The sequence below is a fragment of the Aotus nancymaae genome, unplaced genomic scaffold, assembly GCF_030222135.1.
Source record: "Aotus nancymaae isolate 86718 unplaced genomic scaffold, 86718_ANA_hifiasm-v0.15.2.pri h1tg000028l, whole genome shotgun sequence".
Lineage (NCBI taxonomy): Eukaryota > Metazoa > Chordata > Mammalia > Primates > Aotidae > Aotus > Aotus nancymaae.
The window spans coordinates 16,317,026-16,377,973 of NW_026988441.1; the positions used below are offsets into that span (position 1 = coordinate 16,317,026).

Here is a 60,948-nt window from a genome sequence, read left to right on the forward strand (position 1 = left end):
AAAAACAGTAAAGTGAAGAGAACCTACAGTATGGGTGAAAATGTTTGTACACTAGACGTTCAATAAGAGATTAATAAGCAGAATATATAAGGAATATAAACAATAGCAAAAAAAAATCTGATTTTAAGATGGCCAGGGGTTTGAGTAGACATTTCTCAAAAGAAACATACAAATGGCCAATGGGTATATGAAAACATGCTTAACATCACTAATCATCAGAGACATGCAAATCAAATCCACAGTGAGATACTATCTCACCTCAGTTAAAATGTCTATTATCAAAAGAAAAAAAGGTAACAAGTGTTGGTGAGGACATGAAGAAAGGGAATCCTTACACACAGTTGGTGGAAATGTAAATTAGTACAGCTCTTACAGAAAACTGTATGGAGATTTCTTAAAGAACAAGAAAAAAGAAGAACTACCATATGATCCAGCAATCTCATCTCACTGCTAAGTATACATCCAAAAAAAAAAAAAAAAGGAAATAAATATATCAAAGAGATATCTTCACTCAAGAGAGTTAATTGACTCACAGTTGTGCATGGCTGGGAAGGTCAGGAAACTCACAATCATGGTGGAAGATAAAGGGGAAGCAGCAGGCACCTTCTTTATAAGGTGGCAGGAGAAAAAGAGATGGAGTAGGGGAAACTGCCACTTTTAAACCATCAGGTCTTATGAGAACTCCCTCACTATCACAAGAACAGCATGGGGAAAACGCCCTCATGATCCAATCATGGCTCAAGCCATCCTTCCACCTCAGCCTCCAGAGCAGCTGGGACTAAGGCTACAGGCACATTTTTGAGGTACGGCTGCCTGTGTGCCCCGGGGCTGCTCTCTCCCTGGAAGGGCTTCCTGGCAGACAGCAGAACCGCTCAGCCTCAGGAGCTGCCTGGCTGTGTGTGTTTCTGTGCGAGTGTTGGATGTCTCCGTGTGTGAGTGTGTGTGTGTGCGTGGTGTCTGGTGAAACAAATGTGGCTCGTGCACTAGGGCTCTGTTTCTCTCGAGTCCGCCTACCTTCTGATGCGCCTCACTCTGTTGATCCACTGGGGCTGCGTGGCCGCGTTTTGTTTTGCTCGTGGTTTCAAAAACCCCCGGGCCCGCCTCCAGCATTTTCCTGTGCGGCCGCTGCCTGAGTGCCCTTACGTCGCGGAGCGCCAACCGGGCATGCGAGTGCGCGTGCGTCAGCTGCGCCAACAGGCGCGAGCGCTGAGCTGGGCCTCATGTCACAATGACCGCCACCGTTGCCTGGGGAACGGTCTGGGCAGCTTGGCGGAGCAGGATGCTCCTGTGGCCATGCGTCGGCGTAGGGCTGTGGCCCCGCTCTCCGGTAGATCGTGGCCCTGTTCTTGCCATCTTAGGAGTCAAGCACAGCCGAACCAGGCTGAAAAAACATTAAGCGGAGCTTCAGGGATGCGCCACGTGATCTCTATGTATCTCCCCCGGTGAATCTGGCCTGCCTAGACAGTGTAAGGGTGCGTCTCCTTGAAAGTTGTCTCCCCTGAGGATTCGAGGTACGGCCTACCTGTGTACTGCGGGCCTGCTCTCTCTCCAGAGGGGCTTTCTGGCAGAGAGCTGAACCCCGCAGCCTCAGGAGCTGCCCTTTCTGTGTGTGTTTCTGTGCAAGGGTTGGATATCTCCGTGTGTCTTTCTGTGTGTGTGTGTCTGTGCGTGTGGTGTATGGTGAAACGAGTGTGGCCAGTGCAGTCGAGCGCGATTTCTCTGTCGTCCGCGTACCTTCTGCTGCTCGTGTTTTTGGCTCAGCTTGGGCTGCCGGTACGTGTGTTTTTTGCTCGTGGTTTCTAAAGCCTCAGTGTAGTAGGGGGCTGGCTCTGACCCGCAGGCATCGTAATCACCTCCCCATCCTGAGGGGTCACTCTTCGAGAAAGAAGACGAGCACGATACACCCAAGAACAAACTCCTCCAGGGGCCCTTGGTCCTGCGGCACATCCAGGGATGGGCGGACCCTGGTCTTCTAGTCTTCAGGACGTGAGGCGAGCACTCATTCATCCTCTTTGGATTGCATTCCCGGTCAGAGGATGTGTGCAGAAATAATAAGGTCAGATGGGGATGAGGATACAATCCGCTGAGGTGTGGAGGGGTTCGGCACCTTCACCTGCAGGACAGGTGCAGGCAGATGTCAAAGAAACTGCTTCCAACGCCATCCTCTTTTCCTCTTCGCTACGCAACTTTGTTCTTTTATCTTCCAATTCTCTTATTGTGCTTTTAACAGAAGCACAATGCTTTAACAAAAATCTTTAGGATGCTGCAGTTTCTTTAATATTGTTATGCTAATACCATCTCGCCTGCCACTTGCATCTTAGGCTGACATTTTTTCCTGTTTTGGGTCACATTTTCCTGCTTCTTGACAGTGGACATTGTAAAATTTATACTAAGTGGTAGATATTGTTACACTTTTCTAACAATGTTGAACTTCATTCTGTAGGCAAATACTTGTGAATTGGCTAGATTCTTCTGAATTATTTAAAAAGCAGTTTACAGAAGAGCTGAAATCATTAGAGACAGGTCTACTCCCAATTTATAACTTTTCCGGCATTTCCACTGTGTGGGTGATCACTGGTCATAATTAGAACCTTTCTTTGCCACGTGTGAACTCTGGGCAGTTTCCAACTTGCAGCTCCCTGACTGCACTTACTGCCCAGTCAGGTGTAGGAACTGTACTCTACACATGTACTACTTAATATTTTCAAAAGACGCCAGAAAAACCCCTGTGCACATTTCTGAAAATCTTTTATCTATATCTCCATCCTCTCCTGAACTCTGCCCCAAGCCAGCCAGCATAGTCTGTTATCTTCTCAACACAGTAAGAGCTTCATGTTCTGTTTGGGACCAGCTTTATCATTATCCAGAACGTGTCTCCAAGTAGAAAGTTTGTGTGATTATTGCACAACTTCTTTTTTTTTTTTTTTTGACATAGAGTCTCACTCTGTCACCCAGGCTGTAATGCACGATCACAGCTCACTGCAGCCTTGACCTCCCTAAGCTCAGGTGATCCTTCCACCTCAGTCTCCCAAGTAGCTGAGACTTCAGGCATGCACCACCACACCTGGCTAAGTTTTGTACTGTTTGTAGAAATAGATTTTCACAATGTTGCCAAGGCCGGTCTTGAACTCCTGGGCTCCAGTGACTGCCTTAGGAATCAAAATGCAGGGAATACAGGCATAAGCCACCACACCTGGCCCAAATGATTCTCTTCTATCAGGGATCACAGTCCTTATACAAACCAATTATTCCATCATGGCTCCAACAGAAGGTCATGTTTTTTGACACTGGTGATGTCACTGGAAAGAAACACTCTTACACATTACTGGTAAGAATGTAAATTAACATTTTGAAAAGTAACCGGTCATAATCTATTAAAATTTAAAATGCATGCATACTTTTGACTTGGCAGTATATAAACAAAATGCAAGAATAAGCATATAAAGATATTTATTGCATTAGTTTGCAGAAATAGAAAACTCAATCTGAATACTTAGCTTATGGGGAATGGGTATACCATAGCATTGCTGTTACTAAGTTGCTACATGTAATTCTGCAGGAATTTTGAAAAAGAAAAGCAGGTGCACAAGACAAATACCAACAAAATGTAATGTATAGACCTCATTTAAATCTGGACTCAAACCAACTGTTATTGTGAAAGGCTGACTTATCAGTTCAAGATACATACTAAAAATACGTAGGGGGGAAATGGTATACAGCATATTGGTTGTCTTTAAAATATCCCATTGAAACCTTATTGGGAGATAAAACAAGAAAGGCAAAAACAGGGTGATTATTATAGAGGTTATGGGTACACTGTCCTATTTTATTTTTGGATATGTTTAAATTTTAAAATTAAAACAAATTAAAGTGACAGATATATTTGCAGTTATCCTACTATAGTATACTGTTACCAGACCGAAATGAGACCCATACTTGAGCACAGAAGAAAACATCAAAAAATAAACACCAAAGTTTTAACAGATGAGTGTGATACAACAAAGGCAGTTTTTTTAAAAAGTATTTAGCCAGGTGCAGTGGCTCACACCTGTAACCCCAGCACTTTTGGAGGCTGAGGTGGGTAGATTACTTGAGGTGAGGAGTTCAAGACCAGCCTGGCCAACATGGTGAAACCCTGTCTCTACTAAAAATACAAAAATTAGCCAGGTGTGATGGTGTGCAACTGTAATCCCAGCTACTCAGGAGGCTGAGGCAGGAGAATCACTTGAACCCAGGAGGCAGAGGTTGTGGTGAGCTGAGATCATGCCATTGCACTCCAGCCTGGGCAACAAGAGCAAAACTCCGTCTCAAAAACAAACTAAAAACCCAAAAAACGAACAAACCAAAAAACAAACAAACAAAGATAATGTATTAGATAACAGATAACACTGCATATAAAAAAGGTATTTCTTGGGAACATTTGTTTTTCTATGAACAGCTTTGTACACAGTAACTCAATTTTGAGGTCTTGAGTTCTGAGAACACTGTGAATCATTTGCGTGGAATCAGACATAGAACTGTAGGCATTGACGGCTGCTCCAGTATATTATTCTCACTCATCTTCACTCACTGAACACCATTAATCTCTTCTGACCATCATCGATTTCTGATCATCAGCCCTCATTCAACAACATTCTAAGTAGTACGTTTAAATTATTTAAAGCTGTTTTTATCTTACTGTCATTTGTGTCCATTACGTGCTAATACATTACATTTATTGTCAATACAGTATCTGTTGAAGTATAGAGGGAAAATATAATTCATATATTATGTTTTTCAAAATCATCACATGCACACATATATCTGGTAATTAACTGTTAACTGGCTTTTGAATGTTTTACATTATTCAGAAACCCTGACAGAAGTCATTTAGGTGGTTTAAGTTGAATTCAAATTAAAATTGGTTAGGATTTTTTAATGAACTGAAAACATAGTATTTTTCCTATTTAAAATAATGGGGCCAAATAAAAATAATTTTAAAAAACAAAATAATGGGGCCAGATGTGGTGACTCACACTTGTAATCCCAACATTTCAGGAGGCTGAGGCAGATAGACTGCTTAAGCCTAGGAGTTCAAGGTCAGATGGGGAAACAGGGAGACCCCATCTCTAAAAAATTTTTTTTTAAAAAGGAGCCAGGCTGCGGTCAGTAGACGGGGGCTAGGGGAGAGACAGCAGGGGTGGGGAGGGTGGGAAGGGATAATGAAGGGAGAAATACCAGATGTAGGTGAGGGAGGATGAAGGCAGCAAACCACCTTGCCATGTATGTACCTATGCAACAATCCTGCATGATCTGCACATGTACCCCAGAACCTAAATTACAATTATTTAAAGAAAAAAAAATTTTTAAAAAAAAGGAGCCAGGCATGGTGGTGAACAGCTATGGTGAGAGCTACTCAGCAGGCTGAAGTTGGAGGATCGCTTAAGCCCAGGAGGTCAAGGCTGCAGTGAGGTGTAATTGTGCCACTGTACTCTAGCCTGAACAAGGAGAGTGAGACACTGTCACACACAAACAAAGAATAAAGAAATGAAATGTAGGCTCTGAGATCTGGGTCTCTAAAAATTTACTATTCAGTGTACAGAAATAGGTTAGATTCAAATAAGGCAAAACTGTAGTTGGTAAATTTTGTTTTTATTTCCATTTAAGACAAATACATATTTTATACACACACACAAACACACAAACATATATACATGTATATATTATGATGTATTATATATTATGATATATTAATATTTTATATATATAACTACCTTGACCATCATTTTGTTGATAAATTCTTTTTCCCTTAAAGTAACAAGAAAATGTGGGTCAAAAACTTTTGCTTTCAGAATTTGTTGTAGAAAAATAATCTCTCCTTCATTTTCTTAAAAAACAAAACAACAAAAAACATCAATAGCCCTAAAGCAATTTCTGCAAGTTTCTTTCTGGTATGGATTATCTGATGCTGCAAAACTGATATACTCTGAAGTCCTTCATATCTTTACTATACTCTAAAGGTCTTGTTCTAAAATAAACTATCTGTTGTTCAAAAAGGGATACATGATAAGAGAATGCTTGCATCTTTTTTATTATACTCATAAAATATTCCCACCATTTGAGTTCTCTAACAGTATGTAATGATAATGGTAATCATTTTAATAATAAATATCAGATACTACCCAAAGGGAATTATATGTATTTAATTATTTATAATTTCATCATTATAATATAATTACAGTATTTTACAAATAGAAAAAACACACAAATTAAGAAATGTATCTGATTTCAGTTACGATATGGTGAAATGGAGATGATGCTTGATAAAGGATATAATTCAGCTTTATATTCTAGGGTTATACAGATGTAAATTATCTAAGGGGTTTCTGAAGTCATTCTGCATTCAGGTTAATATAGGCCTTCTAAGAATGAGTTGATTCTGAGCAGAAGCAAAAGGATGTCCTACATTCATACAGATATGATGTAGATGATGAAGAGCTTCTTATATTTAATCACATTCAAGGCTTTCTCAATTATGAAGCTTTATATGTTGAGTAAGTTGTGAAGGACATTTAAAGTCTTTGCTACATTGGACACATGTATAGGGTTTCTCACCAGTATGGATCCTTTGATGCAGAGTAAGTTCTGAACCACGACTAAAGGCCTTCCCACATTCCTTACATTCATAGGGTTTCTCTCCAGTATGAGTTCTCAGATGTTCAGTAAGGTGTGAACCACGAATAAAAGCCTTCCCACATTGTTTACATTCATAAGGTTTTTCACCTCTATGAATTCTCTGATGTTCACTAAGCTGTGAGCCATAAATAAAAGCCTTGTTACACTCCTTACATTTGTAGGGCTTTTCACCTGTATGAATTCTTTGATGATATGTAAGTTGTGTAGTACGAACAAAGGTCTTTCCACATTCCTTACATTCATAATGTTTCTCACCATGAATTTTCTCATGTTGAGTAAGATATGCAACACGAATAAAAGCCTTTCCACATTCCTTACATTCAAAGGGTTTCTCACCTGTATGAATTCTCTGATGTTCACTAAGTTGTTTGCCACAAATAAAGGCCTTTCCGCATTCCTTACATTTGTAGGGCTTCTCTCCAGTATGAATTCTTTGATGTTGAGTAAGATTAGAATTAGAAATAAAAGCTTTCCCACATTCTTTGCACTTATAGGGTCTCTCACCTGAATGAACTCTCAGGTGGTAAGTAAGTTGTGAGCCACGAAAAAAGGCCTTTCCACATTCTTTACATTCATAGGGCTTCTCACCTGTATGAATTCTCTGATGTTCATTCAGTTGGGAGGCACATAAAAAGGCTTTCCCACATTCTTTACATATATAAGGCTTTTCACCAGTATGAACTCTCTGATGATATGTAAGGTGTGAACCAAGAATAAAGGCCTTTCCACATTCCTTACACTCATAGGGTTTCTCACCACTATGAATTCTTTGATGGTAAGTAAGTTGAGAGCCAAGAATAAAGGCTTTCCCACATTCCTTACATTCATAAGGTTTTTCACCACTATGAACTCTCTGATGAAGCGTATATTGTGAACAGTAACTAAAGGCTTTTCCACATTTCTTACATTCATATGGTTTCTCTCCTGTATGAACTCTCTGATGTTCAGTGAGCTGTGAACCACGAATAAAAGCTTTCCCACATGCTTTACACTGATAAGGTTTTTCATTAGTATGAATTTTCTGATGTTGAATGAGATCAGAACTACGACCAAAGGCCTTTCCACATTCCATACACTCATAAGGTTTCTCACCAGTCTGAATTATCTGATGTTGACCATAGCTTGGCTTTTTGCTGTAGGTATTCCTATGCTTCCTGACTTTAGAGCGTTTTTCCATATTATGATTTTTCTCATGTTGAATAAGGCATGACAGGTAGCAAAATTCTTGTCTACATTCCTTACATTTGTACAATTTTTCCTTGGTAGGAGTTATCTGTTGAAAAGTAGAAGAGGTTGAATGGCTTTCAGTGGCCTTTTCTTCACAGGTAATTTTGACATACATGTAAAGTCCTTCCTGACTTGCTTCTTGACCCCCTAAGTTGTCTTTGCACTCCATATTGTCTCCAAGACCATTGTATTGTAGGTGATGGTTGATAAACTTCCCCATATTCTCCCACTGGAATGATTCCACTTCATAAATTTCCTTTTCTGGAGATAACTTGTTAATCTCACAACTGGATTCCAAGTCTGCAGAATAACAAGAAAGCAAATTCCTGCTTTTGTTTATAAGGAGAAATAATTCTATGGTAAAAAATGATAGGTAAAAATAATTCTCATAAGAATAGAATGGCTTAAACAGTACAAAAATATTTTGTGCCATTTTTCTTTAAAGGCACAAGGAGAGAATAAAGAACAAGGAGAGCTTATAGGAAAGAAGGTAATTAGAAAAACAGGTTAAGTCAGTGGTTCTCAAACTCTGGAATGGCTTAGAAACACCCAGGAAGCTTATAAAATAGAATAAAAACACCCTCTTGAAAAGAAACTGATGTCTAGCTGGACATACAATCTATCAACAAATCCTATGGGCTCTTCTATCAACATTTATTAAGAATCTGATCGCCTCCACTGCCACCATCCTAGGCCAAGTCACCTATTTCTCACTGTCATAACCTCTTAGCTGGTTTCCCTACTTTCATCCTTGCTTCTGTAATCTATTCTTCACAGAGCAGCCAAAGGAATTCTATTAAAATGTAGTTTATATCACATCATTCCCCTGCTAAAAACCTTCCAATGGTTTGCTATCTCAGGATAAAATCCAAAGTCCTTAATATGGCTCACAAAACCCTATATAAGCTTGCCCTTGGCCACTTTTCTTGACCTGTCATTTCCTAACATGGCCACTTTTCTATATCATCACCTACCACTCCCCTAATTATTCATTTGGCTCTGGTCATATGGCCTCCTTGGTGTTAAAAAGGCTTGGTCATGTCAAGCATATGCCTCTGTGTTTACAATTTTGTCTTTAGAATGCCCTTCCTCTAGATATACGTATGGCTTATTCCCTCATACAGTTTTCTGCTCAGCTGTCACATTATCAAAACATACAACACATAACTGTACCTATATTGTATTTTTCACTAATGGACATACCATTGCTAAAGTTTGACTACTGTCTGTCTGTCCCATGCTTAATCAAAGCAAGGACTTTGTTTCATATACTGCTTTATCTCTAGTGCCTAATGTCATTACTTGCACATTGTTGGCATTCAATATTTATCAATTTTTTAAATGTAAATGTTCCTTCATTCACAAATCTCCTTAGATGCTTCTCATACAACACAAAGTTTGAGAACAGAGCTAATAATCTTTCAGTGGTTTACCCTTGTACTTAGAACAAAATCCAAACTCCTATTCATGGCCTACATGCCCCTTTATGATCCAATTCTTTCTTAAATTTCTCTAATTTCTTCAAAATTACCTTTTAAGTCTCATTTTGAGCCACTACTATCTTCAGGAACAATGCTCTAATCTTATTGGCCTGATTTTAGTTCCGAGAACATGTCAAATTCTTTCCCATTTTAGGTTTTCCATATGCCATTCCATCTGCCAAGAATGCTAAGTGGCCACCTCCTTTGTGTCTGAAATGTCCTAGCTTAAATGTTAGCTGCTCAGAAAGACTGTCCTGGATCACTTTAATTAGGTCCATGCCATGTATTTTCTATACCTGTGATTTATTCCCAATTCTTGTTTGAATGTTTGCAATTCTAAAATTTCATTTATTTATCTGTTGATCTTTCTACTCCTCAAGTTCTACATGTATGGGGGAAAATTTCTGTTTTATTATATAGCTATATCCCAGAGCACAGTATACATACAATGATTTGTTCCTTTCATATAGTTTTTTAGGTCTTACTTTCCAATATTTTCTACTTAAGGCCAAATGTTCTTATATTTCCCAAAGAAGTACCTCAAAATGTCCTAGAAATAGTGACAAGTTTACACAATAAAGATGTCATATTATTCTGAAGAAAGAAGCTGGGAAGCAAGCGTACTTTTCAAATGCAGAGAAACTCTATCTGATGTAACTGGATCAGCAGGCACAGGCTCTCTGGCCACTGTTTATAGGCTGGAGAATAACAGAGAGCGGTAATGGGAAGAAAAATACAAATCAGTAAGTTCAAATTTAAACTGTCTTTTAGAAATAAGCCTCAGAAACTTGAGAAAACATGCTTTTGCTGAAAAGCAAAAAGAAATTGTAAAAATAAAAGCAACTACCTCCCACCCCCACCCTGCCATATACACAGCACAGTTCAGTTTAACACCACCAATTCATGTCAGCAAAATATCTTGGAACAAGATAGATCCTGCTTTTATTTTGTTTCTTTCATAGAAGAACAATATGATTTCTAAAACACTTTGAAAGAAATCGATGGGTTTATGGTGATTGAGGGAACACTATAAGGAATCAAATAAATTCAGCTGGAACTCAAAACAGCTACCTATGTGCTAGTGGCCTAATAAAAATGGGAAAAAATATAAATCCAATATGATTCTGGGGTAGGAAGCACTAGGAGAACATAGGAAGGTGCTAAATAGAAATCTAGAGGAATGAAGAAAAAGTGAAGATTGGAATGCCAAAGTCTCAGAACTGTGCCCAGAATGAGGGGTACATATAAAAATGTATTCAATTAAGAAGCAGCTCTTTTTATTGTCATTAAGTTAATGAAAAACTATATGGTGAAAAAAAAACTGCAAAAGGGGTGATGAGTGAAGACAACGAAATGGAGTCTGAAAAGGTGGAGTCATTTTAGGAAGTTTCTTTTATACTTGACCCCATCAAGTACTACTGAATATATATCCTAAGTAGCCCTTGAACCTGTTAACTTATCACCAATACCCCTGCTGACACTCAGGAAGCCCAAAGTATTTTTTCTTTTTTTTTTTTTTTAGAGATAGAGTCTTACTCTATCATCCAGGCTGGAGTACAATGGCGTTGATCTCAGCTCAATGCAACCTCCACCTCCAAGGTTCAAACAATTCTGCCTCAGCCTCCCAAGTAGCTGGGATCACAGGTGTGCACCACCATGGCTGGCTCATTTTTATATTTTTAGTAGAGATGGGGGCTTCAGCATGTTGGCCAGGCTGGTCTCAAACTCCTGGCCTCAAGTGATCCACCCACCTCAGCTGCCCAAAGTGTTGGGATTACAGGCATGAGCCACTGTGCCCAGCCCCAAAGCATCCTGAACCACAACAAAAACCTACTCAGTAATGTTATGAGACCCTTTGTTTTAATCTCCATTTGGCAGACAGAATGGAATAGTAAATATGAAAATCACATTATGTCACTGTCTTAAGATTCTTCAATAGCCTGCAAAAAATTGGGGGATAAAATCTAAACTCTTCTGCACTATTTTTCAAACTTCTTTTGACTGTAACCTCATAGCAAGAAATGTATATTATGACTGAGTACATACACTCAAACATAAAACAAGTATGTTATGCATAAAATTATCTTTGCTATTATGTATTATATATTCATATTTTGTTATTTTCTCTCTTTTATTAAAAACAGTAACAAGTGTTGCTTATAATCTACTAGGTCATATTCATAACTTCTAGCAGGTTTTGCCTGGCCTGGCTCCAGTCAGCCTCTCCAACTCCCTGTGGCACCTTTGCCTCACGAGGCTCTAGCTGCAAAGGCCTTCTCCTAATACCTCATATACACCAGGCTCCACCCTCCTGTGGCCTTCAGTACACTGTTACCTCTGCTAGGAATGCTCTTCCCTCTTCTCTCTAACCTCAGTCTCCTTACCTGTTTTCCATTCTTTCAGGGCTCACCAGAAACTATGTACCTTTGCATTTCCTGAGAAGCTATCTCCAATCCCAGGCTCCTAGCAATGCTGTTCCAGTAATCTGTCTTCTGTTAAGACAGCCACTCTACTCACTACAGTCTACAAGGAAAGCCTCCATAGCTCTGGATGCTCGTAAGACCTCCACATCCTGCTATTAAGGCTGGCTTCTCCACGGAGATCTCAATTTCCATAAGCTCTTAGTGTGGTAGTTCTACTATCCTTAGGTTATAAAAGGAATAATAAAAAACCTACAATCCCCTAAAAGACCGCTAGAGGCCAATCCTGTAATGCCTGATATCTCTGAGTTATCTCAATACTCTTAAAAGCCTTGGCTTCCTGGGTCCTTGGTCATCACTAGGACTCTTATCCCATCCATGTCCTACTTCACTCCAAACTATGCCTTTTGGAACTCACAGTGTACTTTCTACAAAATCCTCTACAACCTCTACCTTCCCTCTGATTATTCCCTTCACCTTCTTGATCCTATTGAAACCTTGAGCACACTACTTGCCCAGAAATAATGTTTTCCTTCATGTCTTTCCCTCCACCACGCTTCACCTAACCTCTCCCAAGGTAGACATAATTATAGCAAGTCAGCACCAACCCACCAAGGAATCAGATATACAAAGAGAAGTACTCAATGTTAATTTTTTTACAAGTACTCCTAATCATGACATTTACCGTCATAGAATGAATTGTATTCTATAGACTCTCTGAAGCAACTCTAATCTAAACTCTTATTATTACCCAATGAGAAAGCCAAACAGAATGATTAAACACAGGACTTTCACTTCCTGTTCCATACATTGATTGGCTCTTTACCCCTATTCACAGAATTAATCTATATCTAAACCTCCATGGATTCATTAACTATTTTAAGAACCAACTACTGAATTCAAATACTACCAAACTCCTGAATAGTCTCCTATAAATAGAAGGCATTATAGCAGTCATAGTAAAAACAGAAAAACAACAAAAAACCCCTATCCCTTTATATCCTCCACCTTTGACTACCAAAAGCATATGTAGAATCCCCAAATGCTGCACTCACAGTTCCTGCAGCCACATTACTAAAATTAATAGGCTGGAGTATAATACAAATTACTATAATTTTAAATCTACTAACACAAGCATATAGCCTATTCACTTCTTACCACTATGAAGAATAATTATAACAAATTCTATTTGATCATACTAAACAGACTTAAAAGCACTCACTGTGTATCCCTCTGTAACTCATATAACATTACTAATTATAGCTTTTCTCATCTAAATGCCATGAAGTTTTATAGGAGCCACAGCCCTAATAACTGCCCATGACAGCATAACATCAAAATGATTTTGCCTTACAAATTCAAACTATGATTCCAGGTATGGTATCTCACGCTTGGTAATCCCAGCACTTTCCTCACCTCAGGTCAGGAGTTTGAGACCAGCCTGGCCAACATGGTGAAACTCCATCTCTACCATAAATATAAAAATTAGCCGGGTATGATGGTAGGCACCTGTAATCCCAGCTACTTGGGAGATTGAGACAGGAGAATTGCTTGAACCCAGGAGTGGAGGTTGCAGTGAGCTGAGATCACACCACTGCACTCCAGTCTGGGTGACAGAGTGAGACTCCATCTCAAAAATTAAAAACAAACAAACAAAAAACCCAAATTCAAACTATGAACAAATCCACAGCCAAACCATACACAAGGTTACCCAACTTACGACACTTAGACTTACGATTTTTCAACTTTACCATGGTGAGAAAGCAATACAACACTCAGTATGCTCCTTGACTTACCAAGGGGTTTCATGGAATGATTTAACAATATTTTTGACATTATCCAGAAGTAACCCCAATGTATGTTGAGAAGCATCTGTACTATTAGCTCTCAGACTACAGACATTACTTCCTTTAACGGAAACATGATAAATATGGGCTAGCCTAACTAACCTAGCCGTTTGCACCAATTTTTTGGCTCCTAAGGCCAACAGATTACTTCTAACCTTTAAAAGTTTAGAAAGCCATATTGTTATATATGGAGGCATGAGTTAGCAGTTGATAGCCTTACTATCAACTATTAACCGGAATGGAGAATTTGGAATTATATCATTTTTATGATCTAATTTTGCCATTAACCAAATAGGACTAATATACTAATTATGGCCATATAGTCCCTCTATCTATAAATCACATCACAATGAGAGGGGAACTTCTTGTTGCCTGACCAGTGCCAGGCCCATGCCTGTGCCCCCTCTCCCAGTCCTCTGTGATGAAAATCCCAAGGCCAGGGTTCCCCTTCATTTCCTGTCCAATTCCCTGAGAAAGCAGCCAATAGAGACCCCCTCCCCCAGAAGGGGCTAGAGGTACCTCGGGCCCTGAATGCCTGGGGACAGAGGAGGCCCCCCAGTCCTCTGCCTCACTGGCAGGCCCAGAAAGTGCTGAACTCAGGGGGCTCAGGTGAGGAGGACGTGGAAGTGGGCATCTTCCGGGTCCTGGAGTTGCTGGGGGTGGCGGTGGTGCCTGAGTGATCATCCAAGCTGGCTGGGTCTTCTTCTGCCATCATTTACAGGGAGACGGTAAACAGGGAGTTATCAAAGGACATTCTGTGGTGTCGGAGTTAATCTGGGCCCAGCAGGATTCTCCATCTCTTTTCTTCTGTAAATTTTTGAGTTTAACTTTTCTGACCACAAGCACAACAGCCACCAGCCCAGCAAGGAGGAGGAGGGCACCAGCTAGGCTCAGGGAGAGTGCCAAGATCCAAGTGGGCACTGAGAAGGAGATGTTCAAGGGCTCGCTGAGGTCTGACAGCTGGGGCTGGTTGTGCTCGCCTATCACTCCATACTGGTGGAGGAAGGGTCCCCCTGGAGCCTCACTGCTGCTGCCACTCAGGTTGAACATCACTCCGCACTGGTTTGTGGGGGCCTGCAGGAGCTGGACCAGCTGCCCCCCTTGATACAGTGTGAAATTCGCTCCCAGGAAGTCCCTGGAGGCCATGCATGTGACGTGGATGGGGTCCTCTTGGCTGCTTGGGTATGGGGGCACCAGCCGGATGGACAGTGCTGGGATTGCCAAGGAGCAAGGAAACTGAGCATGATGATCTAGGTGGAAGTTTCATCCCAAAACCAGTCCGCCCGTCCCCTCTCATGCCCACCCCACCCCAAAATACTGTGTTCCATGACACCGGTCCCTGGTGCCAAAAAGGTTGGGGACTACTGGTCTAAAAGACCATGTCAGGATTTACCATGGATGCCAGGGGACTCACAGAGAACAGAGAGGAGAGAAGCCAGGCAGGTACCTTCCTGAGACTGATATGGAGTGGGAGAAGCTCCCTAACATGGTGAAACTGAGTGAGTGAAAGTCCCTGAGGAAGCCAGACTTCCCACATGGACCTTTGCAAGCCCCAACCCCTGGGCCACTCGACCAACACAGAAAGCTACCTAGAGTTTTTGCAGAGGCACTGCTCAAGCCCATGTGGAGCACTACAAGCCCCAGATCCCTGAGCATCGTGGTGCCAGCTGCCATAGCCCCAATGGAGGCTGCAGTCACAGTGCTGAGGAGAAGTTAGACTGACCAGCCCCTCCTCACCAGGCAAGGCTCACCTCCACCCGCCCCCACCTGAACGCTGCAACACAGTGACCCTGTCCCCACCTGAACTCTGCAGGCAGGCACACCTCCGCATTCCGCAAGGAACTTCCCAGAGAGCAGACCATGAAATCCATGCCCTACCTGCTCTGAGGTGGCTAAGGCTCACCAGCTCAGACTTTGAGCGCAGCAACCGCACCTCTGCAGCAACTGCAACTCCGCCTAAACTTTGCGGTGGGCTGCAGCTCTGTGTTCCTCTGGGGCAAAACTCCCAGAGGTAACAGATAACACTTGGCACCACTGCATGCCCCCAACAGTGAAGTTCTGCATTGTTTGGGAAGAAGGGAAGTGCAAATGTGCCACATGCACTTTTGCAACCCCGCAGCTGCCGGTCTCCATTGCAGGAGTCCTGCCCTCACCAGTGAAAGGCCCACAGCACAGCTGCCGTGTCCCCACCTGAACGTTTCACCTGCAGACCAGAGCCCTTTTAAAAATCCAACCCCCACATACCTGTGATATTCCCTTGGGCTCCCACCACCTAAGCGTTCTGTAGGACCCTGCATGAGAGTTTGGCCAGTGACCTGGGAACCAACCTGTCCCACCTCCCCACATCATAGCCAGCACCTGAACTCTGGGCTAGCCTGACTGCAGTCCAGCCCCTTCAGGACTCACACAGGCTGTCCAGTGGGACAATGAGGGGCCTGGGAACTGGGAAACTACCTGCCCCATTCCAACTCTGCTGGCACCTGACCATTTCCCCCAGGGCCTGAGGTGAGACCAACCCAACCAGCTGACACCACCAGAAAAAACACTCACTCACACAGGCCCTGTAGAGGAGCCCCACTTCAACAGGAAGCAGCTGTACTGTGACATCAGAAAACAGGTGAGCCCTAATCAATGGGGAAAGAATTGCCTATTCAATAAATGGTGCTGGGATAACTGGCTAGCTATATGCAAAAGAATGAAATTGGACCCTTAGCTTTCACCATATAAAATAACTCAAGATGGCTTGATATAGTAAATGCAGAAGCCTCTGAAGATCTTACCAGTTTCTCATTACATTTTGCAGGTGTTTCATCAATTTTAGGAGCTACTAATTTTAATTTTATTGCAATTATAAAACCACCAGCCATATCTAATATCAGACACCACTATGAATTGGAGCTATGCTTTTATTACTCTCTCTCCCAGTACTAGCAACCAGCATCACCATACTACTGATAGACCATAACCTTAACATACTTCTTTTGATCCAGCTGGAGAAGGAGATCCAATTTTAGATCAACATTTATTCTGTTTTTTTTGTTTATCCAAAAGCATATATTCTTATTTTACCAGGTTTTGGGATAATCTCACATATTGCTATCTACTATTCTGGGGGGGAAAAGAACCATTTGGCTATATAGAAATAATATGACCCTTACGCCTGTATTCCCAGCACTTTGGGAGGCCGAGGTGGGCAGATCACGAGGTCAGGAGTTCAAGGCTAGCCTGGCCAACATGGTGAAACCCCATCTCTACTAAAAAAAAAAAAAAAAAAAAAATTAGCTGGGCATGGTGGCACGTGCCTGTAGTCTCAGTTACTCAGGAGGCTGGGGCAGAATTGCTTGAACTGGGACCCGGGAAGCAGCAGTTGCAGTTAGCCAAGATCACACCACTGCACTCCTGCCTGGGCTACAGAGTAAGACTCTGTGTCAAAATAATAATAATAATATGACCCATAGTATCAATCTGGCTCATGAGCTTTATCATATAAGCCCACCATATATTTACAGCAGGGAGACATTGACACCTGAACATATTTTACACTAGCTACTATAATTATTGCTATTCCCACAGGAGTTAAAGGATTTAACTGACTAGCAACCCTACATGGAGGTAATATTAAATGGTCTCCAGCTATATTATGAGATTTGGCTTTATTTTTCTACTAACAGTTGGAGGCCTAACAGGAACGGTTCTAGCTAACTCATTAGCAGACATCAATCCCCATGATACGTATTATGCTGCAGCACATTTCTAACGTGTTCTATTAATAGGTGCCATCTTCATCATTATAGGATTTCTTCAATATTTTCAGGTTATACACTCAATCTGAGCCAAAAATCCATTTTATATTTGTAGGTTGTAAACTGACTTTCTTTCCACAACATTTCTTGATTTACCAGGCATGCCACGACAATACTCCAATTATACTGATGGATATACAACATGAAATACCATCTGCTATGGTTTGGATGTGGTTTGTACGCACTAAATCTCATGTTGAAATTTAGTCCCCAGTATGGTGTCTTAGGAGATGGGGTTTAGTGGGAGGTGCTTGGCTCATGGGGGCTGGTCCCTCTTGAACAGATTAATGCCCTCCCTCAAAGGTGAGTGAGCACTTGTTCAACTCGTTCTCAAGAGAGCTGGTTTTAAAAAAAGCCTGTCACCTTTCCCCTCTCTCACCAGGTGATCTCTGTTCTGCACACACTGGCTCCCCTTTACCTTCCATCATGAATGGAAGCAGCCTGAGGTCCTCACCAGAAGCCAAACAGACACAGGTGCCATGCTTGTTGTACAACCTGCAGAAACATGCACCAAATAAACTTCTTTTCTTTATATATTACCCAGCCTCAGGCATCCTTTATAGTAACACAGTATGAACTAAGACACCTATTATACTTGAATTAGTTCCACTCTAACACTTTGAAAAGTAATCAGCATCTATGTTTAAATACCAAAACTAGAAATATCCATGGAATTTTTTTTTTTTTTTTTTTTTTTTTTTGAGACAGAGTCTTGTTCTGTCACCCAGGCTGGAGTGCAGTGGTGCAATCTTGGCTCACTGCAACCTCCACCTCCTGGGTTCAAGCAATTCTCCTACCTCAGCCTCCCAAGTAGCTGGGACTACAGGCACTTGCCAACACGCCCAGCTAATTTTTGTAGTTTTGTAGAGATAGGATTTCACCATGTTGGCCAGGATGGTCTTGATCTCTTGACCTCATGATCCACCCACTTCTGCCTCCCAAAGTGCTGGGATTACAGGCGTGAGCCACCATGCCCAGCCTATTTTTTTCAACAATTCTAGCACTATTTACTTCCATTAAAATTTTTGAAACATACCTGTTCTTTTTTTTTTTTTTTTTTGAGACAGAGTTTTGCTTGTTACCCAGGCTGGAGTGCAATGGTGCAATCTCGGCTCACCGCAACCTCCGCCTCCTGGGTTCAGGCAATTCTCCTGCCTCAGTCTCCTGAGTAGCTGGGATTACAGGCACGCGCCACCATGCCCAGCTAATTTTTTGTATTTTTAGTAGAGACGGGGTTTCACCATGTTGACCAGGATGGTCTCGATCTCTTGACCTCGTGATCCACCCGCCTCGGCCTCCCAAAGTGCTGTACATGCCTGTTCTTAAAATCCATCACCAAAGAACACGGACACCTTAAAACATGAGACATCCCTTGGGAAAAAAGCAAGCTAAAATTTATTCACCTCTTTCACTATTCCTATAATAATGGGACCACTTATTTATATTCTCATTGTTTCATTCCCAAACATCATGTTTCCTGACCCCAACTGCCAAATCCATAATAGATTAGTCTCTGTTCAACAGTGATGAGCACAAGTCATACTAACACAATAACACATAATGTCAAAGGATGTTATTACCAATAACAGCAACAACTCTTAAAGCACAGTTTCAAGCAACCACCTTTTCTACCACCACCACTCAAGTTAGCAGATCATTTGCCCTTATACCCAACCCTCCAGCATTTTATTTTATTTTATTTTATTTTTTTGAAACATGGTTTTGTTCTGTCACCTAGACTGAAATGCAGTGGCATGATCATGGCTCCCTGCAGCCTCAACCTCAGGGCTCAAACGATCCTCTCACCTCACTCTCCCAAGTAGCTGGGACAACAGGCATGTGCCACAATGCCTGGCTAATTTCTATTTTAAGTAGAGACGGGGTTTTGCTATGTTGCCCAGGCTGGTCCTGAACTCCTGGTCTCAAGCAACTCACCCACTTCAGCCAAAGTGCTGGGGGGATTACAGGCTTGAGCCACTGTGCCCAGCTTACCACCATTTTAAAGACTCTCCTTTGAAAACAAAACAGAGGCCAGGCACGGTGGCTCAAGCCTGTAATCCCAGCACTTTGGGAGGCCGAGGCGGGTGGATCACGAGGTCAAGAGATCAAGACCATCCTGGTCAACACGGTGAAACCCCATCTCTACTAATACAAAAAAAAATTAGCTGGGCATGGTGGCGCGTGCCTGTAATCCCAGCTACTCAGGAGGCTGAGGCAGGAGAATTGCCTGAACCCAGGAGGCGGAGGTCGCGGTGAGCCGAGATCGTGCCATTGCACTCCAGCCTGGGTAACAAGAGCGAAACTCCATCTCAAAAAAAAAGAAAACAAAACAGAAACCTCTACTGATTCTGTGGTTTACCCTGCAGTAGATAGGAGCCGCAGGGTGAACCACAGAATCAGGAGAGTGGCAAAATTTCTCAAGAGGTATGCATGCTTCCTGTCTCTACCTTTTGCTTTTCTTTCTCTCCTACCACTATAATTAACATTTTGCCATATTTCTTTCCTAAATTTGTTCCATGGATTTTTATGTAGTAGAAATAATACTGCATAAGCAAACTGTAATCACACTTCTTTCCCCTAATTATTACAGAACTGTTCTTAACCTTCTAAAAATTTTTAAACTCTATTTGTAACTTTGAGGGTTCCTCAAATGGGCCCTCAACACTGTCTCGTGAGTTAATTCACTGTCCCACTCTAGTTTTTATTGTTGACTTATTTCTTTCTCACTCTCTTTTAAATAATCTATAATGAGGTTTTTGTTCCTCTCATTTCCAAACCCACCTTGTCAGGGTCACCAGCACTCTTCATCTTGCCAAATCCAATGGCCAATTTTCAGCCTTCCTCTTACTTGACCTTTTAGCATCGTCTCTCTGTTAACTGCTTCCTCTTTTTTTTAGTTGGCTTCCAATACACTGCATTCCTTCTTCCTAGGTCACAGGTTACTCAGGTAGTCCTCAATTTCCTTTGCTAGATTTTTTTCCTGACTGAATGCTGGAACACCACATGGTTTAGTCCTTGAACTGTACCTTGCCTTCCATCTAAACCAATTCCCTTCAAAATCTCATCCAGTTCCTCGATACAAAGATTAATCCCATATTTATCTCTTCAGTCCTGACTATCCCTCCACCCACAGGCTTCCAAATGCTTATCTAACTTTACCACACGGATATCTAATGAGAATATCAAATACATAACTCTTGACTTCCTTCTCCAGATTTCCAAACCCTGATGCCTCTATTGCCAATCTTCAAAATAACTCTATTATAAAGGTATTAATTCTACCTTCAAAATATAACCTGTTCTCATCACCTCCACATATTAAACCCAATTCCAAGCCACTATTATCTTTAGTGTGAACTTCTGAACTAGTCTTCTGATTAGTCTTCCTGCTTTCATTCTTATCCTCACTGCCCACATAGCACTCACAGTGACCTTTAAACAAAGATCCTTTACTTATCTGCAAAAAATCAGCCAGGGGCTCACTATCACACTGAGAATAAAATCTTACCGCTTGCAATGGCCAAGAAGGTCCTACATGATCTGATCTCTGCCTGTTTCTCTGACCTTGCCTCTAATTTCCACTTTCAGTGGCCACACTGGCCTTCTTGCTGATTGTCAAACAAGTGAAGCTTAATTTCTCTCAGGATCTTCTGTTCTCTCTGCCTGAACACATATTTATTCCCTGATTTATAGCCAACTTTATTCAGGTCTCAGGTCAAATGTTACCTCCCTTGAGCTGTATCATTCCTGGTACTAACCTATGAACATAGTAAGCTCTCAATAGATATGTGCTTGCTAGAGATACTTATCGAAGTTTAACTGTAAAAGAGTAACCGGAAAAAACACTAATTCGAAAAATAGATAAAAGCAATGTCTCCAAAAGAGACCAGACCAAAGGTTTTATTAAAAAAAAAAAGAGAGAATGTAAAAAAGAAGAGTGGTAAGTGGAAAATGGGAGGGAGGTTCCACTGGGAACTCATAGATATAACCTTCCTGCTCTCCCTAGGTCTCAAGCCTTCTTTCCACAGGCCTTTGAAGAGAGCTTCACACAAACATCTCAAAGTGCTGCCACCTACAGATCAGCTGTCTTATTAGTAGCAATAGCTGACACTGTATGACCAGCCCTTATTCACCTGAGCTGTCTTCTTGTCATGGTTCTCATCACCATCCAGGGCTCCTTTCCTTGCTCCAATAAGAAAATTACATTTGGCTTAGGGACTGCATATCCAGCTTAAAAATAAAGGAAATGGTACATGGTCATGCTAAGGGATTCCTAGATTCAGATCCAGTCCATTGGCTATCAAAGAAGGGAGACACTGACAGGAAGTGACAGAGAAAGATGTGACAATCTAACGGATGAGAAATAAAAAGACAAACAGTGGAGCTGTCCATTCCTACTTCCACTCAAACTTAAGCCTTTCCTTAGGGAATGGAGATAAGAAATTGACAATGAATGAGGCAGAAATGATGGGGAACAAATTCTGAATCTTATGTAGGATGATCTTACCCAATGAGATCAGGTTGCTGTAGTTCTCCAACATCACATCCCTGTACAAGTCCCTCTGAGCAGGGTCCAGGCATTCCCATTCCTCCTGAGAGAAGTCAATGGCCACATCCCTGAAAGTCACCAACAACTGAAACAACAAATCCATCATTTGTGAAAATATGGCAACGATTCTGAAGTGAAATGAGAAGAAAATGGAGGCGGTAATTGAAGGAAGGGGGTAACACAAAACAAGAGGAAATTGGTTGCCTAAACCATAGTATTAACATGATTCTCTATCATTCCTATTGCCACAGACAAAACTTCCTCTGTACAACAGAACAATTCCATTATCCAGAAAGGTCTGAGAATTTAAAAAGCCAGATGTGTGCAGTTTCTCATTTCAATAAAATGCTGCATGCATTTATTTCACAGCAGATTTTAATTGCACAGATTAGGCTTTCAAATCCTTAATAACTAGTACATTTTCAATAAATACAAGTTCTTGTTCTCCCTTCTGCCTTTAAAGAAAAAGACTTTAAAAAATATTTTTTTCCAAACAATGTTTACCAAGTTTCTAGGTGAGAAAATACAATTTGAATATAACCTAAGAATTTTTTGAAGACTCAGATTCATCAAGTTACAATATAATGTTACAGAATAAAAGGGACGTGATATTTCTGTTTTATATACAAAATGATCTGCTTATGTGGGAGTATTTGAATTGACAAATTCTCTAATGACTTGGGGCTCCTTAGAATCTATAATTCTTAAGATAGTGTGCATCTGGCATGTTTTATTTGCTCCTACTTTCCATGTTCCTAGGCTACAGCAAGGTAGCCTAGGATGCCAGTACAGGTGCACAGAGACATCACTCTGAACTGGTACATTACAGGAAATCCCAAGGTAAACTTGTCTATGATCATCCTCTCTCATTGGTTCCTGGGCAAGAAGGCTGTGGTAGGCAGAATAAAGCACTCCCCCCCGCCAGACATGTCCACAACCTAATCCCTGAAACAGTAACAGTACTGACTCAATGTTAAAGAAAAGCTTGGTTGCTTAAATATAATTACTAATTTGCTTGACTTTGTAGATTATTCATTAAAACAGCCTCAGGAAAACAGGACCTTCAACAGAGATGAGAGAAAATACGCAGACTAACGACTCTGGGAATGGGCTGACCAGCCTGATAAGAATAGGCTGACAGCAACTACAGAAGGCCACAAAACACTGACCAAGAAAGCAATGGCCAAGAAAGCAATGACCTGAGACTGCACGTTTCACAAGAATGTTTTGATCATCATTTTTCCTGATGTCCCTTAAAAACCCCTGATGCGGAAACACAACTCAGTGAAGTGGTCTTTGAACACTAGTCCACTGCCTCCCCTGAGGTGCTGGCTTCTTGAATAAAGCTAACCTTCCTTTCACCAATGCTCATCTCTTGAGTTTTTGGCTTTCAAGTGACGAGTGGCCTGGAGCTGAGTTTGGTTACAAAACCTATGTATACCTTACCTTACATGGCAAAAGGGACTTTAGAAGGGCAATTAAATTAAGGACCTTGAGAGGGAATTATCCTGGATTATCTGTTTGGGCCCAATGTAATCACATGAGTATTTATAAGTGATAGAGTGAGGCAGGTGAGTAAGAGAAGGAGATGTGATGATGAGAGCAAAGGTCAAAATGTTGTGATTGCTGGCTTTGAAAACAGATGGAGGCCACAAACCAGGGGCCGTGGACAGCCCTTAGAACCAGAAAAAGATAAGGAAACAGATTCTCCAGTCTTCTAGAACCTCCAGAAGGAACATGGCTCTGCTAATACTTTGATATTAGCCCTGTTGACTGACTTCAGACTTCTGACCAGCAGGCATATAAATCATAATTGTATTGATTTAAGATGCTAAATTAGTGGTTATTAGTTACAGCCCCAATAGGAAACTATATCAGGAACAAGAGCCCTTCCTTCATAGGACCGAATTTAAAAGCGTCACAGAAAATCTTGCCATACACTGAGACTAGAAATATCCAACCAAAAATGCTGTCACTTTCAAGTGTAAAACCCAGGTTTGTAGAGAAGATCAAACTTTGTCACGTGTCACATTTAAACACTCATTTCTACTTCACCAAACCGTGGTACTAATGTGTACTGTTCTTAAAAGGAGGTATTTCTGTTCCCTCAGCTCTTGGCAGAAGACTATGCATGTGGACAATGTAGAATTACCTGCCGAATGAACATCTAAGAAGTGTCTGAAGAAGGGAGAAGCATTGAGGAGAAGGGCTCTTTGGTACTACAGATTGCTAGAACGGGAGCGTAGTTTGGGAGCAGTTCCCTTAGGGAACCAAACAAGGCAGAAAAGAATCTGGGATAAATAAATCTGGTATTCACATTACACAACAAAATGATTGTACTTCAAAAAGGAAAGAAACAGTAACTCACGTGGGGCATGGTTTTTTAGAACTGTCAGAACTGATCAGTTTTCTGGGTTCCTCTCCTGGAGGTGTGTGAAGTCCACAGAAGCCAGTGCTGCAGAAGGAAAAAAAGCCACAAGATTAGACTTGGTTCCCAGCCTATAAAATTAACTCCTCAGAACTACCTTTATGTCCCCACTTTTGGGAGTTTGGAAAAAATCTCAGTCCTTCCACAAACCCAATGGAAGCCAGCAGAAGGGATTCAGGCCAGACCTTTCCTTAATCTCCATGGTAAACAGGACCCTAGGTGCTGCTACTTTCCCACAGCATCCTCTCCTCCATAGTGGCACAGGGGCATGCCCAGGGAGCCCTACACTATCCCCCTGGACCCAAACACTAAGTGAGGTGTTTTGCTCCCAATCTTAGGAAGGGGCTTCAGAGACCAAAATGTGGCCTCCTTTCAGACATCATGAACATCAGCTAGACCCACAGGCATTTGATAGACACATCAGGCTCAAGAGATGAAAACAGTCTCTATCAGAACACAAATGCCTGAGTTCATAGTCACAGCCTCATCCTGATTTGATTCCCAGAATCTTGCAGTCAAGCAAACCCTAAGTCTCAATCATGACAATTTGTAATTTTCTTCATTAAGCATGTGAGAGTCTCTTTCTGAGGCTATCTAGGGGGGTCCCACCCTAAGTCACCTCATTAGCATGAACTCAGATGTGATCAAAAGTGGTTTATTATGCACAACAAGAGACATTCTCATCACTCAAAATATTCCAAAGATTTTTAGGAGCTCTGTGCCAGAAACAAAGAACAAAGACCAAATTTATTTCTTCTTCGTGTTGCTGTTCAGATGGGATCTCTCTATTGCCCAGGCTGGAGTGCAGTGGTAGGATCACAGCTCATTGCACCTTTGACCTCCTGGGCACAACTGATCCTACCTCAACCTCCTACCTCAACCTCCTGATAGCTGGGAACCACAGGTGCACGCCACCACAACCATCTAATTTTTAAAAATATTTTGTAGAAATGAGGGACTTGCTGTGTTGCTCAGGATGGTCTTTAACTCCTGAGCCCAAGCAATCCTCTCGCCTCAGCCTCCCTAAGTGCTGAGATCACAGGCATGAGTCACTATGCCCAGCCTGTATTTCTTATTATACCACAAATACTAATGCAAAATTCTGAAATAAAATACTAGGAAACAAAAATCCACAAGCACATTTTTTTTAAAAAAGTCATAATTAACTTGGACTTGCCCAGTATCAAAAAGTTGATTTGATATTAGAATGTACATTGATATAATTCATGATGAAACCACCTCTGTAGAATCATAAACGAGAAAAATCTAACACGACTGACTCCATTTTGCTTCTGAACTTATAGGCTAAAATTTTGTTTTACTTATTCTAGCATGGAGGCTGAGATAACTATGAGAGGGCTTTAGTTTATAGCTAAATTTGGAGGCAAGGAAAACTGACTCTCCTCCTTGCTTGGAGACTAGAGGCACATTCATAAAGCAAGGTTAAAATTATGGCAGAGGCTTGGATTTTGCTAAAGTCTGGGCATAAACAATGACCTGCCAGTGATTAGTTTCTTTTTTTGTAAACTGCTTACTTCCCCAGTCACAGTAACTGTGGGTCACAAAATTTATAATTTTCTCAAGTACTCCTATAGATAATAACACATTCATGAAACCTAAAGAACTGGTCTTTGAGATATTTTTCCAGATTTGGCATTTTGGTAGGCCAAGAGATGTCACCTGTTCCTGAAAACTACCCCTACCAGCTCCTGGAAGTGACTCAGCTATCTGAAGACACCATTAGAAGCTCCCGTGATTTCACTGCCAGCCAGTCAATTTCTCCAGTTCCCCAGCCCTCTGCCTGCCAAAGTACCCTTTAGAAACCCTAGCCTCCAAATTCTTGGTGAGATGGGCTTGAGAGATTTCTTCCAATTCTCCTTGCTTGGACAGCCCTGAAATGATGACAATAATAGTAATAATAATAATTATTATTATTATTAGAGACAGAGTCTCACTCTGTCACCCAGGCTGGAGTGTGGTGGTGCAATCTCGGCTCACTGCAACCTCTGCCTCCTGGGTTCAAGCGATTCTCCCGCCTCAGCCCCCCAAGTAGTTGGGACCACAGGTATGTGCCACCGCACCCAACTAATTTGTGTCTTTTTAGTAGAAACGGGGTTTCACCATGTTGATCAGGATAGTCTCGATCTCTTGACCTCATGATCCGCCCACCTTAGCTTCCCAAAGTGCTGAGATTACAAGTGTGAGCCATTGCACCTGGCCCCTGAGATTATTAAATTCTGTTTTTGCTGCAATATCTGCTGTTCTCATTGGTTTTGGGGGAGCAACAGGCAGGAACAACCTATCAGTCTGTGATAATGATAATAACAGATCCGTGGAAAAGAATCATATTATCTCTGTAAGGGTCAAAAAACATTGGGAAAATTCACTATCCATTCCTGAAAAACAAAAAAAAATAGAAATTGATGACTATTTTAACATGATAGAAACAAGGCAAGAATACTCACAACTTTCACTACCATCTACCATTATATGAAACAGTTTATCAACCAACGTAAAAAGACAATAAGCAATAAGAACAGGAAAAGATGTGAAACCCTCTCTATATGCAGATATGATCACATGCCTGAGAAAAACCCATGAGACTCAATGAAAACAAAAACCTCCAACAAATAAGAGAACTTAAACTAGCAGAATATAGTTAGCATTAAAAGAAATGGCTTTTATATATAAAACAATAACTACACAGAAAATATAACAAAAGAAAAGTCATAAAAAAGGCAGAATACCAAGGCATAAGCTTAACAAGAATGCATAAAACATATAGGAGAAAAAATGTAAAATATTCCTGTAACACATAAAAATAGATTTTAACAAATGGCTAGAATAATGTTTCTCAACCTAGTTTCCATTATCTTCCCTACAGGAGCGATTTTAGACATTTATTTTCTAAATCATACCCCCAAGATGAAATTGTAATAGGACAAATATACTAGATATCTATGTATGTGCTATATATGTATACCTGTGCTTTATAAATAAAAAGGATAAGTATAGAGCTTATTCTTTGTATTCAAAAGAGGTTAAGAATGACTAAGTAAGAATCCTAAGTAAAAGTTAAAATGGGCGAGGCACAGTGGCTCAGGCCTGTAATCCCAGCACTTTGGGAAGCCGAGGCAGGTTGATCACCTGAGGTCAGGAGTTTGAGACCAGCCTGGCCAACATGGTGAAACTTCATCTCTACTAAAAATACAAAAATTAGCCTGGCGTGGTGGCACATGCCTGTAATCCCAGCTACTTGGGAGGTTGAGACAGGAGAATTGCTTGAACCCAGGAGGCAGAGGTTGCTGTGAGCCGAGAGCAAGCCACTGCACTCCAGCCTGGGCAACAGAACAAGACTCCATCTCAAAAAACAAGAAGAATAAAAACTGTTTTAAAAGTTAAAACAAAACAGCTAATAGTATTTAACTTTATAACTGTATTTGCTAAGTGACTTTTAATTTATTTACTCATAAATTATAATGCATCATATGACATGGAAGTCAGCAATTTATATAACATAAAAGCAATGCAATTTTAAAAATTCACTCAAAACCAGTTTTCCAGTAAAAAGTAAAACAATTAAACATGAATTTCTTAAAAATTTTTAGTGAACTTTTGCTAAATAGAATAAACTTTTAACTAATTAGTTGCTAGATATTTATTTAGATATCCTCAATGTTTTGACTTTTCAGCACTTGACACAATTGATGGATTTAACAATGTTAAACTTTACCCAAGCCCTGTGATGTTGGAAAACCACCACCATTTCAGATATCATCCCACCTTTGTGCACTGGGAAAGGTTTGAATGCAAATGACCACCCTTCCCGATATGGCTTACATAATACTCAAGGATGACTCCCTTTTCTTTTTTAACCTATGACAAGGCCAGACAGAACCTCCAAATTCCCATGCTTTGTCTCATAAATGATTCGCTGAAAAATTAAACGCCATTGACCAATCCGAGCAAAATGCTCACTAACTTCACTCTACCAACTTCAGTCAGGCTTATTCTCTTTTCCCAGGTCCTGAAACTCCGGCCTGTTCATGATCCTCAGCCAGCACACTAATACAGAACAAACCCCTTACCAGGGATTCAAGCCTCTCCCCAGATGACTACAGAAAAGAACATCTCTAGCTTAACTACCCCTCCGCTCATCCCACTCCCCTGAATCTAGTTCTTTCTTGCCTGTTTACTCTTCCCTATAAAAGAAAATTCCTTTATGCCTGACCTTTGCTGTGCTTGCAGATCTTACACTTGAAGTGTTCTCCCAGTTACAACACCACTTCCCTTACTGCAAAGTTCCTGTGAATAAAGTCATTCCTTACCTAAGTCTGGATTTGTTTTTTTATTTCACAGCTTGAATAACTTTTGTAGAATAATAAAACAAACTATTTTAATTTAACTGTAATTTAATTCTCTAAGCCACGGCATATACAAAAGCACTGAAGGTCAAATACGAACAACATCCACATGACAGGCAATGTGCACACAGCACGCCACCTCTTGAAATATGACTTCAAGATTGAGCAAGTTCTCCAACTACAGTCACCCACTTGCCATAGTTTTGTAGCACTGATCCTTTTTTTTTTTTTTTTTTGGTAGCACTGATCTTGCATAGATGATACATGTATAATTTATGAGCTTAACATCCATGTTGCTTGTGTGATACCAAGAAAAACCAGTAAGAGAGAGGGTAAATAATGAGAAATAGGCTACGTGTCATGGCTAACGCCTGTAATCCCAGCACTTTGGGAGGCTTAGGCAGGTGGATCATGAGGTCAGGAGCCCAAGATGGTGAAACCTCCTCTCTACTAAAAATACAAAAATTAGCCAGAGTGGTGGTGGGCGTTTGTAATCCTGGCTACTCGGGAGGCTAAGGCAGAGAACTGCTTGAACCTGGGAGGTGGAAGGTGCAGTGAGCCGAGATCGTGCCACTGCATTCCAGCCTGGACGACAGAGTGAGACTCTGTCTTAAAATAATAATAATAATAATAATAATGAGAAATAAGATTTTGTTTCTTATTTTATAGTATAGTTGAGCTTTGAAGCGCCATAAGCCATTGTACTAAGATTTTGTCCTCCCTGCCAATCAATTTTCATCTCCTTGGAGACAATATCATCTTCATTAAGAATACATGGGTTAAGCCGGGAGCGGTGGCTCACGCCTATAATCCCAGCACTTTGGGAGGCTGAGGCGGGTGGATCACGAGGTCAAGAGATCGAGACCATCCTGGTCAACAAGGTGAAACCCTGTCTCTACTAAAAAATACAAAAATTAGCTGGGCACGGTGGTGCATGCCTGTAGTCCCAGCTACTTGGGAGACTGAGGCAGGAGAATTGCTTGAACCCAGGAGACGGAGGTTGCGGTGAGCCGAGATCGCACCATTGCACTCCAACCTGGGTAACAAGAGTGAAACTCCGTCTCAAAAAAAAAAAAAAAAAACAGAATACATGGGTTGGCTGGGCATGGTGGCTCACATCTGTAATCCCAGGGAGGCCGAGACAGGTGAATCACTTGAGGTCAGGAGTTTGAGACCAGTCCTGCCAACATGGCTACTAAAAATACAAAAATTAGCCAGGAGTAGTTGTGGCCACCTATAATCCCACCTACTCAGGAGGCTGAGGCACAGAACTGCTTGAACCCGGGAGGCAGAGTGAGCCGAGATCACACCACTGTACTCTGGCCTGGGCGACAGAGTGAGACTATGTCTCATAATAATAATGAGAAATAAGATTCTGTTGGGTATAGCTGAGCTTTGAAGCACCATAAGCCATCGTACTATCTAAGATTTTGTCCTCCCCCATAACCAATTTTCACCTTTTTGGAGGCAATATCATCTTCATTAAGAATACATGGGTTGGCTGGGTGCGGTGGCTCACGCCTGTAACCCCAGGGAGGCCGAGGCAGGTGGATCACTTGAGGTCAGGAGTTTGAGACCAGCCCAGCCAACATGGCTACTAAAAATACAAAAATTAAAATGTTGGATACTGTAAAAAAGAATGAAATCATGTCCTCTGCACCAACAGGGATGTGGCTAGAGGCCATTATCCTAAGTGAATTAACACAGAAACGAAACCAAATACCACATGTTCTCATTTACAAGTGGAAGCTAAGCATTGAATACACATGGACATAAAGATGAGAACATGGACACTGGCAACTACTAGAGCAGAGAGAGGAGGAGGAGGGCAAGGGATGAAAACCCACTTATCAGGTACCCTGCTCACTACCTGGGTGGCTGGATTATTCATATCCCAAACGTCAGCATCACACAATACACCCATGTAACAAACTTGTACATGTACCCCCTGAATCTAAAATTAAAAGTTGAAATTTTATTTTTAAATAGTTGGATACTGGCATATGAATGAAAAAAAAAGATTAATATAACAGAATAGAATCTCTCATCTCTCAGGAAAGATGGATTATTCAGTAAATGTTACTGGAGAAAGGTAAAATTGGATCCCCATTTTATAAGGGATTCAATTCCCCCATTTATAAGGGATTCAAATCCCCCATTTATAAGGGATTCACCAAAATTAACTCCAAATATATAAGAGATCTAAATATTAAAAAATAAATTGGTCGGGCACAGTGGCTCACGCCCGTAATTCTAGCACTTTCGGAGGACAAGGCAGGTGGATCACCTGAGGTCAGGAGTTCGAGACCAGCTTGACCAACATGGCAAAAGCCAGTATCTACAAAATATACAAAAATTAGCTGGGCATGGTGGCGGGTGCCTGTGGTCCCACCTACTTGGGAGGCTAAGGCAGGAGAATCATTTGAACCCAGGATGTGGGGTTTACAGAGAGCCAAGATCTTGCCACTGCACTACAGCCTGGGTGACAATAGCAAAACTCCATCTCAAAGAAAAAGAAATCATAAAAATGCTAGAAGGAAAACCAGACTGTCATTCTTAATTTCAGAGGGGAAAATTCTCTGTCTTACAATTATATGAATAAATGTTACTATATTTAAAAATTGCCTAAAGAATACAAACAGACAGATGACAAAATGGGAGAAAATATCCACAACTTAAAGCAAAAACAGAGACTCCTAAAATCCAAAGAGCTGTATTTTAAAAATCAAGAGAAAATAATCAAGAGAAAGATAGTCGTTATTTTAAATGGAAAACAGGCAATTCACAAAAAAGAAAAGTTAATGGTCATTAAACATTTAAAATATGTTCAACCTCATTTAAATAAGAGATATTCAGATTGAAACTAAATTGAGAAGACTTCTGATTCCAATACCATTAAGATCCTATTGGACTAACTTCCTTATTTATTTTATTTTTTTTTAAAGAAAGAAAAAGAATAAAGAAGAGGAGGAAAAAGGAAGAGAAAGAGAGAGAGAGAATGGGAGTATTGCTTTCTTGTCCAGGCTGGAATACAGTTTAGTAATGGGTATTGAAAACCTCTTTTATACCAATAATTATACTTGTACTTGATGTAAACAGGAAGGAATAAGGGAAGAAAATAACAAATGAGCAGCCAACCAATATTTCATTTAAACCTATGAAATGCTGTGCGATTACTGAGGAGTGATTTACTTCCAATTATGTAGTCACTTATGGAATAGGTGTAAGGTGGTAATGTATGTTTTATGTATTTGAAGTGGAGAGTTCTATAAATGTTTATTAAGTTTACTTGTTCCGGGTCTGAGTTCAAGTCCTGGATGTCCTTGTTAATTTTCTGTCTCGTTGATCTATAAAATCGTTAGCTCTTCTTGTCCTTTTGCCATTATGTAATGTCCTTCTTTGCCTCTTTTGCTCTTTGTTGCTTTAAAGTCTACTTTATCAGAGGCGAGAATTGCATCTCCTGCTTTTTATTTATTTGTTTATTTTTACTCTCTGATTGGTTGATAAATCTTCCTCCTTCTCTTTGAGTCTTTGTGTATCGTTGCATGTGAGATGGGTCTGGATGCAGCATACCAATGGGTTTTGGCTTTTTATCCGATTAGAATACATATAACTTTAATACTGGCATTTGATGCTAGCTGGCTGTTTTGCCCATTAGTTAGTGTAAATTTTTTGTTGTGTTAATGTTCTTTTCTTTTTGATATATTTTTGGAAAGGCTGATATTGGTTGTTCCTTTATATGTATAGTGCTTCTTTCAGAAGCTCTTGTAAAGCAGGCCTGGTGGTGGTGAACTCTCTAAGTACTTGTTTGTTCGCAAAGGATTTAATTTTTCCTTCGATTATAAAGCTTAGTTTGGCTGGATAGGAAATTCTGGGTTGAAAGTTCTTTTCTTTAAGGATGTTAAATATTGGTCCCCACTCTTTTCTGGCTTGTAGGGTTTCTGCTGAGAGGTCTCCTATAAGTCTGATAGGTTTCCCTTTATGGGTAACCTGACCTTTCTCTCTGGCTGCCCTTAGTATTTTCTCCTTCATTTCAACCTTAATAAATCTGGCAATTATGTGCCTCAGGGTTGGTCTTCTTGAAGAATATCTTTGTGGTGTTCTCTGTATTGGAGTTGAATATTACCCTGCCTTGCCAGGTTAGGAAAGTTTTCCTGAATGATATCCTGAAGAGTATTTTCCAACTTGGATCCATTCTCTTCATCATATTCAGGTACACCTATCAAATGTAAATTAGGTCTTTTCACATAGTCCCATATTTCCTGGAGACTTTGCTCATTCCTTTTCATCCTTTTTTCTCCAATCTTGTCTTCTTGTTTCATTTCACTGAGCTGGTTCTCGACTTCTGATATCCTTTCTTCTACTTGATCAATTCAACTGTTTAAACTTCTGCATGCTTCGCGAAGTTCTCATGTTGTTTTTCAGCTCCATCAATTCACTTATATTCCTCTCTAAATTGTCCATTCTCGTTAACATTTTGTCAAACCTTTTCTCAAGGTTCTTAGTTTCTTTGCATTGGGTTAGAACAAGTTCTTTTAATTCACAGAAGTTTCTTTTCACCCATGTTTTGAAACCTGCTTCTGTTATGGGAACACACTCGTAATCTATTAAGCCTTGTTCCATTACTGATGAGGAATTGTGATCCCCTGTAGAGGGAGAGACATTCTGATTTTGAGTATTCTCTGCCTTTTTATGCTGATTTCTTCCCTTCATTATATATTTATCCGTCTGTTGTCTTTGTAATTACCGACTTTCTAACTAGGTCTCTGAGCAGACGTCCAACTTGTTGATTCCCAGCGCTGAAATCTGAGCAATTCACTGCGCTGGCCAAAACAGCGGTGTTAAGATGGATGGTGCTTTTCTGCCCAGGAATCTCCGGACTCTGCACCAAGAACTGCCATGCTAAGGCACCAGCAAAACCGCCGCGCCAGCCACAAGAGTCACCCTGGCGACATGTGGGGCTCCTCTGCTGGGAATCTCCTGGTCCGTGAGCAACAAATATTCGTCTGTAAGTGTGGCGTCCTCTCATTCTCTGCACTTTCACTGGGAACTAAGAGCCCGAGCTCTTAGTGATCAGCCATCTTGGATCTCTCTCGGACTAACTTCCTTAAAGATACACCTATAGATCCGGGCATAATATAAAAAGCAACTAACTGAAGGTGCTGGGCAATGAACTGAAGCAGTATTCCTGCAAAAAAATGCGCACTTGAATTGAATCATGAGGAAACAACAAACACATATAAACTGAGAGACAATCTACAAAACAACTGGCTTGTAGATTTCAAAAAAAGTCAGGATCGCAAAGGATCAAAGAAAAGTCCAGGAATTGTTTCTGATTAAAACAGACTAAAGAGATGTGATAACTAAATGAAATGTTTGATCCTAGATAAGACTCTGGATTGGACACCAGATAAGGGGCAAAAAAGGCTATAAGGACAAAATTAGAAAAATTGGTGAAATTCTTCTATGAACTCTGGATTAGACAATTATTATATCTCTGCTACATTTCTTCATTTTAATCAATGAATTACAGTTATAGTCCCTGTGCTCAGAAAATACAGTAATGTAATTATAGATAAAGGAAAATGATGTCTGAAAATTACTATCAAGTAGTTCAGAAGAAAAGTATATATGTAGAGAGAATTAGCAAACAAAAAAGCAAAATGTTAAAAACTGGTAAATACGTAAGGGCATATGAGAGTTTTTTCCTACTATTTTTGCAAATTTTCTGTAAGTATAATATTACATCAAAGTAAAATTTTTTCAAAAATCACTGCTATGTGAGTATTGATTTTTAATTAAGAGACTAAAGAGGCATAACCAAATGTAATCCATGAACCTTAAATATAGCAAAATATAAAAACCAAAAGAAATCTAAAATGCATTCTCTATCTTAACAGTAGTATCAGTTGTTTTCAAACAATTATATTTTAGAATAAAGAAGATAAATTATATTAATGTTTTAGCAACCAATATTGTTAGCATAAAAGAGAGATATGAGTATAAAATCAAATAAGAAAATACTCTTATTACTTGTCTGAACTGAAATATTATTATAAATTCATGATTCATGATTTATAGTTTAAAAATGAGTTATTAGCTTTGTTCCATGAAATGGCCTGCAATAAATGACAGTCCTATGGCAATGAGAAACTCTAATGCCCACACAGTGGTCACTGTACACTATATACCACAAGAGGAATCAAAACTCCTTAGAGAAATGGCTCATTTCAGGCCTGGCATAGGAAATGTACAAGGTGATCTTGAGATCTGTTTTGCCAGAAAACAAATACACTATCAACTCTACTAGAATCATGTCAGAAAGACATAGGAACTGCCTGGAAAGGACTACCACTGGCTTAATAAAGAGCAGTTTATATAAAAAAGAATAATGCTAGCAATAGTTTAAAACAAATGGTATTCAAATCAAACTCACTCACTTTTGGAACTCCTTAGAAGTTTGTAGGGCATCAACTCATTTATCTGAAAATTAGTACATAAAAATAAAGAATCAAATCAATTAATCTGCCTTTCCATATGAACTTTTTTTGTTTTTTTTTTGAGACCGAGTTTCACTCTTGTTGCCCAGGCTGGAATGCAATGGTGGGATCTCAGCTGCAACCTCCACCTCCCAGGTTCAAGCAATTCTCCTGCCTCAGTCTCCTGAGTAGCTAGGATTACAGGCGTGTACCACTACGCTCGGCTAATTCTGTATTTTCAGTAGAGACGGAGTTTCTCCATGTTGGTAAGGCTGGTCTCAAACTCCGACCTTAGGTGATGTGCCCACCTCAGTTTCCCAAAGTGCTGGGATTACAGGTGTGAGCCACCAGATCTGGCCATAAACTGTATTTTATAATAATCATATACCTGATGAAGAAAAGTTCTTATATATAGAAGAACTGTAACTAATAAATGCTGAAGGAATTGAGAGAATTTTTACAAATCACCATATGTAACCCTTAATGAAATAATGGGCAGGATGTGGTGCTCATGCCTGTAATCCCAGCACTTTTGGAGGCTGAGGTGGGTGGATTACATGAGGTCAGGAATTGGAAACCAGCCTGGGCAACAAGGTGAAACCCCATCTCTACTAAAAATACAAAAATTAGCTGGAAGTGGTGGCACATGCCTGTAATCCCAGCTACTTGGGAAGTTGAGGCAGGAGAATCACTTGAACCAGGAGTTGGAGGCTGCAGTGAGCCAAGATTGCACTGCTGCATTCCAGCCTGGGTGACAGAGGAAAAAAAACATGAATGAATCTTGGTATCAATCATAAGTGGACGTTACAATCTTTAGGTCAGTGCTTCTTATCCTTTTTAAAATTTTTCATGGTCATATCCCTAGGAGCCTTTTTAGATACTTTTCTCTAATAGCCACCACTCTCATGAAATTTGATTACCACAGATATACTCTCTCTCTCTCTCTCTCTATATATATATAAAATATATATATAGATACACACACATACATACATATATACTGTGGTCCTTTGGAGGACCACAGATCATTGTAATACCTACGAGTTTTTGTCCTCTTCCTTGTCAAAAACAAGTTTGAGATATCCTCCACCCTCATTGAGAATGCATGCTAATTTAGGTGCAAAAAAGGAAAGGATTAAATGAACAACATTTAAACACAACAATATGACATCACTGAAAGTGGGACACCAGACTGTAAAGGCCTCATGATGTGATGTAATAGGAAGTGCACAGTGCCAACTATGAATTACTTTTCCCTAAAAAGGTGATTTAGGGAAAATCTTATCTGAATCTGATCAAGCCTCTAGATCTAACTGCCTGTTTACAGAAATACGAAGGAATGGAAAAAAATTATGACAGTACAAGGAAGCAATCAGCTAAAAGCAGAATACAGAATATTCTACAGGACCAATGATCTAGTTTTTCTACAAATCAGCAGCATCAATTAAAACAAACCAAAGCAAAACACAGGAGGGAAACGGTCATGGATTAAAGAAGTTTAAGAGTTTTAGCCACCAAGTGCAATGTGTGAACTCTATTTTGATCCAGATTTGAACAAACCTACTGTAAAAATATGTCTTTGAAAGAACTGGGAAAATCTGAATATGGGGGTATACCCATATTCAAAAATTTTTTATTTCATATTACGAACTAACCACCACGCTGTTATACCAACATAAGAAACAAACTTGTTGTTAGTTTTGTTTGTTTTTGAGATGGAGTCTTGCTCTGTCGCCCAGGTTGGAGTGCAATGGCATGATCTTGGCTCACTGCAACCTCCGCCTCCTGGGTTCAAGCAATTCTCCTGCCTCAGTCTCCCAAGTAGCTGGGATTACAGGCACCCACCACCACGCCCGGCTAAATTTTGTATTTTTAGTAGAGACGGGGTTTCATCATGTTGGCCAGGCTGCTCTAGAACTCCTGACCTTGTGATCCGCCAGCCTCAGCTTCCCAAAGTGCTGAGATTACAGGCGTGAGCCACGACGCCCAGCCCTGTTAGTTATTTTTTTTAATGTTGGTATAACAGCATCGTCGTTATTTTAAAATATAATGTCATTTTTGGTCATATATGTATAAGAGGATACAACACAATTTTGAAATACTACAGGAAAATAGGGGGAAGGACTGATACAAAGGTATTTACAAATGTTTTTAATTACAGGTATGTGTTGGACATGTTGGGGTTTGTAGTATTCTCTATCCTGCTTGAAAACATCCACAATAGTTAAAATTTAAAAAGTCTTCAAATTTCCCTCCAGAAAAATAGTTATTTTTCATCAAAACCTTAGACCATTAGGTGGAAAGGAGAGGTGTAGTGTAGCTGGGGAGTAGAGCTAGACTGATTAACCCATCCCCAGAGCATCATTTATGGGGTGCCTAAGGACCAGTCACTAGAATGGCTGGTTCTTCGTTAGTAAGACATTGCTGGAGGTAAAAAATGTTTCGGAAAGGAAGAAATGTGAGGTTAGAAAGAAAATAGGAACTTCACACAAGACTTTCAGAAGTACGATATTCTTTTCCTCTGGGTGCCTCTCTTAGAAAACGCAGAACAGAGAAAAGAAAAAAGAATCACAGAACATCAGCGCTCTCACAGCAGACAAAACAATTTAGAATCACACCCTCAAGAGAAAGATTAGTCTTCCTCACAGGGCTCTCAAGCTAGAATACAACATCTATAACAATGGTCTTTTCCTAAGACACCTCCGGGGCAAAGCCTCACTATCAGGGAAACTTCAAAAGAGCCTCATTCTCTGCCAAGGAACTGCAGCAGCTGTAGCCGCGCGATTCCCGGCCGTCGGTGTCACACGAGGAGTACTGAGGCCCGGGAGGGGCCAAGGGGTAGGAGCATCACCAGGCGGCAGGTGAGCCCACCCCGCGGCCGCACAAGCGCACACGCACACGTCCAGAGCGGAGGAACGCTACTAGTAACACACGCCTCTCTAGGCTCCCTATCCCAAAGTGACGGTGCCAGTTTTACCCGCGGATAGGGGCTCCAGGATGCACACACATAAATTCGGAAAGGAGGAACACAACTAGCACCACGCCCCCGCCGCTCCCGGAACCAAAGTGACGGTGCTGACACCCCTCCGCACTCGCAAGGCCAATTTCCATAAGTAATTAGCCTAGAGCACTCTTCCTTTCCTGTCAGCACCGAGCCCCAGCCAGGACACCGGTATTCCCAGTACCACACAGGAACTTCCTTTTCGAAGCTGCAACCCAAAAGCGGCGAGCCGCTCCGGGTGAGGCCACCCACTCACCTGGCGGCTGCAGACAGGCTCCGTGCGTCAAGACGTAACGGCGTAAGTGTACAACGCGTGACGTGGGGGCCTTTGGGAAACGTAGTCTACAGCTGGAAACCGGCCGGGTCGTGTCTGCGCAGGCCCAGTGGCTGTCATAGAGTCCAGCACTCCAGAACGGAGCGATCCCTGAGGTTCCTTTGCTCTAACTGTGGGTCTTATACGCTGCTACGGTCTGCTAGCCTAGCCTATTTCATTATACTCAAGTAACGCCCCAGAAATTCCAGAGAATCTCACACAAAGAGGTTGAGTCTTGACGTGGTGCCTTCAGGGGAATGTCGTCCCCGGGATAGAAGAGCTGCAAAAGGCTGTCAGGTAAGGTCTGGATTTCTCTCTAACAGAGAGCTCTGGCTGTGACGCAGTGGCCACAATACCGGGTTGCTGCCCAACGGTGTTCGGAAGTGTGACGCATTCTTCACGGCCGTGTGTGTGTCTGTGGGCGCGCGTGTCCGTGTCCGAGTGTCCTCTGTGGGAGCAGAGGGGACAGTGGCCATGCCCGTGTGATGTGCGTCAGATTGTGCTTGACACTGTGACAGAGGCTATTAGTGGCGCATTTAGGATTGTGTGCGGAAGGGTGTTGGGAATGGTTTGATTATAGCTTTGAGGGTGATGTCTGTGATTAATCAGACTCAGCATGCGACTGAGTATCTTATAACCTGTAAGAAATTGATTTTTCTTTGCATGGTCATGAATTTAAGATAGATTCCTATAAAATTATATAAATTTAGTGAATGATGCACTGAGAGTTCACCTGTGGCAGTGAATGTGGGGAAAGAAGTGTGTGAGCACAGTACTGTGAGAATGGGCACGATTGTATGCAGAGCTGTTACAGTGATATCTCCTGGCTTCAGTTTTCTCACCTGTAAAGTTAGGGTGTCAATCGTGTAATGCTTTGGAACAATGCTTCTTAATACAAACTTCTGCAAAACTGGGTTCCATTTTTTTTATATCTGTGCTCTCCACTACAGTAACCACTAGCTACATATGGCTATTGAGAAATTGAAATGTCGCTGGTTTGACTGAGGAACTGAGTTTTTAAAATTTTGTTCAATTTTAATAAATCTAAATGTAAACAGCTATATATGGCTAGTGATCTTCCTACTGAACAGTACAATCTGGAGCATTAATTTGCCTTCAATATTTGAAGGGGGTAAAAACTTAATTCATCTAACAAATGTTTGAAAAATGAAATTCTTAAAATTTCTTTATTTTTTTAATTTGAGATAATTGTAGATTCATATGAGGCTATAAGAAATAATAGAGACATTGTATGTTATTCTCAACTTAGTCTTCTCCAATGATAACATCTTGCAGGACTATCGTATGACAACCAGGAGGTTGACATTGATCAAAACATCATTTCCATCACCACAAAGATGTGTTGTGTTGTCCTTTTATAGACACATGCACTTTCTTCCCTCTTGTTTGAAGATATTCATGTCAACATTAATGATAATGTGGGCATACCTCATTTTATTGTGAGTCATTTTATGCAGATACTGTGTTTGTTTGTTAAAGAGATAGGGTCGGCCAGGCAGGGTGGCTCACGCCTGTAATCTCCGAACTTTGGGAGGCCAAGGCGAGCAGATCGTGAGGTCAGGAGTTCTAGACTAGCCTGACCAACATGATGAAACCCTGTCTCTACTAAAAATACAAAAAAATGGGCTGGGCGCAGTGGCTCACGCCTGTAATCCCAGCACTTTGGGAGGCCGAGGCGGGTGGATCACGAGGTCAAGAGATCGAGACCATCCTGGTCAACATGGTGAAACCCCGTCTCTACTAAAAATACAAAATATTAGCTGGGCATGGTGGCGCGTGCCTGTAATCCCAGCTACTCGGGAGGCTGAGGCAGGAGAATTGCCTGAACCCAGGAGGCGGAGGTTGTGGTGAGCCGAGATCGCGCCATTGCACTCCAGCCTGGGTAACAAGAGCGGAACTCCGTCTCAAAATAAATAAATAAATAATAAATAATAAAAATACAAAAATTAGCTGGGAGTGGTGGCGCATGCCTATAATCCCAGGTACTCAGGACGCTGAGTCAGGAGAATCACTTGAACCCGGGAGGCGAAGGTTGCAGTGAGCCGAGATCGTGCCATTGCATTCCAGCCTGGGTGACAGCGCAAAACTCCATCTCAAAAAAAAAAAAAAAAAAAAAAGAGACAGGGTCTCATTGTCACCCAGGCTGGAGTGCAGTGGTGCAGTTATAGCTCACTGTAGCCTCGAATTCCTGGGTTCAAGGGATCCTCCTACCTCAGCCTCCCAATATACTGTTTTTTATAAATTGAAGGTTTGTGGCAACCCTGCATTGGGCAAATCTATCAGCTCCATTTTTTTCAGCAGTATATGCTGACTTCTTGTCTGTCACATTTTGGTAATTCTTGCAATATTTCAAATTTTTTATTAATATTGTATCTTTTAAGGTGATCTGTGATCAGTGATCTTTGATGTCACTGTTTTAACTGTTTTGGGGCTTCATAAACCATGTCCATATAAGTTGGCAAACTTAATCCATAAATGTGTGTGTTCTGTCTGCTCTAGCAACCAGCTGTTCCCCCATCTCTCTCCCTGTCCTCAGGCCTTCCTGAGACACAGGTCTATTGAAGTTAGGCTAGTTAATAATCCTACAGTGGAAACCTCAGGATTGCTCCATTCTGGAGTGCCCTCTACAGTAGGCCGGGTGTGGTAGCTCACACCTGTAATCCCAGCACTTTGGGAGGTCGAAGCGGGTGGATCAATCACGAGGTCAGGGGTTCAAGACCAGCCTGGCTAATATAGTGAAACTCTGTCTCTACTAAAAGTACAAAAATTATCTGGGTGTGGTGGCGCATGCCTGTAGTCCCAGCTACTCAGGAGGTTGAGGCAGGGAGGACTGCTTGAACCCGGGAGGCGGAGCTTGCAGTGAGCTGAGATCGTGTCACTGCGCTCTAGCCTGGTGACAGAGTGAAACTTTGTCTCAAAAACAAACAAATAAATAAAAATAATCCTATGGTGGCCTCTAAATGTTCAAGTGAAAGGAAGAGTTGCATGTCTCTCAACTTTAAGTCAAAATCTGAAAATGGTTAAGCTTAGTGAGGAAGGCATGTCAAAATCTGAGACAGGCTAAAAGCCAGGCCTCTTGCACCAAATAACCACACTGTGACTACAAAGGAAAAGTTCTTGAAGGAAACTAAAAGTGCTATGCCAGTGAACACATGAATGGTAAGAAAGTCAAACAGCTTTACTACCGACAGGGCAAGGGGTTCTTACATATCACACCAAAGGCACAAGCAACAATGGAAAAAATAGATAAATTAGACCTTATCAAAACTAAAACTTTTATGCTTTAATTAAATGACACTATCAAGAAAGTTAAAAGACAGTACACCTGTAATCCCAGCACTTTGGGAGGATGGGGTGAGTAGATCACTTGAGGCCAGGAGCTCAAGACTGGCCTGTCAACATAATGGCCAACTGTCTCTACTAAAAATACAAAAAATTAGATGGGCATGGTGGTTCACGCCTGTAATCCCAGCTATTCAGGAGGCTGAGGCATGAGAAGCACCTGAACCCAGGAGGCAGAGGTTGCAGTGGGCCAAGATCACACCACTGCACTCCAGTCTGGGTGATGGAGTAAGACCCTGTCTCAAAAATTTTTTTAAAGATAGTACAGAATAGAAGAAAATAGTTACAAATTACATATCTGATAATGATCCAGTATCCAGAATGTAAAGAACTCTTACAACTTAAAAATAAAAAAGACAGCTCAATTAAAAAATGAGTAAAGTACTTGAATACACATTTCTTCAAAGATAATATATAAATGGCAAATAAACACTTGAAAAATCATTAACATTATTAGTCATTAGGGAAATGCAAATCCAAACCACTCTGAGGTGCCATTTCATACCCACTCAGATGAGAATAACAATTTTTTTTTAAAAAAAGAAAGAAATAGGTTATTGAATCTGTGGATAAATTGGAACCCTTAGTTCATTGCTTCAAGATTTGAAGGGAGTAAAAAACTTAATTCATCTAGCAAATATTTGAAAAATGAAATTCTTAAAATTCTTAAAATTTATTTTTTGAGAGTAAAAATAATAATGCTGGTAAGAATGTAAAATGGTACAGCTGCAGGAAATAGTTTTGTGGTTCTTCAAATAGTTAAACATAGAATTGCTGTTTTACCCAATAATCCCACTCGAGGGTATTTTACCCAAAGGAATTGAAAACATGCTTTCAAGCAAAAACGTGCACATGAATGTTTATAGCAGCCCTACTTACAAAAGCCAAAAGGTTGAAACAACCCAAATGTCCATCCACTGATGAGTGGAGAAAGAAAATGTTCCATCCATCCAATGGAGTATTATTCAGCCATAAAATGAAGTTAATTACTGCTTTAAAACCCTACGCTGAGTGAAAGAAGACAGACACGAGATCACATATTGTGTGATTCCTTAATATGTTTTTAAATGGTGGGAATGAAAATATTATTTCAAGACACGTTAAAATTATATGAATTCCAGATTTCCATATTCATAAAAGTATCATTGGAACATTGTCACATTTTTTAATTTATCAATTTTCTCTGGCTCCGTTTGCACTATGTGGTAACATTGCATACTTCTGGTAGGCTGAATGGCCCAAAAAGCCTGAAATATTTATTATGTGGTTATTTGCAGGAAAAGTTTGCTGACTCAACAATCTATATTATTTCTGATGGCTAATTTATTTTCTACTATGTGAATACACTAGAATTTATTTAACCTGTTCTTTATTCAAGTCTAATTTATGTTTTTATCTAGCTTTTTCTATTTTAAAATTATCTGCACTTGCCTGCATATATTCTAGTGAACATATATAATCATTTTCCTTGAAATATCTGGCTCACATTATTAAATTCTGCTAATATAAATTTCTAATTTACCCTTTTTCAGGTGGCAGCAGTGTATAACACGGTGTGAGGGTATCTATTTTACTCCAGTTAAACACGTTATCATAAGTCTTTTAAATGCTACTGTGTTGTAAATGTGAAATGCTATTTGCCACTTTAACATACATTATCTTAATGAGTAGCAACATTTAAGAGCTTTTAGTCATTACTTCTGTTATTATTCATGCTTGGGTTTCATTAGGTATATAGTAAGAAATTCTGGGTATCAGTAACAGGAGCACAGCTGAAAAAGAACTGGCTTTGTAATTGGAGAATTGTTGATTCAGAATTCAAATGTCTTGTTTATTAGCAGTAGATTTAGGTGTCTGTTTTTCTGATGTTGGAGATAATAATGACATTATAGGGCAATTCTAAGGATTAAATATCTATATATAAGGTATGCATCACATAAAAGTTGATTTTTTTTATTGCTGCCAGGGTCATAAATTTACTTCTCCCTCCAGTTTGAGTACTGAGGGAGAAGGCAGGGTGAATAATGTCCTGCAGGGACCCTGGGGACTCTTCCGATTGAGGGAAATGGGGAGTGGTTAGCCCTGAGGATTGTGGGCGTTCCAGTTCAGGCTAGAAGGGATCCCATTATGCAAGTATAATTTTGTAATGATAAATTGTGAATTGTCTATGCCAGGGATCAGCAAAATTTTTTTATAGAAGGCCAAATATGTGTGGCCCATACAGTCTCCATTGAAACTACTCAACTTGGCAATTGTAGCTTTCTGAAAGTAGCCATAGTCAGGAGTAAACAAATGAGCAGAGCTGTGTTCTATTCCAACTTTATTTACAAATGCATATGGACAGGCCAGATTTGGCCCATGGGCCATAGGTTGCAAACTCCTAGTCTGTTCTATCTTTCATCTTTAAGTCAGGGGAGGCCAAGAAGCTCCTAAGGCCATGAAGACAGTCTGCTTTGGATAATGTCTGTCCCCTTTGGATGGTGAGAATCGAGGGAAGAGATTTTATTTTAGGCAGCTCTGAACATCCCAGCCTTGAGTCTAAATAAGTATTCTCATAGTGGGGATTGGCCCAGAACTCTCCTGCTGAAATATTGGTCATGTGTTCTACTTTAGGAGAACCCCTACACTGTGTCCATCCTCCTACAGCCAGCTTCCCTTGGTGTGGTGAGAGTGTGACGGAGGGAGGTGAGGGAAGTTTAGGAGGAGGTGTTTGCAAGCAACAATGGAAAATAGATTATTAATTTATATCATGTTGTTATCTCTGCAGCAAGCCTAGTCTCATTGCCTCATTTTTTTTCTCCTCTAACTCAGGCTTCTCAGAACTTTGTTTCTCCAGCAGAAGAACCCTGGGAAAGACTGACCAGTTCTTATGAGTCTAAAACCATGGCCCATGTAAGTCACAGTTTCTCTTTCCTTCTTTAGACTCTTTTGTTTTCAAAGATCATGTGAACATTTTCACTCTTTATGCTGACACTTCTTTTTTTTTCATTTGTTTTGTTTTGTTTTGTTGCTTTTTTTCTACTTACTCATCTGAATGCTGACACTTCTTAACAGAATTTTTTTTTTGTCTTACTCTGTTGCCAGGCTAGAGTTCAGTGATGCAATCTCAACTCACTGCAACATCGGCTCCTGGGTTCAAGCAATTCCCTTGCCTCACCCTCCTGAGTAGCTGGGATTATATGCGTGTGCCACAACTCCCAGTTAACTTCTTGTATTTTAGTAGAGATGGGGTTTCACCATGTTGTCTAGGATAGTCTCGATCTCCTGACCTTGTGATCTGCCCACCTGGGCCTCCCAAAGTGCTGGGATTACAGGCATGAGCCACTGCGCCTGGCCCAGAAGTTTTTCTTACTCCCCACACTCCCAAGCCCCTCCAGTGCGCCCGCTCTCTTTCTTAACCAATATTCACATGCACATTGACCAAATCATTCAGGGTACTCAGTCTCTGTCTAGAGCAGAGATGGAGCAGACATGAAGTTCCTAGAGGGAGGCACTTTACCATCCTTTGTCAGATCTGAGGTGTAATGAAACCAAGAATGGACTCATTTGACTACACATAGGAAAGCACTGAAGTTTTCCACCGATCCTGCGTCTAGATAAAATGCAGTTTAATACTGATTGGCCTCACTTTCAGTATGTAGTTGGGGCCTGCTTATAGAGAGGCCAGGGGGTCTTTCCTGGGAATCTCTGAGGCAAAAACCTATAATAAGATGCATTTTGTGGTTGAACAGAATGTGCTAGTCTTGACATCAGTATGATTCTGGTTCATTACATCAGTATTAATCTCAAGAACAAAGAAGGTATGTAGTACTTATAAGAAAATCATCCAGATACATAAATATTAGATAACTGTATTCTCCCAGATTTGCAGTGAGGTACTATGGACTTGAACTTCTGAGTTTGCCACTGTACTCCAGGCAACAGAGCGAGACCCCTGTCTTGACTGATTAATCGACTGATCAATAGATAGATAGATAGATAAACTTGAAGGAAAAAGAGGAGGTAGGATTCTTCTTTTTAAAATTTATTTATTAAGTGGTTTTTCTTATTTAAGTAATAATTTATTGAGGATTTTGAAGTAGAAATATAGTTTATGTGCTTGTATCCAGTTTAAATTAATTGGGAAACATGTATTTGTTCCCAGAAATGTTTTGAGTAGTTCAAGAACCCCATAATATATAGGAAATTTTGTATACAGAAGCTGGATTCTTCAAGAAAATGAAGTGTTTCTGCTTTAGAATACCGGGTTCCTTTCTTCTACCTTTATCGTAAGCTTTCAGCCCTGGCCTAGAGTTTGGTATAGTATCCCTTGCTGCAGTAAAACCTTCTATCTCTTTTTCTTCTTTTTAAAATACTTGTTCTGTAATTTCACCAGTAATACGTTGGTTTATGTTTCAGGCATTGGTGACATTCACGGATGTGGCTATAGACTTCTCTCAGAAGGAATGGGAGTGCCTGGACCCTACTCAGAGGAAATTGTACAGAGATGTCATGTTGGAGAATTACAGTAACTTGGTCTCACTGGGTAAGGTCACCTACGTCAAATAATGTAGACTCTGCTCTCTGAAATAGTAGCTTTCTCTTCCACAAATTTAGGACTAATTATTAAGAAACTAGCTGAATTTCTTCTCTCTTCCTCAAGAAATTGACTGAATTTTGATGGTTTGTGAATGGCACTTCCACTAAATGCCTTCATTTTCACCATACCTCACTGAGCCTCATGAAATGTTCCTTAATCCCTTCCTGTAACTGAGTCTTCCTTAATAGTTAAGAGACTGGATTTGAATTTGGGGGCATTTACTCCAAAACCAATGTCAGTGAAATCAGGTTTCACATTGCATTTGAGCTCAGAATTGCTATGGATGCTCTGTTATTTGGTAACCTGTCTGTGAGGAAACAGATGCACCCAGGGTGTACAATTTATATGTCATGGTTTAGACCAACTAAATTGATTTAAAATTAAAGTGAATGCATTCTACTTCCTAAAACAAACATTTTATTTTACTGATTTGTGATTGAGAGTTTTACCTACTGGGTACAATGCTCAGTACTTGGGTGGTGAAATCAAATGTACCTCAAACCTCAGCATCACACAATATTCCTAGGTAACAAACCATGTGGCCCCTGTATCTAAAATAAAAGTTGAAATTAGTTAAAGGAAAATAAAATCTATTAACTTAGCATCTAATTTTAAATGAATATCTTAGCAAGAACCTAGAAATACCGTAGGAAGTATCTTGTTTTGCTCTAAGTAAATTAAGAATGACAAAAATAATAATGGCTAATAGAGTGCTTACTACATACCAGGCACTGTTCTAAGTATTAGCTATGATATAGGTACTACTTTTATTTTCCTTTTACAGATGAGAAAACTGAGGACCAAAGAATTTAAGCAGTTTGTTTACAATCATTAGTCCATAGGTAGCAGAGTAGAATTTGGACCCACATAGGCTGGCTTGAGAGTCTGTGCCCTCAAAAACTACTGCCTCTCAATAGAGCCAGCCTGTATGAGTTTTAATTCCAAAATGAATTAAAATTCTCCCGGATGAATTTTAATTCCCCCGCCCATCAAGTTATTTTATTCTCTGGGATCCTAGGGTTACACTAAGTTGAATATTCTTTAATCCTATCAGTTTTCTCTGAAGTCTTTATTGAAATCATGTTGATCCATATAAATTTAACCAAGTCTCAAACTGTTTTTGAACTTGCAATGTTTTACTTCTATATATTTTTTTATTTCTTTCTTATAAGCAGGATATTCTGGCTCAAAGCCAGATGTGATTACCCTATTGGAGCAAGGGAAAGAGCCCTGCATGGCGGTGAGGGATATGACAGGAAGACAGTACCCAGGTGAGTTGAGAGTTCATCAGGCAGATAGGGGCTCTCATTGCCAGTCATGACCAGCTGGTGAGGGAGCATATACAGGCTTTGCATGCTGTTTAGGGAGTTCCTCTCAGAGGCCTCAGGGCTTTGGAGAAAAGGCCTAAGACAGGGAAGGAAACAGATCACCTTAGCATGAACTATCAAAAGAACCTCATCTTAGCTCCTACCGCCTATCTCTGTTTTTGCTTCCCCTCATGTTACTCTTCATTTCAGTAAAGAGAATGCTCTTTCTTTCCCAGTGCAATCAATTGCTTCCTGTCTTTTCTGCATTGACACGAGTGCTTGTTTCTAATGCCTAAAAGTTCAGTCTTTCACATATTCAGCATATATTTGCCAAGTGTTCATTCTGTGCCAAGTATTAGCAGTACCTTGGTGAATAAGGCCAAAACCTCCCCACACTGATGGAATTAACATTATAGTAGGGGAGATACACAGTAAACTGTAAACAAATGAATATATATAAATATTAAATAATGATGCATATTATGAAGAAAACAATGAAGAGTAAGGAGACAGAGTTTGGGCGGGGTTAATTTAGGTTGCTTGCCCAGGGAAGGCTCTTCGAAGAGAGAATATACATGCAGAGATGTGCAGTATAGGCTTAAGGTATGTGAACATCTGGAAGAAAATAATTCCAAGCATAGCAGGAAAGTGAGCTTTGTGTGTTTGAGGAACTGTAAGAAGCTCGGAGCAGATTGAGAGTGGGGAAGAGTAACTAAATATGAGTTTAGAGCCAAGCAGGGGCCAGGTCTTATAGGGCTTTGTTTATCATAGTAAGAAATTTGGATTTTTCTTTTCCAAGAGTAATTGAAAGTCATAATCAGACATGTTTTTAAATGATTACTGTAGATGCTCTGTGAAGAATATACTGAACAGAGGCAAGAATGGAAGTAGAAAGATCAGTTATTAGGCTATTTCTAAAGTCTAGATTAGCAGTGATAGTAGCTTGGATTAGGATGGTAGTGGTGAGGGGTGGTGAGAAGATGTTGTATTCATCTTACGATCTGAAAGTAGAACTAACAGACATGCCATGGGATATAGGTGAACAAGAAATCATAGGTGAACAAGTTTTTCATGTAAGCAGGTAAGTAGATACAATTTGCTGAGATGGACATATGGGAAAGCTAGCTTGGAGGATGGAAATAGAATCCCAGTTTAGGTGTATATATTTGAAATGCCTACGTGTCATCCAGATTGACATGTTGAACAGTCAGAGACATAGTAGGATGAATTATATTAACTTGGGTGTCCAGCCAATGAACTGACTGGATGAGATCCCTTAGGGCTGATCTGACCTACTACCTATTTTTGTAAATAAAGTTTAATGGAAACATAGCCACACCTAATTGTTTATATATTGCCTATGGCAGAGTTGAGTAGTTGAGACAGAAGTCATATGGCTCGCAATGCATAAGATTTCAACTGTCTGGTCCTTTACAGAAAAAGTTTGCTGATTCCCTACCTTTAGTGAATGAGTTTCATAGAATGAAGGAAGCCAGATGAGACAAAGAAGACTAAGGCCCGGGACATTCTATTTAGAAAAGGAAGAGATATATTTCTATTTTAGAAAACATGTCTGATTGAGAACAAGTAGGCCTGGAGAGTGGTACCAAAAAAAGTCAAATGAAGAAAATGTTTCTAGTGGAAGGGAGTAGTCATCTATGAGGTTAACTGAACTGTAAATTGCCTATAGGATGTGGCAGGAAAGAAGTTGATGGTGACCTTTTGTCAAGAGGACAAGGTTTCAATGGAGTCAGAGGTTAAAAAAAGGCTGCTAGATGTGGCTGAAATAAAATGGGAGGTGAGGCAGTGATGACAGTGAGATAGAAAACTTTTCTAATGGGAATTCTTTTAGGAGAGAACTAGATAAGGGGTTAGTAGCTAGAAGGGGACATGGGATGTAAGGAGTCTATTTTTTTTTTTTTTTTTTTGAGATGGAGTTTCGCTCTTGTCGCCCAGGCTAGAGTGCAATGGCGCGATCTCCACTCCAGCCTGGGCAACAAGAGTGAAACTCCGTCTCAAAAAGTAAATAAATAAACTGTCCAAAGTGGCTATATTGTTTGGCATTCCCAGTAGATGTCCAATAGCTCCACATTCTTGCCAGCCTGTGGTATTGACAGTCATTTTAATACTAGTCATTTTAGTGGATGTGTAGGTGTATCTCACTGTAATTTTAATTTGCATTTAACTAATGACTAATGTTGAGCATATTTTCATGTATTTGTCATTCCTTTATCTTCTTTGGTAAAAAGTGTCTATTTAATATTTTTACCCATTGACTTTCTTTTAGCAATTTTATTGAGGTATAATTTACATAGCACAAAATTCACCGACTATAAGTGCACACTTGGTGACTTTTAGTCAATTTACAGTTAGACAACCATCATGATAATCCAGTTTTAGAGTATTTTCATCACCCCCAAAAGTTTTCTTGTGCCCTTTTGCAGTTAATCCCTTCTTCCACCTCCGGCTTTAGGCAACTACTGACCTACCTTCCATTTTTGTCGATTTTCCTTTTCTGAACATTTCATATAAATGGGATCATACAATGTACAATCTTTTGAATCTGGCTTCTTTAACTTAGCATAATGTTTTGGAGGTCCATTTGTGAAGCAGCATGTATTAGTAATACATTCTAAGAACTCCTTTTCTCACACAAGGACACAAAAATTCCCGTTGATATTATTCATTTTCTTTATCTTCTTGATTTATAAGAGTTCTTTATATATCTTATAATCAACTACCTGATCAGATATGTATTTTGCAATATTTTATTAGTTTAGATACTAAATATACATTTTTTAATATTTTACTAGTTTCTGGAGTAACTTTCTATTAATAAACTTTTTTTAAAAAAATCAGTTTTAGGTTTACAGGAAAATTTAACAGAAAGTATAGAGTTCCTATATACTCTCTGTCTTCAAACATGCACACCCTCCCCAATTATCAACAATCCACATGGCAGTGGTACATTTGTTACAGTTGCTACACCTACATTGACACATCATTATCACCTAAGTCGCAGTCTGCATTAGAGTTCACTCTTGGTGTTATAAATTCTGTTAACTTTGAAAAATGTATAATGACAGGTATCCACAATTGTGGTATCGTACATAATAGTTTCACTGCTCTAACATTTCTCTGTGTTTGACCTAGTCATCCCTTACTCCACCCTAACCCCTGAAAACCATTGAGTGTTTTACTGTCACCATAGTTTTGCCTTTTTCAGACTGTCATGTAGTTGGAATCATACAGTATGTAGCCTTCTCAGATTGGTCTCTTTTACTTAGTAATATGCATTTAACTTTCCTCAACATCTTTTTGTGATAGCTCATTCTTTTAGCACTGAATAATAGTCTATTCTCTGGATGTACCATAGTTTATTTATCCATTCACCTACTAAAGGACATCTTGGTTGTTTTGTTTTGTTTTGTTTTTTTGAGATGGAGTTTCGCTCTTGTTACCCAGGCTGGAGTGCAATGGCACGATCTCGGCTCACAACAACCTCTGCCTCCCAGGTTCAGGCAATTCTCCTGCCTCAGCCTCCTGAGTAGCTGGGATTACAGGCACGCACCACCATGCCCAGCTAATTTTTTTTTTGTATTAGTAGAGACGGGGTTTCACCGTATTGACCAGGATGGTCTCAATCTCTTGACCTCGTGATCCACTCGCCTCGGCCTCCCAAAGTGCTGGGATTACAGGCTTGAGCCACCGCACCCAGCCTTCTTGGTTGTTTTTAAGTATTGGAAGTTTTGAATAAAGCTGCTATATGCATTTGTGTGCAGGTTTGGGTATGAATATGTTTTCATTTTATTTGAGTAAATACCAAGGAATATGATTGCTGAGTAGTATGGTGGCATACGCCTGTAAACCCAGCTACTTGGGAGGCTGAGTCAGGAGAATTGCTTGAACCCGGGAGGCAGAGGTTGCAGTGAGCTGAGACTGCACCATTGCACTCCAGCTCTGGGCAACAGAGCAAGACTCCATCTCAGAAAAAAAAAGAATGTTTAGTTTTGTAGGAAACTGCCAAAATATCCTCCAAAGTGGCTATAATATTTTTGCATTCACCCAGCAATGAATGAGAATTCCTGTTGGTCCACACCCTTGTCAGCATTTGGTGTTGCCAGCATTTGGTTTTGGCCATTCTAACAGGTGTGAAGTGGTATGTCATTGTTGTTTTAATTTGCAGTTCTCTGAGACTCCTGATCTCTGATTTGGAGTCTGACATTAATTTGGAGACATTCTCATTTATTGTTGCTTCATATATGCTTCTTTTCCTTTCTCGCTTTTTACTCCTTCTGGTACTTTCATGAGTATTTACACCTTTCATACTTACCCCCAGAGTTCTTGGAGATCTGTTCCATTTTTTTCAGCATTTTTTCTCTTTCTTTTCAGTTTTCTAAGTTTCTTTTGTCACATCCTCAAGTGCAGAGACTCCTCAGCTGTGTCCAGTTTACTAAGGAGCACATCAAAGGCATTCTTCATTTCTATTACAGTGCTTCTAATTTTTAGCATTTCTTTTGGATTCTTTCTTAGAATATTCACCTGTTTCCATTATCCATCTGGATATTGTGTATTTTTTCTATTAAAACCCTTAACACATTTCTTATAGTCTTTTACAATTCTTGGTCTGATAATTCCAGCATTCCTGCCATATCTGACTTCTGATTCTGATGCTCGTTTAGTCTCATCAAACTGTGTTTCTTGCCTTTTAGTTTTCCTTCTAACTTTTTGTTGAAAGGTAAACATGATGTACTGGGTAAAGGGAAATGCAGTAAATAGGCCTTTAGGAATGTAGTGATAAGGTGTAAGGGGAGAGGAGTGCTCTGTGGTCCCAGAATTAGGTCTCAGTCTTTTGGTGCACCTGTGCCACTTGACTGACCTTAACCAGTGCTTTCAGTTTTTGTCCTGCTGCTAGGTGAGACAGGATGGCTTAGAGGGCTGAAGTTGGGTATTTTCTTTCCTCTATGTCATTAGGCTCTAATAAAACCTAGGCAGGTTAGGATCTGTCTACTTGAGGAGAAAACCTAACCTCAGGTGATCCACCCCCCTTGGCCTCCCAATGTGCTGGGATTACAGGCGTGAGTCACTGTGCCTGGCCAGTATTTAGATTTTTTTAGGTTCTTGTCTTATTTAGATTGCCACCCACCAGCTTTCATTTAACATATCTGTGTTAATAAGGTTCCCTGACACTTCTAGGTGCCCAGCCATCTCCTCATACTATTGAGTTACTCTGTTCTTAAAATTGTTGAGTTTCTTTGTTCATTTTTCCAAAAACCATTCAACATGGCACATTTCTGTTATAATATCTAAAAAAAAAAAAATTTAAATTCTTCTCTATCAAGTATAGGAATGGTTGGTTTTAGATGTAAGGGGACAGAAGAGATATCTGAGAAAGGTTATAAAGAAAGTAAGTGGCCAGGTGCAGTGGCTCATGCTTGTAATCCCAACATGTTCGGAGGCCGAGATGGGTGGATCACCTGAGGTCAGGAGTTCAAGACCAGCCTGGCCAACATGGTGAAACCCTGTCTCTACTGAAAATACAAAAATTAGCTGGGCATGGTGGCACGTGCCTGTAATCCCAGCTACTCAGGAGGCTGAGGCAGGAGAATCACTTGAACCTGGGAGGCAGAGATTGCAGTGATCCGAGATCCCGCCACTGCAATCCCACCACTGCAATCCAGCCTGGGTGACAGTGAGACTCTGTCTCAAAAAAAAAAAAAAAAGAAGAAGAAGGAATGGTACCAGCTCCTCATTGTATGTCTGGTAGAATTCAGCTGTGAACCCATCTGGATCTGGACTTTTTTTTGGTTGGTAGGCTATTAATTGCTGCTTCAATTTCAGCCCTTGTTATTGGTCTGTTCAAGGTTTCAACTTCTTCCTGATTTAGGCTTGGGAGGGTGCAAGTGTCCAGGAATTTATCCATTTCTTCCAGGTTTACTGGTTTATGTGCATAGAGTTGTTTGTAGTAATCTCTGATTGTAGTCTGTATTTCTGTGGAGTCAGTGGTGATATCCCCTTTATCATTTTTTATTGCATCTATTAGATTCTTCTCCCTTTTCTTTTTTATTAATCTGGCTAGTGGTCTATTTTGTTGATCTTTTCAAAAAATCAGCTCCTGGATTTATTGATTTTTTAAAGGATTTTTTGTGTCTCTATCTCCTTCAGTTCTGCTCTGATATTACTTATTTCTTGTCTTCTGCTAGCTTTTGAGTTTTTTTGATCTTGCTCCTCTAACTCTTTCAATTTTGATGATAGGGTGTCGATTTTAGACATTTCCTTGCTTCAGCATGATACTGGTACCAAAACAGAGATATAGACCAATGAAACAGTACAGAGGCATTGGAGGCAAAGTCACACATTTACAACCCTCTGATCTTTGACAAACCTGACAAAAACAAGCAATGGGGAAAGGAGTCCCTGTTTAATAAATGGTGTTGGGAAAACTGACTAGCAGTGTGCAGAAAGCAGAAACTGGACCCCTTCCTGACACCTTACACTAAAATTAACTCCAGATGGATTAAAGACTTAAACATAAGACCTAACACCATAAAAACCCTAGAAGAAAACCTAGGCAAAACCATTCAGGACATAGGCATAGGCAAGGACTTCATGACTAAAACACCAAAAGCATTGGCAACAAAAGCCAAAATAGACAAATCATACCTAATTAAACTCCAGAGCTTCTGCACAGCAAGAGAAACAATCATTAGAATGAACCGGCAACCAACAGAATGGGAAAAAAATTTTGCAATCTACCCATCTGACAAAGGGCTAATATCTAGAATCTACTAAGAACTAAAACAGATTTACAAGAAAAAAACAAACAAACCCATCGAAAAACGGGAGAAGGATATGAACAGACACTTTTCAAAAGAAGACATATGAGGCCAACAAACATATGAAAAAATGCTCATCATCACTGATTATTAGAGAAATGCAAATCAAAACCACATTGAGATACCACCTCACACCAGTTAGAATGGCGATCGTTAAAATATCTGGAGACAAAAGATGCTGGAGAAGATGTGGAAAAATAGGAACACTTTTACACTGTTGGTGAGAGTGTAAACTAGTATAAACATTGTGGATGATAGTGTAGCACTTCCTCAAGGACCTAGAAATAGAAATTCCATTTGACCCAACAATCCCATTACTGGGTATATACCAAAAGGATTGTAAATCATTCTATTATAAAGACACATGCACACATATGTTCATAATGGCACTGTTTACAATAGCAAAGACCAGGAACCAACCCAAATGCCCTTCAATGATAAACTGGACAAGGAAAATGTGGCACATATACACCATGGAATACTATGCAGCCATAAAAAATGATGAGTTCTGTCCTTTGTAGGGACATGGATGAATCTGGAAACCATCATTCTCAGCAAACTGACACAAGAACAGAAAACCAAACACCACATGTTCTCACTCATAGGCGGGTGTTGAACAATGAGAAGACATGGACACAGGGAGGGAAGCACTACACACTGGGGTCTGTTGCAGGGGGCAAGGGAGGGACAACGGGGTGGTGGGGAGGTCGGGGAGGGATAACATGGGGAGAAATGCCAGATGTAGGTGATGGGGGGATGGAGGCAGCAAACCACATTGCCATGTGTGTAACTATGCAACAATCCTGCATGATCTGCACATGTACCCCAGAACCTAAAGTACCATAAAAAAATTTAAAAATTAAAAAAAGAGAAAAGAAAAAGAAAGTAGAGTAAGCATCCAGTAGGTGGCTGAATAATAGTAAAACTCAGCTATGTAAACATATATCTCTATGCACAGGAGGCAGTGAACAACAAGGTTGGAAACATCTCTTTACTTGGATAGCCATTGAAGGATAAGTAGGCAAAACAAGGGTTTTTTCATTTTATACATTTGGCTGAGCTACCTTGGATTTACTTTTGTTCTGATCTGTAAAGGAAGTAAGGTAGGAAAGAGTGTATTTAATCACTATATAAGGTGAGAGATTAGAGGTAGTTTGTAATTGTTACAAAAATACAAAAATAAAGTGATTGTTCTGATATGCAGCTGTCCTATACAGTGACTTATCTGTCACTCATCATCATTTAAGACAATGATTAATTTATTGTACAATCACTTTCTTTATAACCTTTTTCAGATATCTCTTCTGTCCTCTTACATCTAAAACCATCCATTCCTATACTTGATAGAGAAGTATTTAAATGATTTTTTTTTTAGATATTGTAACAGGTATGTGCCACATAGAATGATTTTTTAAAAAATGAATACAAATCTCAACAATTATTTAATGCCTGCTATGTGCTAGTGGGTAGTTATTAATTGTTGAATGAAATAGGGATTACATCTTCCTTTGGGAAGGTTTAGGGATCAGAAAATCAACAAATGAACAAAGAGAAAAATCAATGGATATGCATTTGAAAATTGTGAAATGAAGAAAAGAAACATGATGCTGGAATTGAGAATAAAGGACATAGACTGCCTTACCGTCAATAGGGCAAGCCTTTCTGTGTAAGAGATATTTATCCAAACACGAAGGATGTGAAGGAGTTGGTCTTTCACAGAGCCCAGGACAGATTATTTTTAGGAGATGAAAAAACCTGTAGGAAACTATATGAAATGGGAAATGCTCTGACACAATCAAGGAGCTGAATAGAAGCAAATGTCATAATAAGAGGGAGTAAGGAGGACAATGTCTTTGCAAGAGGTCTTTAGGTAACCAAAAGCCATATTATATTATATAGTAACATGTTTGAATTTTATTCTAAGAGTAAAGGAAAACTATTAAAATTGTTAAGTGGAGATTCTCAAACTTTGATCCATATCAGAATCATCTAGTGGAGTTATTAAAAATTCAGATGCCAAATTACTCCTGTAGATTTGATTCGCTTGACTTGTGTGATAACTAAATAGCAGTGTTTGTGGTAAGTTTCCCAGATAATTCTCATCCACAACAAAATTTTAGAACCACTGATGTAAACTATTTTCCATATCACCACAATCTTATATAAGCTCTCATTTTCTAAGCTCATGTTGCCTAATTTCAAATTATATAACTTTATGGAAATGTTCTTTAAGTCACTGACTTATAGTGAGAACTGTTTTCACTTTGTCTCCTATTTTGAAAATGTATACTTTATGTTATGCTGATTACAGGAAAATAATTGTTTGCATTTATGTTTTCTTTCAGGTTTGTTATCCAGGCATAAGACCAAGAAATTATCTTCAGAAAAGGACATTCATGAAATCAGTTTTTCCAAAGGGAATATAATAGAAAAAAGTAAAACTCTTCATCTGAAAGGATCCATTTTGAGAAATGAGTGGCAGAGCAAAAGTGAGTTTGAGGGTCAACAGGGACTTGAAGAAAGATCTATCAGTCAAAAGAAAATCATCTCTAAAAAAATGTCAACTGAAAGAAAACATCCTTCTTTTACTCTGAATCAGAGAATTCATAATAGTGACAAAAATTGTGATTCAAACTTGGTTCAACATGGGAAAACATATTCTGATGTGAAACATGCTTGTAAAGAGTGTGGGAATACTTTTAATAATGTCTATCAACTTACTCTCCATCAGAAAATTCATACTGGTGTAAAATCCTATAAATGTGAAAAATGTGGGAAAGTTTTTAGCCATAGCTATCAACTTACTCTGCATCAGAGATTTCATACTGGTGAGAAACCCTATGAATGTCAAGAATGTGGGAAGACCTTTGTTCTTTACCCACAACTTAATCGACATCAGAAAATTCACACTGGTGAAAAACTCTATATGTGTAAGAAATGTGATAAGGGTTTTTTTAGTAGACGGGAACTTACTCAACATAAAAGAATTCATACTGGTGAGAAATCTTATGAATGTAAAGAATGCGGAAAAGTTTTTCAACTTGTTTTCTACCTTAAAGAACATGAGAAAATTCATACAGGTAAGAAACCCTATGAATGTAAGGAGTGTGGGAAAGCTTATAGTGTATGTGGTCAACTTACCCGTCATCAGAAAATTCATACTGGTATAAAACCCTATGAATGTAAGGAATGTGGAAAGACCTTTAGACTTAGTTTTTGCCTTACTGAACACAGAAGAACTCATTTAGGTAAGAAACCTTATGAATGTAAGGAGTGTGGGAAATCATTTAATATGCGTGGACAGCTTAATCGCCATAAAACAATTCATACTGGTATAAAACCTTTTGAATGTAAGGTGTGTGAGAAGGCTTTTAGTTACAGTGGTGACCTCAGAGTACATTCTAGAATTCATACTGGAGAGAAACCATATAAATGTAAGGAATGTGGGAAAGCCTTTATGCTTCGTTCAGTCCTTACTGAACATCAGAGACTCCATACTGGTATAAAACCCTATGAATGTAAGGAATGTGGGAAGACCTTTAGAGTACGCTCTCAGATTAGTCTACATAAGAAAATTCATACTGATGTGAAACCCTACAAATGTGTACGATGTGGGAAGACCTTTAGATTTGGTTTCTACCTTACTGAACACCAGAGAATTCACACAGGTGAAAAGCCCTATAAATGTAAAGAATGTGGAAAGGCCTTTATTCGTAGAGGAAATCTTAAAGAACATCTGAAAATTCATTCTGGTTTAAAACCCTATGATTGTAAAGAATGTGGGAAGTCCTTTAGTCGGCGTGGGCAGTTTACTGAACATCAGAAAATTCACACAGGCGTAAAACCATACAAATGTAAAGAATGTGGGAAGGCCTTTAGTCGTAGTGTAGACCTTAGAATACATCAAAGAATTCATACTGGTGAGAAACCCTATGAGTGTAAACAATGTGGGAAGGCCTTTAGACTTAATTCACACCTTACTGAACATCAGCGAATTCACACTGGTGAGAAACCCTATGAGTGTAAGGTATGTAGAAAGACCTTTAGACAGTATTCACATCTTTATCAACATCAGAAAACTCATAATGTAATTTAATATAAGAAAGGGTTTTCATGTCATGCTCTATTTATTAGAATATCAAAATGTTTATGGCCAGAAAGACATTCTGTCAATGCGTTGATCTTTTTTTAAACATATTAACTTAATAAATGTATGAGTTTTATAATACCTCTTAGTTCTTATTAAATTTAGGAAAATTCACACTAGAAAATAAAGCTGTTAATGTAACAATTGTGGAAAAGTGTTCTAGCAACAGCATATACTTATCATCATTGTCTTCCCACTACTCTATCTGTGTGATATTAGACAAAATATTTGCTTCTTGGTACCTCAGCTGTACAATGAAACACACCACCTAAAAGTGTGGTTAATTGTTTCCAACATGTATAATACAGCAACAAGTATCTGGTCCAAACTGTTTTGAATTAATATTGGATATTACTGTTTTATGATCATCAACATCATTAGTGAATTTCTTAACAGGAAGATACAATGAGGTGAAAATTTGAAAAAGTCACTTATCACTTATATTCCATGAAGTACTTCTTAGATAAAATCTGTGTTATGGGCTGAATGTTTGTGTTCCCATAATAATTCCTATGTTGAAACACTAATCCCAAGGTGATGGTATTTGAAGGTAGGCGCTTTAGGAGGAAATTAGGTCATGAGGATTGAGCCTTCATGAATGGGATTACCGCCTTTATAAGAAGAAGCCAAAGAGCCAGCTAGCTCTTTCAACCACATGAGGATACAGTAGTCAGCAGTCTACAATGCACAAGAGGGCCTTCACCATAACCCAAGCATGCTGGCACCCTGACCTTGGACTTCCAGCCTCCAGAACTGTGAGAAATAAACTTTGGTTGTTTATAAGCCACTGAGACTATGGTATTTTGTTATGCAGCCCAGAATAACTAAGACATGCCATTGGAACATAAAGAACATGTAAAGATCTGAATTCAGACCTCATTGCTTCATTTTTCTCAGAAAATTAAAGATGAAGAGAAACCCTAAGGATGTAGTGAGTGGGAGGACCTTTAGAATATAACTATTGGGTTGGGTGCAGTGGCTCACACCTGTAATCCTAGCACTTTGGGAGGCCGAGGAGGGCGGATCACCGGAGGTCAGGAGTTCGAGACCAGCCTGGCCAACATGGTGAAACCGCATCTCTACTAAAAAAAAAAAAAAAAAAAAAATTAGCCAGGTGTGGTGGCAGGCACCTATAATCCCAGCTACTTGGAAAGCTGAGGCAGGAGAATCATTTGAACCCAGGAGGCGGAGGTTGCAATAAGCCGAGATCACACCATTGCACTCCAGCCTGGCAATGGAGTGGCAGATAAGAGTAAGACTGAGTCTGAAAAAAAAAAAGAACAGAGCTGTTGAAGTATTAGAGGTGTGAGGGAATTTACCCATTTACCTATAATAATATAGAAATTAAAAGGATAGAAAAAAGAAAGCTGTCTATTTAGAATTTTTTTTTACTAATTTTTTATTTTTTATTTATTTATTTTTTTTGAGACGGAGTTTTGCTCTTGTTACCCAGGCTGGAGTGCAATGACGCGATCTCGGCTCACCGCAACCTCCGCCTCCTGGGTTCAGGCAATTCTCCTGCCTCAGCCTCCTGTGTAGCTGGGATTACAGGCACGTGCCACCATGCCCAGCTAATTTTTTTGTATTTTTAGTAGAGACGGGGTTTCACCATGTTGACCAAGATGGTCACGATCTCTTGACCTCGTGATCCACCCACCTCGGCATCCCAAAGTGCTGGGATTACAGGCTTGAGCCACCGCGCCCAGCCTTTTTTACTAATTTTATTATGAAAATGCTCTGAGGCCGGGCATGGTGGCACATGCCTGTAATCCCAGCACTTTGGGAGGCAAAGGCAGGCAGATCACGAGGTCAGGAGATTGAGATCAGCCTGACCAACATGGTGAAACCCCATCTCTACTAAAAATACAGAAATAATTAGCTGGACATGGTGGCGCATGCCTGTAATCCCAGCTACTCAGGAGGTTGAGTCAGGACAATCACTTGAACCTGGGAGGTGGAGGTTGCAGTGAGCCCACATCATGCCACTGCACTCCAGCCTGGCAATTGAGTGAGACTCCGTCTCAAAAGAAAGAAAATGCTCTGAGACACAGAAACAAAGAGTACATTCTATAATGAACACCCATTTTACCCTCTACCTAGATTTGAAAATGTACAACTTTGCTTTGTTT

General features: G+C 40.0%; 2 protein-coding genes and 1 pseudogene across 10 annotated transcripts; 1 reads left to right on the forward strand and 2 right to left on the reverse strand.

Annotated features, from left to right (window-relative positions):
- Positions 1–5,610: 5,610 nt before the first annotated feature.
- Positions 5,611–38,582, reverse strand: ZNF571 (zinc finger protein 571). 8 transcript variants are annotated; one of them, XM_064381387.1, is made up of 5 exons: positions 36,311–36,325; positions 35,235–35,277; positions 24,371–24,457; positions 21,961–22,087; positions 5,611–8,202 (listed from the first exon to the last, which is right to left on the reverse strand). In XM_064381387.1, the coding sequence occupies exons 3-5, from the start codon at positions 24,377–24,379 to the stop codon at positions 6,509–6,511; spliced, it is 1,830 nt and encodes a 609-aa protein (XP_064237457.1). In that variant the 5' UTR covers positions 24,380–24,457; positions 35,235–35,277; positions 36,311–36,325; the 3' UTR covers positions 5,611–6,508. The 8 variants fall into 8 exon arrangements, with proteins under 8 accessions (XP_064237457.1, XP_064237458.1, XP_064237459.1 ...); XM_064381388.1 differs by lacking the exons at positions 35,235–35,277; positions 36,311–36,325 and adding an exon at positions 38,531–38,582; XM_064381389.1 differs by lacking the exons at positions 35,235–35,277; positions 36,311–36,325 and adding an exon at positions 38,531–38,548 and having other exon boundaries at positions 24,371–24,425.
- On the reverse strand, positions 14,219–15,324 carry LOC105706393 (protein HIDE1-like; annotated as a pseudogene).
- A 63-nt stretch (positions 38,583–38,645) lies between the features above and the next one.
- ZNF540 (zinc finger protein 540) lies at positions 38,646–59,606 on the forward strand. Of its 2 annotated transcripts, none has more exons than XM_021676581.2 (5): positions 38,646–38,884; positions 44,762–44,842; positions 46,349–46,475; positions 47,702–47,800; positions 57,018–59,606. In XM_021676581.2, the coding sequence occupies exons 2-5, from the start codon at positions 44,834–44,836 to the stop codon at positions 58,766–58,768; spliced, it is 1,986 nt and encodes a 661-aa protein (XP_021532256.2). In that variant the 5' UTR covers positions 38,646–38,884; positions 44,762–44,833; the 3' UTR covers positions 58,769–59,606. The 2 variants fall into 2 exon arrangements, with proteins under 2 accessions (XP_021532256.2, XP_021532257.2); XM_021676582.2 differs by having other exon boundaries at positions 47,705–47,800.
- Positions 59,607–60,948: the final 1,342 nt, after the last annotated feature.

Bases quoted from the DNA above. Each gene is read 5' to 3' on its own strand.
- ZNF540 (XM_021676581.2), top strand. The intron at 46,476-47,701 runs GTAAGGTCACCT...CTTTCTTATAAG, and splicing joins CAGTAACTTGGTCTCACTGG to CAGGATATTCTGGCTCAAAG. The intron at 47,801-57,017 runs GTGAGTTGAGAG...GTTTTCTTTCAG, and splicing joins GACAGGAAGACAGTACCCAG to GTTTGTTATCCAGGCATAAG.
- ZNF571 (XM_064381390.1), bottom strand. From the start codon at position 22,034: ATGCCTGGACCCTGCTCAGAGGGACTTGTACAGGGATGTGATGTTGGA. The intron at 17,949-21,960 runs GTAAGATCATCC...ATGTTTCTGCAG, and splicing joins CAGCAACCTGATCTCATTGG to GTTGTACAACAAGCATGGCA. The intron at 8,203-17,832 runs GTGAGAGAGGGG...GTTATTCTGCAG, and splicing joins TGCAGAACAGAGATCACCTG to ACTTGGAATCCAGTTGTGAG.